This window comes from Mya arenaria, chromosome 2 (genome assembly GCF_026914265.1).
Source record: "Mya arenaria isolate MELC-2E11 chromosome 2, ASM2691426v1".
In the NCBI taxonomy this organism is placed as follows: Eukaryota; Metazoa; Mollusca; class Bivalvia; order Myida; family Myidae; genus Mya; species Mya arenaria.
Window position 1 is genome coordinate 10,828,432 of NC_069123.1, and position 60,948 is coordinate 10,889,379.

At 33.9% G+C, this 60,948-nt stretch overlaps 3 protein-coding genes and 1 pseudogene across 4 annotated transcripts in view; 1 reads left to right on the forward strand and 3 right to left on the reverse strand.

Moving 5' to 3' along the window:
- The window catches only part of LOC128206757 (caspase-3-like), a 2,921-nt gene extending 2,609 nt beyond the window's left edge, over positions 1–312 (reverse strand). The window contains exon 1 of the mRNA XM_052909440.1: positions 1–312. This exon is cut by the window's left edge and continues 432 nt beyond it. Within this exon, the coding sequence (XP_052765400.1) occupies positions 1–193 (193 nt within the window). The 5' untranslated portion in view covers positions 194–312.
- Positions 313–13,893: 13,581 nt separating this feature from the next.
- LOC128206764 (caspase-3-like) lies at positions 13,894–19,227 on the reverse strand. Its single transcript, XM_052909454.1, has 3 exons — positions 18,252–19,227; positions 17,793–17,861; positions 13,894–17,445 (listed from the first exon to the last, which is right to left on the reverse strand). Exons 1-3 carry the CDS (start codon positions 18,985–18,987, stop codon positions 16,934–16,936), a joined length of 1,317 nt encoding a protein of 438 aa, XP_052765414.1. The 5' UTR covers positions 18,988–19,227; the 3' UTR covers positions 13,894–16,933.
- Positions 19,228–24,339: 5,112 nt separating this feature from the next.
- On the reverse strand, positions 24,340–60,740 carry LOC128206771 (caspase-12-like). Of its 2 annotated transcripts, XM_052909474.1 has the most exons (4): positions 59,824–60,740; positions 32,471–32,508; positions 24,764–24,832; positions 24,340–24,476 (listed from the first exon to the last, which is right to left on the reverse strand). In XM_052909474.1, the coding sequence occupies exons 1-3, from the start codon at positions 60,578–60,580 to the stop codon at positions 24,821–24,823; spliced, it is 807 nt and encodes a 268-aa protein (XP_052765434.1). In that variant the 5' UTR covers positions 60,581–60,740; the 3' UTR covers positions 24,340–24,476; positions 24,764–24,820. The 2 variants fall into 2 exon arrangements, with proteins under 2 accessions (XP_052765434.1, XP_052765427.1); XM_052909467.1 differs by lacking the exons at positions 24,340–24,476; positions 24,764–24,832; positions 32,471–32,508 and adding an exon at positions 54,379–54,523.
- Positions 34,484–43,277, forward strand: LOC128206785 (uncharacterized; annotated as a pseudogene).
- Positions 60,741–60,948: the final 208 nt, after the last annotated feature.

The window sequence follows — 60,948 nt, forward strand, 5'->3', positions numbered from 1 at the left end:
CAGCTGCCTCGTCATTTGGTTCACCTGCTGTAAATATTTCACCTGTATCGTCAAGATTACAAGGAACCGTTTTAGAAGCGTGCATTCCTCCAGGAGTAGATTCTTCATGATTATTTTCACGCACATCTCCTGTTGAAGCCTTATGATCGCCCAACGATCCATGTTGTTCTGAATCAAAAGGCGAAAAGGACATGTTTCTCTGTTCATCTGCTAAACTCCAGATGTTTTCATCTCTTGTTGGTTTAGAATCATCATGTGTTTGAAAAAAAAAACAGATTTAAACTTTCGTTTTCCCCACTAGCCATGTTTGGTCTAAGGTTACACTCAACGTAACAACAAATCCGCTGTTCTTCACTCCAATTTAATATCCGCCTCTATCTTTTTTCATATCTGAATACAAACAAAAGCTGATGATAATTTTTAAAGTCACTGTTTACTTGTTTCTTTTTATATCTGATGACGTTAACAGTGTTTGTGAACTCATATTTCCCGCAACACCCGCACAATATCGTGTCAATGTTTGTTACGTATCATGATTGTATATAATTTTCTATACAACGAATATTTAAAAATAAAGCTGATGAATATCTTCAATATCTTGAACTCTTTTTTAGTTTTTAAGGCTAACGACGAATATGTTAACTCCTTAATATAAGATGCCTACGTGCTTTTGCCATTTTAGGTAGACTACGTACGTTCGCCTCATGAAAATGCTAACGTGCGTTTGCCAAATTTAAAATACTTCAGAAAATGCATTTCGATCGCACAAAATATTCATAAAACAAATAAAAAAAAACATTATTGACCAATTTACTTGCATAACCATTCAATGACATGTATGATTCTAACAACAGGAACATTAGAAGCACTCAATTTTAAAAGCTTGTCTTTCCCGTTGATGCAATTTAAACATTTTAAAGTATTTTCGATTTCTTTTATGGGCGCTAGTTATCTTTATAGGCGCTAGTTATCTTTTATAGGCGCTAGTTATCTTTTATAGGCGCTAGTTCCTGTTTAAACAAAGGCAGCAACTCTATTATGAATAAATGTTTAATGCAAGTCTAATTCCCTTCCCTTAGACCTTATCAACGATTTATTTATCATTATTATTATGATTATTATGATTATTATTATTATTATTATTATTATTATTATTTATTATTATTATTATTATTATTATTATTATTATTATTATTATTATTATTATTATTATTATCAGTAGTAGTAGTAGTAGTAGCAGTAGCAGCAGCAACAACAGCAGCAGCAGAAGCGGTAGCAGCAGCATTTTTTTCTATTAATATTATTATTTCTCTAGATTGAAGATGGGTCCTCTACCGACTGCAAGGTTACCAGGCCGACGATTAACATTTCGCCAACACCCTTATAGACAACAGCTACCTGTCAGACTTTCAGACATATATCATCATCAAGTCTTAGTTGACATGGCAAATTCCAAATGTACCAGGCCGATTTCACCCTCTCAGCTCCAGGCCACTCAAAACAGCATTTCAACTACCTCGAGTCGAACTATGTTCACACTCTGGTAAACAAAGAATGACATAACCCACCAAACATACGTTACATGATAGGGTGTGTAACACGCATCCGCTCCCAGATATACACCTTTCTTTAACAGGTACTGTTGTTTTTTTCCAGGCGTTTCTTCATTAAATACCCAGTCTTGCCACAACAAAACTTCCAAATTGTACGCTACTTATGGTCTGTTGCGCGACAATGAAGGTTTGAAAAGATGTCTTTATTCTCTTGCATAAACATCGCATCAAAATGTGCATTATCACATGTCAACATCCAACATATGGTTAATACAATATGCATGTGTCCATTCAATTTTACCTGCTTATAGATCTATTATCGTTTTTAATGCAGCCAGACTGCTCTTATCATCCTATGTAAGGTCTTTTTGCAAAAATGATGGCATACTTTGTCGTTGTTGGTATCGACTGTATGCTCTTTTGCGCATATCAGCCGTCCTAGCATACATAGTCAACTGTATTTTTTTTCTGCAGTTACAGTGATAAAATACAATAAATTTACAGAAACTGAGCAAGCTAGATACTCAAACTCAAATCAACTTACTTATCAATAATATTTAACTTTCAAAAGAACAAGCCAACCTCAATTATGTGGGTCTTCAAATACCACCTTTTACCTGTCTGTTCGAGTTCAAACAAGTCCACAAACAGTTTCCATTCTTAAGTCGCACACTTGTTCGATTCCCAAACACCTTTCCGACGCAAAAGTGACTATAGTCACACGACAGATTCCCATGGATGAAGATGATTAATGAAAATATACGAAGAAAGGCCGTTCGAACATGTGGATACGAAACTTCCGTGAACGCCACTCCCTCTCGAGACGTATGGCCGAGCCATTCAGCTCGACCACCAGAAAATCATTGTCCGCTTGGTGTCGTGAACAAGTTTTTTTCTTTTACTTTACAAAAATAGTGGAGGAGTAAGAACTGCTGAATGAGCCTTCTCAAGTAATCATAGTTTTATTGTGAAGCTAAATAAAAGCGGTCATTTTAAATGAATGAACATATCATGCCCAGTATTAACACCAATTATTTACTATGTTTATAATAAAACACATCTTTGTTTCTTCTCCTCTGCACCGAATGTTCGATACCAACCAATGGTAATGATGGTCGTTAAAACTTCTGCATATTAAACAAGTTTTTAACAACAACGAGACTAGTTGGACTGACAAGGAAAGGTCCAGCAATCGATTGCAGTATGAAATTTAAATTCTTAACATCTCATGAAGAGGTTTGTTCTTTTAATAATTGACTATTTTGAGCGATGAAAAATAGCTAGTCAAACAATAAGAATTTTATTTTAGCCTTAAGGGTTATTTCCTGTCGAAAGCAGGTAACTAGGTCAAATATTAGAAAATCCATGGTAAACACCTCTAGGCCTATAATTTTTTCAGTACTTTTTTGAAATTTGTTCACACTGTAACTATATCAATTTCGATTATAGGCAATGTGCAGGTCACTAGGAATATTATGGTATTAAAGCATGTTAGCATTCTAAGGTTATTTTCTACCCAATTGTTTGCAAATGTCAGTATTTATGTATATAATCTATGTCGAGTTTTACTTTGGATTGTGTCAAAGTAGGTTAAATTTTCGAAAATCCTTATTAACGCGAAATGAAACATTTTTTACCTTTACATTTTGATCAAAATGAAGGTCAACTGGTGAACTATTAAAAAGGCCATATTACACTTAAGATAAAACACGTTGTACCTTAAATTCATCAAACTTGGTAATAATATGCTAGAATCATGGTCTGTGTACTTCATCGAATTCAACGTTTGCTATCGCTGACCAGAGTTACATGTCGGCTATACCGTTTTTTGACTGACGTGACTTATGCTCTACAAATAAATGGATTTTCCCTTTGAATGAACGTGTTTTATTAGTAACACATTGAATATAATCTTTACAAATAATAGAACACGTTGAAATTAAGTATTTTGAAGACCGTATAAATATAATTAATGAGGATGATCAAACAGAACAAAACAAAACATATTTAATTACACGTAAACTTTACAGATTTTGTTATAATATATACAATTTAAAAAGTGATAAATATAACTATTCAACAATATATTGGGAATTAAGCAACTGTATATATTTAACCATATTAGGTTATAACTTTACGTAATTTAATACTCTGTAATAACCTTGAGAAGGACGTTGTCTTAACTGAAATTATGTGTTCACTTAGACATAAAATTAAATTCATCCTCTCCTCTGATTTGATATATCATATAAACCGTTATGTATTTTTGAATTTTGAGACCATACACGTAATTTTGATATCGCATACTTATATTTACACAGATGATACAGAACATGTTGACAAACACTGATCAATCTGGGATCATTTTTACAAAATCGGCGTAACTAAACGGCTCAAGTAAACTGCATTTGAATTGAAACATTCGAATAAACAGAATCGATTTCATATTTAAAAAAGACCACAATAGGTACTAACGTAAAATCCAGGAATCCCTCTGGCAGAATGTTTCAGAATATGTTCATGTAGTTTAATTCATACAAATGTGATTGTTTTCCTTGCAGTTTTAAGTTGCAGCTTTTATTTTTTCCCGTCAAAATTAATCTCCAATTCCTGCTTGCGTTGCGATTGGTTAAGTGCTTTAGGTTGCCCCATGAATGTCACAGTATAGGCGACCCTTTGTGTTGGGAAAAGGTCAGAAAACCACTCAGGTGCGCTGTTCGATCTTATTCTACCCGATTTCAAATCTTTATCGTTTAAATCCACAGATCTATCGTATCCAGATGCTGTGCTTGCTGTGTCTAAACGTTTTCGCGGAAGAACATGTCCAGTAGGATAGGATGTGTTCACCCATGTCTGTGTGGTTGCGTTGCAGTTCAAAGGATTGAGGACGCTTTCGTCGTTTTTAACAGTTTTATGTAGAGCATATGGGAAACGCGATACAGTGGATCAAAGATCTCTTAAATCTGATTCAAGATGTGTTCGATCTCTAGTGCTAGGCTGGAGACTGCGCTGGTACAACAAAGAGGTCGGATCGTTACATAGATGAAGTGGAACGGAGCTTTGACCTTTCATGTTCTGTCCATATTTCTTCTTAGTTTGCACGCGTTCAATGTTTTGTGTCTTAAATACCGCCGGTCTGCTCTCATCCACCTCCGGTTTTTGTGGCTGTTCTATGTAATCGTACTTCAGAAAGTGTCCCGTGTAGTATTTCGGTCCAGCTACTTCGGACATCATCGTGTATTCGTTGCGGGGGGGGGACTTTAAGCATCTGTTGATAAGGTTTTGATGGCAACCGTTTGCTTACGCTCCAGACGCCATAGACACCAGTGTTGCTGCTTTGCATCCTTGCTGTTTTAAGGTACGAGTCCATTACTGACATAACAGATGTCATATTCGACAATTCCGTTTCAATTCTTCCTTGTGGTTTCTTTGGGTCACGACCGAACGATCCCAAACGGTCACCACTGTTCCTTTTCTGGGCTATGCATTCTTTACATATCTCCTCGGCATGTTTCTGAATAACTTTCGACATGGCAAACTAAGTATATAACCATAAAATACGTATTTACGTCATATTTACATTTTAATGATTTTAGTGTCACATCACATACATATTTGTACATTTCCGGAAGCGATTTTTTTAATAATTAAATGTCTTTTAAGTCTGCACTCGTTAAGAAAAGTATTTACGTCTTCGTTATTTAAAGCAATGGTATTTTCCAATATTTGTTATGAGCTTTTACAAACCTTAATTAAAAGTGGACGTATTCCAATCCAGTTAATTGCAAAGAATTTAAGGATTTATAGATATTGAGTATCAAAATTTAAACATTTTCTTTCTATTTGTTTTGTGCGCAAGTTGCACTTACTGTGTTATATAGGACGGGCCGGTCAAAGCTCTTCTAGTATACCTTATGCAGTATATTTTAAAACAAATATAAAAATGATAACATAATATATAATACAACACTATACAAATAGAAACACTACAAACAAATTTGATAATTCTTTAGATAATGAATGGTTTACGTAAGCAGTAATAGGGAAGACCAAAATGGATAAATTAAGAGCAGTTACAACTTTGCAGTTTGATTTTCAGAGAAGTGCATTTAGAGTTTATTCAAAGTTAGTCTGAAGCGGTAAAGGTAAAATTTCGACATATAAAAATTCATATATAAAACCTGTTTAAGATCTCATTCCATGCACAAAATATACACACATGAAGATAAGATGGACAGAACGAATGGCAATTAAAAATGGACAGTTGGTAGGGATTACCTTGTCTACCATTATGTTTTCATTGCTCATCAAAATCATGAATAAGAATTAAAATTACACAAATAGGATCAAGTCTCACGGATAAAAAGTGAATACATGTATGTGTCGAATCAATATGATAAATGTTTAGTTAATGTGCAATCTGAAGTGTGAAAAAGTTCTTCTCTCTTTATAATTTGTAAATATTTCGAAAAGAACAACAAAGCCTTGTCATAGCCTCTGTGTCGTTTGCGTTGTAGATGTCTGGACATGTCGTTATGGCTATTTACTTTGTATGTTAACTCTAATATTCACGTTGGTCCTATGGATGTATGCCAGAGATGTGCTAATTGAGTATGTTGTATAGGCTATAAGGGCGCCAATGATTGTATATTCGGGTGGGTGATGTGCATTTATTTATTTTCCTTTCTTATTATTTTAAACAGATCCTGGAGGAACTGATGAAGAACCAGCCAGACAGCCCCCCCCCCCTCCCCCGCCAAGCTGCCCACCAGGCCGAGCTGTACTTGGTGTATGCCAACATGCCGACATGCTGTAATTTGTTAGTACTTCAAGATCATATAATGGAAAATTGTATCCAAACTGAAGTATAAAGTAAGTAAGTTTGGTCATATAAGCCAATTGATACTGTTTATTCCATTCCTAAATGGATTTCTTTCATGTTGTTTGTCAATCATTTCTGGTGTGGCTTTAATAACAATACCATTTTCTAATGAAACTGCTGACTTGTATTAGTCGTTGGTCTGTATTGTGCATCTATTCACACATTTTGTTTGCTCTTTTAAGCAAACATTACATTAATTGCAAATTCTATAAGCAATTAAACAAAACTTACTGCACATATGATGCAGAATGATGTTTTATTGAGTGTGCATATGATTTTCAGCTTATGGACAAGAAAACATCTACTACAACAATCACAGCAACACAATGAGATCCCTATTTTAAAGAAATAATTCCACCTTTCGTTAATTCATTAATTCATGCTATCAATAATTCATATATATTCATTAATTCGTTTTTTATTAAGTTTATACATTGAAAAACTTGACATTTCTCAAGGCGAAAGAAATAAAAAGTGTGCCGCTTTCATAAAGATTAGAGCCTTTTCCCTTCATGCATTAAAAAACAACCTTAATACATTATAAATGTCTTAAAAATCCTAATGTATTGTTTATTTCAATAGCCAGCCTGGTTGCTGTAGCCACAGGGGAACTTTCAAGGACAAGAACCAGTGCTGGTCAAAATCTGGTCTCGTGTGGTTTCCCATACCGGCTCTCGGCAAGGATTTCCGAGAAAGGAATACCGTCTCCAATTAAGAAGAAATTCTATGCATGTCTGGTTTTAATGCTTTCAAAATGCATCTGGGTACTCAATAAGATGAGATTAACCTTTGAGTTGTTAAAAACTGATTGCAAAATGTCCAAAAGACTATATATTTCATAAAATTTGTCTTGAAAATCTTTGAATTCATGAGCTTTTCTGCATATTTATCACATTTATGACTACATAAAAGGTTGTGTATGCCTCAAATGAGTGTTTATAGGCCTTTTTCAAACTTAAACAGTAGTGGCAGATAAGTTTTATAAGTGTAAAACATTGCTTTTATGTCTTGCAGATCATGATGTGCCAATAAGCTCCAGTTAGCTGCGGCTTTTCCCCCGGCGGTAGTCCTGCAATCTGATTCCAGGAGATGTAGCTCTGAATCCAATATTTTAGAAGAATGAAGATGTTAGTGAACTCTGTAGTACTTGTTTGTGTGTAAATGATTCAAAAGAGTGAGATTTAGAGCAAATCAGGTGTAAATAAGCAACTTATAGACAATGGTGAAATGCTGTTCTCTGAATTTAATGCCAAATCTGGCCTTCAAAACAGATACTTAAAGTATTTATTTTTTTAAATGGGCATATTAATACTTTCTCTGCATTTTCTACATCATGTAGCCACCTCATACATGAAAACAATAGCAGTTGTCATGAATCTTTCAGTTTTGGTGTGTTTTTTACATTTCCTTTGTTGCGCCATTTGTTCCGGAAGCCAACATTTTGGCGTAAAGTGTTGTTTAGACTGTTTAGACACATGATCACTACATTTCTTTTGTAAAACTGAACAGTTCTGTTACCTTTGTATATATGTGGACCAGATAAGCAGAATTTTGACAAGTTGAAGCATTTCAGTGTGGCTCTATGTCATTTTTTTATATAAAACGCTAAGCCGATAAGGTGGAAAAACCTTAGAAAAAATTCTTGAAAGAGTAGGCAGGCCATTTTTGTGGTGCTGTTCTATAGACACCATTGGAAGCTACAAGGAAAACTTTACTTTGTCACATTATTCCAATGCATAAGGAAATAATGACTATTCACAGGTTTGCGGCTTACCATTTGAGGGAAATGGCTGTTTATGCTTTTTATGAAAATACCACTGGTGCTAATACTTGTCTCATTCATTTAGTGTTAAATATATCATTGCCAAACTTTCAGTAAGTGTTGCATATAGCCTGAAGCTGAAGTATAGGAGTTTTGAAGTCTATTTCTGCAGAATTGTTGCTGAAATAGGCTCAAGACCACAGTTATCTGCCCCCTGTTGACCAAGATCCGGATGTGAAAACAGAAAAAAGTGCTTGTGTTAAAGTATCAATATTTTATTAAAGTTGAATGAAAGAGAAGAAACAGGTGGCCATTTTGCATGGAGCTTAACATTATTGGACACTGTATTGCATAAACTGATGGTTTTCAGTGAAAAAAATGGAAAAATCATTGCCTGTGGAACCCAACAAGTAAATTGGTTGTTTGTAGCCTTATTCCGTCTTGACCTCGGGAACATGTATTACTACTCAATTTTGTGAGAAAACGCAATGGTCAACCCTATGTTTTCTTGTGATTAAATTTTGTGTCTTGGATTGTTCTACAGCAGCCAGTTACTTGTTTTTCAATTGGGGCTGTTTTAAAGTGAAAAGCCAGGTTAGTGTCTATATGAAACATATAGTAAAAATATCTGTGGTCTCACGCCAGTACGTTTTTGTAGTTTTTTTTCTATTCATCTTCATACAGGTAATACGATCATTGATTTACCGTTTAAACAAACACAGAGAAAATTAGCTTGAAAAGATACCTTTTCTGTCGAAACCCCGTCTCTTTGGATTATAAATAGTTTTATCCATTTATAAAAAAGATCAAAAGCAGTAAAGCTTATATTTGTTAAACAGATTACATTGTGTTTGCCGTCTGCTAGTGTCAGTATGGATATAACGGTTAAATAACAAAGTCGAAAGAGATAGACTCTGTCTTTAAAAAGACAAAACTGGTAATATTTGTAAATAAATAGTGAGATATCAGTTTGATTTCATTGGATGAACGCAAAAAGTAATATAAATGTGAACGTTTGATGTTCACGAAGTGAAACAAATGATATTTTTGATATTGATATTTTGTCCAAGCTTTGTGAACGATGACACTGTGCACAGACAGCAGAGCGGGACACAATTTCAAACCAGTGCATGATAAAAAAGAGTAATTGTTTTTTTTTCAAAGCAGTGCGTGATATCATAATTTTCACTTGTTGCGTTGACATGACTACGTGGCAAATTTACACCTGTGGTATTTTTTCATTTTGTAATTGAGATCATTTAATGTTTTAATTAAATGCAAATAGTTTGCGTTATAATTGAAATAAGACACAATGATGATGCTGATATTTCTACCGTATAATATCAATATCTGTATGTAATACCAATCCTATTCACCTTACTATAGGATGTTGCATTAATTAGGACAAACAGATTATGTCTTGCAAAAATAAATGGAAAAATGTCATACTGTCAGAAAACATTTAAGCTGCAAATCATCATTTTTCGTTTGTTCAAAAACGGAACAAGGAATATGCCTGCAAAATACAACCTGCATTAGAAATGCGATAGCGTTTGATTAAATGTATTCGAAAGTTAAGCATGCCATTTTAGTTAAGCTTTAAAACATCATAGTTATATCAGACGAACATGGTTTTTCAAACATCTAATCCTGGTGAGTCTGCCGAGAAATTTCAAAAAACGTTTTACACAATAAATTAAGTCGTATTTGTAATATTTTCCTTTCACTGATTTGTTGTATTATTAATTGTTTCATTCAAACTCTGCCAAATTTAAATTACCCCCGTGAGAAATCAATTCTTGCTTTTATATGACATAAACACCAACGGGGGTAAATCACCTCAAGATTGCGGGCAAATTTGTCCCTGAGAGTAAATTCAACCCCGTTGTTATCAGATCATTTAAATGATGGTAAATTATGGCTTATTAATTTCTAAAACACATCAGTGCATAACTAACTGTAAGTAATTTCGTATTTGATGGATAAATAATTTATTCATATGATATGATATCACGGAGTATAAGTTTACAAAGACATATTATATTCGGAGGTATAGACTGAGAGTCTAGCCCATTAATATGCTCATAAACAGCGTTTTTGCAGTCAACGTAGAGTACACTATTAAAATTAGTATCACTAAATGAATAAAGACCTACTTAAATGCAAAAACAAGTTTAGAATTAGTTTGTTCGAAAGTGGGCTAATGTGCAACCAGATTTAAGTATCTGCTTATGTTACAAGTCAGTGAGATTATTACGAACATGTTTGCAATGTAACTAAAAGCATATTTCGTTTATTGGGATGGGCTATATTTCAACACAAAAGACGTAGAATTAGAATACTTGCAGTCATTTGAAAAGTTAAATCCATGGATTTTTTTCTTTGCGCAATAACAGAAAATGTCATCACCAGTCACTTGCGATTACCACACTGTATATGTTGATTTTTTATTATAGTTTTTTTTATAAGATTCTGAATGACCTATCTGTGATATAAAAGAATGACATAACCCACTATAAATGCATAACATTACAGGAAGTGTAACACCCCTCCGTCTTAGACCTACAGCTTTCTTTAAAAATACTGCTGAGGTGTTTCCTTATAAAAAATCTGTCTTTCCACAACGAAACGTCCAAATTTCATAATAAAACACTTCAAATCAATTATGATTATTGTGCATGTACTTACTTCAAGAAATTATACATGGAGATTTTAAGTAAAAAAATCGTTTTTACCTTGCCTTGAGATGCCTTGAAATGCCTTGAGATGTATTAAGATGCCTTGAGTTGCCTTGTCTTTAGATGCTTTGAGTTGCCTTGCCTTGAGTTGAATTGAGTTGCATTGAGATTACTTTAAATGTTGGTTTAAATCTATATGTTTATTGTGCATGCTTCAAAGGAAAATTGCCTTTAGAAAAAATAAAAAGAGATTTTAAGAAGGTTAATCGTTCTTGCCTTTGCCTTGAACGACACGAGTTACCTTGACTTCAGTTGCCTTGAGATGCATAGTCTTGAGTTGCATTGAGATGCCTTGAGATACATTGAGTTGCCTTGCCTTGAGTTGCCTTGCATTGCGTTGTCTTGCCTTGAGTTGCCTTACATTGATTTGCCTTCAGATGCCTTACATTGAGATGCATTGAGTTGCCTTGCCTTAAGTTGCCTTACATTGAGTTGCCTTCAGATGCCTTACATTGAGATGAATTGAGATGAATTGAATTGACTTGTCTTGAGTTGCCTTACATTGAGTTGCCTTGCCTTGAGTTGCCTTACATTGAGTTGCCTTGAGTTGCCTTACATTGCGTTGCGTTGAGATGCATTTAGGTGCATTGAGTTGCCTTGCCTTAAGTTGCCTTACATTGAGTTGCCTTGCCTTGAGTTGCCTTGCATTGCGTTGTCTTGCCTTGAGTTGCCTTGCATAGAGTTGCCTTTAGAAGCCTTACATTGAGATGCATTGAGATGCATTGAGTTGCCTTGCCTTAAGTTACCTTAAATTGAGTTGCATTGAGGTGCATTAAGTTGCCTTGCCTTAAGTTGCCTTACATTGAGGTGCCTTGAGATGCCTTACATTGAGATTTATAGAGATGCATTGAGTTGCCTCTAAATACGCATTGAGATGCATTGAGTTGCCTTTCCTTAAGTTGCCTTATATTGAGTTGCCTTGCCTTGAGTTGCCTTACATTAAGTTGCATTGATTTGCCTTTCATTGCGTTGCCTTGAGATGCATTGAGTTGCCTTGCCTTAAGTTGCCTTACATTGAGTTGCCTTGAGATGCCTTACATTGAGATGCTTAAGATGCATTGAGTTACCTTGCCTTTAGTTGCCTTACATTGAGTTACCTTGCCTTGAGTTTCCTTACATTAAGTTGCACTGAATTGTCTTACATTGCGTTGCCTTGAGATGCATTGTGATGCACTGAGTTGCCTTGCCTTGAGTTGCCTTACATTGATTATCCTTAAGATGCCTTTAGTTGCCTTGACTTGCCTTTCATTAGTTGCCTTGAGTTGCCATGAGTTGCCTTGAGTTGCCATGAGTTTCTTTGACTTGCCTTCCATCAGTTGCATTCAGTTGCCATGAGTTGCCATGAGTTTCCTTACTTTGAGTTGTCTCGGGATGCCTTTAGTTGACTTGACTTGCCTTCCATCAGTTGCCCTTCAGTTGCCACGAGTTGCCTTGTGGCATGATGAACAATCTTAGAGAATTTATTATGAATAATGATCATGAAGTTGTTGTAGTTTTATTTATAATGTATTTTACCAAACACAATAAGTATAATGAAAAACAACACAAAGTATGTTGAATGTTCATGTGGATTAACAAGTTCCTTGTGGTAAGCGTTTTAGCGATTGGTGGTTCACCGTTTATGTTTGCGGCCGAGTGGACGAGCTTGCAGTTTCACAGCAACATTGTTTATCAACACGGCCTTATTAAATCAACACACCTATAGTGGCGATAAGGCCTACACCCTATAAATGAAAAGAGGCCGATCGAACATGTGGATACGGAACTTCCGTGAACGCAATTCCTTTTCGAGTCGTGTGGGTCAGGCAATCAGCTCGACCAAGGCATCAATGTCCGCTTGGTGTCGTGAACAAGTGTTGTCTTACTTTACTTTAATTGCAGAAGAAGCCTTCTCAAGTAATCATAGCTTTATTGTAAAGCTAAATAAAAGCGGTCAATTAAAATGATTGAACATCAACTGTTAAGCACTAACACCAAATATTTTTATAACGTAAATAATAAACAAACGTTGTGTTCTTCTCTTCTGCAACGAATATTCGATACCAAGCAATGGTGAGGATAGTGGTTAAAACTTCTGCATATTAAACAGATTTTTAAGAACGACCAGACTGGTTGGACTGGCAAGGAAAGGTCCAGCAAATCGATTGCAGTATGACATTTAAATTCTTAAAATCTCATGAACATGTTCGTTCGTTTAATAATTGACTATTTTGGGCGAAAACAAATACTGAGTCGAACAATAAAAATGTTATTTAAGCCTTAAGGGTTTAAGGATTATATCATTTCGAAAGCAGGTAACTAGAATATATAAGAAAATTCAGTGCTAACACCTTAGTGGCTACAATTCCTTCCGTACCTTCTTGGAATTTGTTCACACTGTAACTAGTACAACTTCGAGCTTAGGCTTTATGCAGGTCATAAGATATGGTATTGAATAAACATTTTAGAGTTAATTCCTACCCAATAGTTTTATAACGTCTGTATTTATCAATGTAAAGAATCTATGCTCGACTTTGGATTATGTCAACTCAGACAGTAGATCGCTGGGTCATAAATTCGAATATCTTTATCAACGCTATATGACATATATTTACATTTTTATTATCTTCAAAATGTAGGTCACCCGGTGAATTAGATTTCTTTAGATAAGACCATGTTTCACTTCAGATATTAAAAGTTCTCCTTATATTCATCAAACTTGAAATATATTAATGATATATTAGAAACTGTGTACTTCATCGAGTTTATCACTTGCTAACCAGACATTCGCTGACTAGAGTTACATGTCGGCTATTTCTTTTTTAGACTGTCTAGACTGATGCTTTACAAATAATGGACGTTCCCTTGCAATAAATTTGTTTAATAAATTACACATGGAATATAATCTTTACAAAAAGCGCAGCGATTTTGCAGAGCGTGATGATTTAAATGACAAGTAAAAGGACACGTTAAAATTCTGTATTTTTAAGTAGATATAAATATTATTTGTGATGATGATAGAACAGAATTAGACGTAACGTTACAATTACTGTAATAAATCAACACAAAATATAAAGGTGTTAATATCACAATTATAGAATGTGTGAGCGACATTTATCAAAATATTAGGAAATACCATCACAAACATATAAAGGATGACATGAATTGTACCATTGCAAGAACAATATTATACATTGACAAACACTTGATAAGTACAAACCTGATGGAGCTCCTTCAATTTACATAACAAACATAAACAAATATAAAATATAATACATGAGAGTAATGCAACACTTAAATAGTTTTAAATGTTAACATAACAAACTTCTGAATACAACAGATAATTATATTACACGGCTAATATATTCATCAATGACATACAGCGAACTTTGAAAGCATCTGATATATATTTACTGAACATATATAAATCATACATGTGCTGGAAATTTAGCAAAAATATACATTTAACCATATAAGGTATAACTTCCGAAAGAGCAATCGTCCTCGCTTTCATTTGAGTTTTGTTTCAATCTATCATATCTACCGTTAGGTAATCTTAAATTTTAAGGTCATTAACGTAATTTTGATATATCAATACAAAGATATACACAGAAGATACAGAATATGTTGACAAACATTGACCAGTCTAGAATCATGATGTTAAATCCGGGAATCCCTATGACAGAATGTTACAGAATATGTACATGTAGTTTAATATATTCTAATTTGAGTGTTTTTCCTGTTTTTCGCAGCTTTCATTTCTTTCCGTCAAAATTAATTAATTCTTGCTTGCTTGGTGATTGGTTAAGTGCCTTAGGTTGTCCCATAAATTTCATAGTATCGGCGACCCTTGGTCTTGGGAAAAGGTCAGAAAACCACTCAGGTGTGCTGTTAGATCTTATTCTACCAGATTTCAAATCTTTATCGTTTATATCCACAGATCTATCGTATCCAAATGTTGTAGGATAGGATGTGTTCACCCATGCTTGTGTGGATGCTTTGAAGATCAAAGGATTTGGGACGCTTTCGTCGTTTTTAACAGTGTTATGTAGAGCGTATGGGTAACGCGATACTGTAGATCGGAGATCTCTTAAATCTGCTTCAAGATAGGTTCGATCTCTAGTGCTAAGATGGGGACTGCGTTGGTACAACAAAGAGGTCGGATCGTTACATAGATGCAGTGGAACGGAGCTTTGACCTTTCATGTTCTGTCCATACTTCATCTTAGTTTGGATGCGTTCAATGTTTTGTGTCTTTAAAACGACCTGTCTGCTCTCATCCACTTCCGATTTCTGTGTCTGTTTTTTGTTATCGTGCTTTTAAAAAGTGACCCATGTAGTATTTCGGTCCAGCTACTTCAGACAACATCGGGTATTCGTTGTGGGGGTAGGTATCTTTAAGTATCAGTTGATATGGTTTTGATGACATCTGTTTGCTTAGGCTCTAGCCGCCATAGGCATCCGTGTTGCTGCTTTGCATCCTTGTTGTTTAAAGGTACGAATCCATTTCTGACATAACAGATGTCATATTCGACAATTCCTTACCAATTCTTCCTTGTGATTTCATTGGGTCACGACCGAACGATCCGAAACGTTCACCATTTTCCTTTTCTGGGCTAAGCGTTCTTTTCGTATCGCTTCGGTATGTTTCTGAATAACGACATGTCAAACTAAATATATGACCATAAAATACGTATTCTCAGATGAACAAACTCAATTTCACTGATTTTAGTGTTGCATTTTTCGGAATTGATATTTCATTTATTAAAAGTATTTTAAGACTGCAGCTGTTCACTACCGAGTTTACGACTTTGTTATTTAAAACAATGTTTTGTTTCCAATATGTAATACGGGAAAGCTTGTACAAAAAACCTTGATTAAAATTGAAATAAAAAATTACTAGATATTGGGTATCAAAGTTGAACCACTTTCTTTATATTTTATTGTACTCAAAGTGCAGTTACTGTGTTAAATAGGATGTGGTGATCAAAGCTCTTCTAAAGGTTCTAGTATATTTGTGTCCAGTACATTTAAAAACAAATATAAATATAATAATATAATACAACACTAGACAAATGGTTAAAAGATATAATACAAAGTACAATAAGAGCCCATCTAATGGCATGAATTAGAAACAATATTTATGCAAAAGGCTACAAAACAAGCTCAGTAGCAAAAGGTTTAAACATAAACCCGTTTTAGTGGCACCGGATTTTCGCCAAAGACATATAACATAAAATCACAAACAAGAAACATAGAAGAACAGCACAAAACTCCACAAACAGCACAGTGCATACATACTATATATAAAAATAGGTATGCTTAACAAGAATTGAAACAATTCAAACAAGTTTTATTATTCTTTAGATGATAAATGATTAACGTGAGCAGTAAAAGAAATGCCAAAAATGGATACATAAAACGAAGTCACAACTTTGCAGTTGGATTATCAAAAAAGTTCCGAAATCATCCCTTATATACAACGAATCACAATTACAAAATGGACAGTAGGTAGGGTTAACTTGGCTACATGTTTGTTTTCATTGTTAGTTAAAATTATCCATATAGGATAAAGTCTCACAGAATACATTTATTTGTCGAATCAATATGATGAATGTTTAATTAATGTTCCATCTGAAGTGAGAAAAAGTTCTTCTCTTTCTTTAATCCGAACGTATTTCGAAGAAAAAAACACTTTGACATAGCCTCTGTGTAGTCTGCGTCGTAGATGTGTGGACATGTCTTCTTGGCTGTTAACGTAGTATGTTAATTCTAACATCGACTTTCGTCCTTCGGTTGTTCTGGAAGTTTTCGTAGTTCTACCATTTGTTAGTAAATATAAATTGCAATGCAATTTACAAAAAAATGGACGCACATGAACATCCACTTTCGATTTTATTGTACATTTACTAGTAAAGATTTTCGTATTGTAAAATTTGAAACGCAGATGTGTATTTCTGCCTTACATAAATAAAATAACTGGTACTGGGACATATGAAATACATGTGACACACATTGGATTATGACTTCTTCAAATACGGACTGAACACAACATCTTTGATCAGTTTGTGCTCGATTACCGGTACAGCCTTTTTCTTCTCCATTTTAGATTCGCCGGGAATATATGTTGATCTGACTGACATTCTGGCCGAAACCCTGGTAAGGAGGCTTAGGAGATTAAGGTGGCGTGTGTCAGAGTGAGCCATCACGAGGGCGTGAAGATAGTAAATCATCCAGGAACCTTCTCTTTCGTTCCTCCAAGCAAAATATCCAGGTGGAATTGCATAAAATACGAGTTGGTCTTTCTCACACTCCAAGTATGGTGTTTCAATGATTGGATATGGTAGTAGCTTGGGGGACCTTTCAGACAGTTTATTTTCTTCCACTGTCTCTTTAATTGGTGTTGGTGTTTCATTTGTTTCTTTTAGGTCTTTACCTGTAGTGGCAGATTGTGCTTGTGGAACTTTCGATGAATTAGGTAAACCTTTTGCATCTGTTTGGTCAATCGAGTGTTTTCGCGTTGTAGCTGATGCTGTAAAATGCGGCATTTAAACAATTGAATGATGTTTTATTCAAAATGTTTACTTTTATTCATTTCAAAACCCATACTTTTTTGAATAATAATCATGCTGTTCATAAGAACAAAACAGCAATTGTTCGATAAGTTAAAAATCAAAATAAAACAGTTAGTATATCAGTTGTTTCGCTATTTTAGATGTCTTACGTATCCCTTTTATCTTCCATTGTTGAAAATGAACCATTTGTTTACAAATAATAGTATTTATTCGTCATTTCGAAAGATATTACTAAAATTAGATCATGCTACTACATTTATATATTGAGTATGGAAACCTTCATAGAATTAGAAAAAGAAGTTACCGTCGTGAGGTGGATCTTGAAATTTCTGAACCAATATTGAAATGTTGACCCCGTGGTCTACTTCTGTGCCTTAAACATAGACACGGAAGTATAATATATCGTTCTCCACATAAGCTTTGAGGATATTCAGATCAAAGACATTTAAAAACAAAATGTTACCGTTGGTCGTTACAGATCATGACATTTACTTTACATCTCCTTTGTGTTGTATCTTTGTACAGTCTAAACTAGTATTTAATTAATTTAAATAAAATGGAAACATTCATCTGCATTACATACTGGAATATGGTAATTTTATAACCGTATCATAATCTTACCTGAAATGCTTATATTCTCTTTTCTCCAATGTTGAAACTGTATATCCTATCTGACATTTTCACAAAACAGGATATTCATTTTTTTGTTTTATAAAAACAACATTATTTTTAATATAAATTGTACTAGCTCAGTTGAACTTACCTCTGCAAGCCTGTATGAAGAATAATTTCGGTTTTCCTTTCAGGGAAGGACATTTTGTATCATTAAACATTTTTGTAATTTCACTTGTGTAAATAAATCTGTCATCTGAGCAAATAAGTGCATGGTCCTTCTTTCCTTTTGCTTTTGGATTTTCTTTTTCTTCGCCATGTGTACTTATCATGAATAAAAGACCTTCGCAGTTTGTATGATCTGCTTCAGTTGCATCTTTTAGAACCATATTCATCTGTTTGTGTGTAACATTTTCGTAAAAAAGCCGATTTTGCCATTTGAATCCCAATTTTTTAGCTATTTCCTTCATATTTTTCAGGTCATACTTTGCTCCTTCCCTGAAGTCATAATTCTGAAACGTGTCATTTACGACTATGATGGCATGGCCTCGCATATAATGGTTGAATTTGTACGCATTTGCATCAGCTGCCTCGTTATTTGGTTCACCTGCTGTAAATGTTTTATCTGTATCGTCAAGGTTACAAGGAACCGTTTTAGAAGCGTGCATTCCTCCAGTAGTAGATTCTTCATGATTATTTCCACGCACATCTCCTGTCGAAGAAGCCCTATGATCGCCCAACGATCCATGATGGTCTGAATCAATAGGAGAAAAGGACATATTGCTCTGTTTATCTGCTAAACTCCGGATGTTTTCATCGCCTGTTGGTTTAAAACCATCATGTGTTTGAAAGAACTGATTTAAACTTTCTTTTTCCCCACTAGTCATGTTTGGGCTAAGGTTACACTCGACTTAACAACAAATCCGCTGTTCTTCACTCCAATTTAACATCCACTTCTATCTTTTTTCATATCTGAATGCTAACAATAGCTTATGATAATTTTAAAGATAATTATTTGATAAAGTCACTGTTAACTTGTTTCTTTTTATATCTGATGACGTTAACAGTTTCAGCAATTATTTCTAATGATATGTTCGACAAAATGAAACACATGTATTGTACCTCTAAATGACAAATAATATTCTTATATACACCCAGAAGTAATTTAAAACCAAATATGTTTTGCAAATGAATTGAAGAACCGAGACGGTAACTTTATACTCAGTTTAGTCACTCTATATGGAAAGAACGTGAATTGATAAATAAATTTGAATTTTTAAATTAACATAATTTCAAGCAGTACGTGAAGGTTTGTCTGTTAAGTTGTGTTGGGTTGTGTTGGCATTTTTACCGGTCTATAAATCTTATAAGGTTACTTTGGTTGTCTCATTAGTTTTAAACGTTAAAACATGTAATATGGATCGCTTACGTCCTAAACCTGTTGAGTGTCGCTGTAATGTAAAATGATAAAATGATTAAATAATTTACGATGCACACAATATTTATAAAGACACATATATTTGTTTTAATCAGTCTCACACAAGATTATTTTTAAAATTAGTTTTAGATTATCATATTATAATCCTGTGGTACACAAGAGAAATGTGTGCAAAACGTTTTAAACTTCAAAAAAGACATTGAATTGGCATTTAGGTTTTACTTGCATAACCATTCAATGTAATGTATGATTTTAACAAAAGGAACCTTTGAAGCACTCAATTTTAAAAGCCTGCTTTACTGTTGACTGCGTTGACGCAATTTGAACAATGTAAAGTCGTTTCATTTCTTTTAAAGGCGAAAACTATCTTTTTAAAGACAGTTCCTGTTTACACAAAGGAAGCAAATTTATCATGAATAAACAATTACTTTTCTTCGCTTAGACCTTATCAATGATTAATGTATCATGATTATTATCATTATTTGGAGAAGTAGTAGTAGTAGTAGTAGTAGTAGTAGTAGTAGTAGTAGTAGTAGTAGTAGTAGTAGTAGTAGTAGTAGTAGTAGTAGTAGTAGTAGTAGTAGAAGTAGTAGTAGTAGTAGTAGATTATATTTTTGGTAACCCTTTGTACTTGTAGGGACAGGACATTTTACATTGTGATATATATGTAAGGCTATAAACACATAATTTCTCAAGGTCTTAAGCTTTCAACTGTCAACTAAATTGGAATTGATTACAATCAAAATTCATGGTCAATTATGTAAGAAGAACGCAATATTTTAGTGGCATTTGAAGTTATAAAACACTTCAAATCAATTATGTTGATTTTGCATGGATCAAAGGTAAATTACTTCAAGAAAATATCGATGGATATTTTACGTAGGATAATCATTTCTACCTTTATATTGATTTGCCTTGCCTTGAGATGCATCGAGATGCCTTGAGCTGCACTGAGTTACATTGGCTGAAGTTGCCCTAAGTTGCCGTTAGTTGCTTTGAGGTGCCTTGAGTTACCTTGCCGTATGTTGCCTTGAGATGCATTGAGTTGCCTTGAGTTGCTTTGATACATGATGTACTTTCCAGGAGAATTAATTATGAATATTGAACATGAATCTATTGTATATATATTTATAATGTATTTTGCCCAAACTATATGAATAATTAAAAACAACATGTTGTATGTACATGTGGATTAACAAGTTCCTTGTGGTAAGTGTTGTCGCGATTGGTAGTTCACCGTTTATTTTCGCGGCCGTGGGGACGACCAGATCAACGGGTTTTGTTCATTCTTTGCAGTCTTACAGCAACACTGTTTTTCAACACGGCCTTATTAAATCGACAAACCTACAGTGGCGACAAGGCCTACACCCTATAAATGAAAAGACGCCGTTCGAGCATGTGGGTACGGAAATTCCGCAAACGCCACTCCCACTCGAGATTTATGGAAGAGACAATCAGCTCGACCAGGAAATCGATGTCCGTTTGGTGTCGAGAACTAGTTTTACAAAACTAGTAGAGGAGTACGAATTCCGGAAGAAGCCTTCTCAGGTAATCATTGTTGCATGTGAATCCAAATAAAAGCGATCATTTCAAATGAATGAACATTGAAAAGTAAGTATAATGTTTTATAATGTTGATAATGAAACACATCTTTTTTCTTCTCTTGTGCACTGAATGTTTGATACCAAAGGTCGATAGGAAATGTCCAGCAAATCGATTGCAGTATGAGATTTAAAGTATTAACATATCATGATTATGTTTGTTCTTTTAATTATTGACTATTTTTAGAGAATAGAAATACTGAGTCAAACAATAAGAACTTTATCATAGCTTTAACGGTCATATGCTGATGGAAAGCAGGTAACTAGGTCAAATATTTAAAAAAATCGTTGTTAACAACTAAGAGGCTACAATTTCTTCCGTAACTTTTTGGAATTTGTTCACACTGTTACTAAATCAATTTCGATTATAGCCAATGTGCAGGTCACTATGAATTGTATTATATTAAAGCATGTTAACATTCTAAAGCTTTTTTTTCTACCCAATTCTTTGCAAATGTCAGTATGTATGTATAAAATCTATGTTAAGTTCTACTTTAAATTATGTCAACCCAGAAAGTAGATCGCTAGGTCAAAAATTTGAAAATCTCTATTTACGCTTGATGGCGCATTTTAATAACTTTCCCGATCGTGCGGCAAGGTAGTTCACCTGGTGAATTATATTTGATTAGAAATAACAGGTCAATAACATGGTAATAATATGCTAAAAACATGTACTATGTACTTCAACGAGTTCATCACATGCTATCCAGACTATCGCTGACCAGAGTTACATGTAAGTTATTTTGTTTATTGACTGACGTTACTTATGTGTTACAGAATGTGTTCATCTAGTAATATATCTGCAAATTCAATCGTTTTACTTGCAGTTTTAAGTTTCAACTTTTATTTCTTTCCGTCAAAATTAATCTCGAAACTTGCGTGGTGATTGGTTCATTGCCTTACGTTGTCCCATTAATTTCATAGTATCGGTATGCGTTGGTACAACAAAAGGTCGGATCGTTACTTAGATGCAGTGAAATGGAGCTTTGACCTTTCATATTCTGTCTATACTTCTTCTTAGTTTGCACGCGTTCAATGTTTTGTGTCTTAAATACCACACGTCTGCTCTCATCCACCTCCGTTTTTGAGCCTGTTTTTTGTAATCGAACTTTAGAAAGTGTCAAGTAAAAAAATATGATCAAGCTACTTCGGATATCATTCTGTGCTCGTTGCTTGGGTATGTATTTTCAGCATCGGTTGATAAGGTTTTGATGGCAACCGTTCGCTTACGCTCAAGCCGCCATAGCAACCATTGATACTGCTTTGCATCCTTGCTGTTTAAGGTAAAAATCTGTTTCTGTCGTAAAAGATTTAATATTCGACAATTTCTTATCGATTCTACCTTTTGATTTATTGGATCACGACCGCGCGAATCGAACCGTTCCCCATTGTTCTTTTTCTGAGCTAAGCGTTATTCTCGTATCATTTCGGTTTGTTTCTAAATAATTTTCGACGTATCAAAAGACGTTTAAAAGAAATACGTGTTCTAAGATGAACATATTCAATTTTAACTTGTTTTAGAATGTAGCTGTTTACAAGAAAACATATGGTACGTCTCTGTTATCTAAAAAAATAATGATAATTTTTTTTCTCATATCTTTTAAGAAAAAGCTTGGATTAAATTGAATTATTCCAATCAAATTGATTGGGGGAAAATGTAGAACACCTTGATATTGAGAGTTAAAGTTGGATCAATTTCTTTATGTTTTGATTGTACGCAACTTGCAGCTACTGTGCGCGATTCATTATTTCAAGGTGGGGGCGCAAAGCTATTCTAAGGTTTCCAGTTTATTTCATTCAACGTATGAAGACCTATACAATTACACTTTCCAAAACAAGACACATATTTTAAATTCATAAGACAAACATAATACAAAAAAAACTCCAATATAATGACAATAAATAGAAATAATAAAAACAGAGTTAATATGTATTATGATAAATATAAAATGTAAGCAATAATGGTAAGAAATAAATCAGCATAATGTGATACAGTTTAGCATTTAAACATGTATAGTGTTAAAGTATAAGTATATGATGGATAAATATAATGCAGTCATAATTTTGCAGTTTATTAAAATCGTTGATAAGAATTAAAATGACACATGATGGAATACGTCTCATCGAAAAAAGTATGAATACAATTATAAGTAGAGAAAATGTGATAAATGAAAAATTAATTTGCGTATGAAATGTCAATTATTCCGTCTTCGAAAAGTATTAAAACAAAATGTTGACATAAACCTGGTGTCGTCCGCATCGATCGTAGATGTCTGGACATGTTTTCTTGGCTGTTTACGTCGTAGATATCTAGACATTTCTTTTTGGCAGTTGACGTTGAATGTTAACTTTAACATCAACTTTGGTCCGACTATTGTTCCAGAAGTAAGTGTAGTTATACATAGAGAAATATATATTAGCTTCAATACAATATAAATTGATGTATATTGGCGTATTTTATCAAACACTTTTTCTAGAATTCATGCATAAGTTAAAACATCACTATATGTTCGCACCGAAATCCACACATTCTTTTAAAGGCAATGTGCAATCTTGAATGTATGCTCTAAACTATTCTTTTAGAGTTATGCTTTCTTGATCAACAGACAAGATCGGACATCCGATTGCGATGTTTTTGTTCATAAACGACTATTGATTTCATTATTGTAAAAGTTCAAACGTGTGTTTACGTAAGATAAATAAAATAAATGGTATTTGCACATACATTAATGCATTGTGTTTCAAAACACTTTGTGAGATGAACCAGCAGTCATATGTGCCATGAATATAATTTAAATCAAAGGTCGGAATTCATGTATCAAATGTTAGATTATCATCTTTTTAATATGGATTAAACACAACAGCTTTGGTCAATTTGTGCTCGATAACGGTCACAGTTTTTTTCTTGTTCGATTTCGGATCTCCGGGAATGTTTGTTTCTCTAAGCGACATTTTGGCCGATACCCTGGTGAGGAGGCTTAATAAGTTAAATTGACGCTTTTCTTCAAAGTGAGCAATCACGAGTGTGTGAAGATATTTAATCATCCAGGAGCCGTCTCCTTTGCTTCTCCAAGCAGACTTTCCAGGTGGAATTGCATAAAAAACGAGTTGGTCGTTATCACACTTCACGAATGGTGTTTTATCGACCGGATCTTCTTGTAACTTCTTTCAGACGGTTTAATTCCTTCTGTTTTATCTTCAACTAGCTTTAAGGATTCATTTGTTTCTTTTAGGTCTTTACCGGTGGTGACAGCTGTGGTTGCTCGAACGCTCGATGAAATTATTGCACCCGCTGCATCTGATAGGTCATCAACGTTTTGTCGCGAAGTTGTTGATGCTATAAAATGCCGCATTCAAGCCATTGAAAGATGTTTCAATGTTTACATTAACTTTTGTTTAAAAAAACAATATTCTTTGGTAAAATGTTCATGCTCGTTTTCAGTACAAACAATCGCAATTAGTATACCAGTTTAAGTCGCTATTTAAAATATCTTACATAAATTATTTTCTGCTGGCAATGTTGAAAATAAACCATTGTATTATTTCATGTATTTGTCATGTCCAAGGGTATTACAGAAAATAGACCATGCTGGACACCCTCATATAATAAGAAAACCCAGTTACCGTCTAAAGGTTGCTCTATGGATTTCTGATCCGACATTGAAAGTTTGACCCCTTTGTCTACTTCTTTGCCTGTAAAACAAAAATACTGCAGTTCAATATATCGTTCCCAAATAGCTTAAAGATAATAAAAAATGAAAAACATTGAAAAACAAAATTGAAACGTTGATCAGTACAGAACATGTCATTTACTTTTCACCTGATGGGAGTTTCATATTTGTTTAGTCCAAAGTAATCTTCTATTGTTTCATTAGAGCTAAGTAATGCAAATAATAATATAATAATATTAGCAAAACAGAACAGAACAGAACAGAATTTTATTACACGTAAACTATACAGTTTTTTGTGTTTCATATACATATTTTATAAATTACAATTACAATTATACAATGTAGTGTGAAATATTAAATAAATATTATAATTAATCTATTTTTAAGGATGAACTGGAATAGAAAACACGAATCAATCAAACTATAATAGTATACAATACAATAACCAATAGTTTGCTTTTTATATACTAATATATGTTGGAACAAATGATACAATTGATCAATTTCTAACAATAAAACAGACTCACATAGTATATATCAACATAAATAGTAACCAATGGTTACAAATGTTAACAAAGCATACCACTGCTTGAGATAAAAATGTGTATCAAGGCTTATAATTATTGATTCATTAATAAAGTAGAACGCACCTTAAATGCTTCCGATATATATTTGCTTAACCTAAATGTTTCAGATGTATTTTGTGTATTAAGTAGTTGCACAAGTTTAAACATACTAGGTCTTATTATATAATAACCTTTAATATAAGTTTGTCTTAATTGGACATAAGGTGTACACTTGAATATAAAGTGAAATTCGTCTTCTACTTCGTTCGAGTCACATACTTGACAAAGACGTAAGTGGCGTTCTAATCTATCATATCTGCCAGTATGAACTCTTAAATTATGCGAACATATACGTATTTTTGTGAAAGCAATTCTACGATTTCTTGACACAATATTGTCTAAATAGGATTTAAACTCGAATGCAGTTTTAAGTACTCTATAAACTATTAAGACACCATTTTCATTAACACTTCCATGCCATTGTTGTAAATATTCGTCTATCAGACGCTGTTTAAAAATACAAATGAAATGGTTTTCGTTTAGCTGCGTATCATTACACCATACATCATAAAAGCCATATCTGGTGAGAAGGTTCTTAACCTTATTGAACAAATTATCCTGATTGTTATTAATATTCAACATTGCGTCTTCTATGACAGATTGAGTAATTATATTGTCACTTTTCTTAAGTTTGAACCAGTATTTCACAATACGTACATATCTATTTATATACAATGGGTATCTACCCAATTCACCGTAAACAGCAACATTTGTAGACGATTGTCTGACGCCTAGTACGGCTTTGCAAAATTTTAAATGTATCTTTTCTAGCTGTGTAGACTTCGCAAATCCCCAAATTTCACAACCGTATGTAATTATAGATGAAACAAAGGCATCAAATAATTGCAAAGCTACCCTAGGTTTACATTCATACTTTTTAAGATTTGACAGCAATGTGTTTACTGCTTTTAAACCTTTACCATATAATGTTTGGGTATTAAGGCTAAAATTGCCAGTATAATTTAAAGTTACTCCTAGATAGTTAAAATCATTTACAACGTCAACATCTTCGTTTGCATACAACCATTTTTCATAACGTTTTGTGCCACCTCTTTTGCGAAAAATTACAATTTTAGTTTTAGCAATATTGACCTCTAAGCCCCAGGTATTACAATAACTATATAAACGGTTTAACGACAATTGTAAGTCTTCCGGGGTTTCACCAAGAACAACCATATCATCAGCAAATAACAATAAAATCAAAGAAATATCACGTAAAGCTAAACCACAATCGTTTCTATTTTGTAAATACAATTCTAAGTCTTCCACAAATAATGAAAACATAATCGGGGAAAGTATCTCTCCTTGCCTTAAGCCTACTGCTATATTAAAAAAAGTCTGAATAGCTATTACAGTGTTTTACACAGGACTTTACTGACTGATACATGTTGCGTATAATACGTAATATTTTACCATCTAAATTGGATTTATACAACTTTAACCATAGCGCACTGAGATATATGGAATCAAAACAACGTTTCATATCAATGAAACAGCAATACAACCGTTTATTTAAGTTAACGTATTTTTGCACAATTGACTGAAGAATAAACACTGCATCGACTGTAGACCTGCCTCTTCTAAAACCAAACTGTGCATCAGAAATTACATTATTTTCTTCACACCATTTAGTTATTCGCTGATTAAGTACACATGTAAAAAGTTTTGCAAAATTGCTTAACAATGTTATACCTCTATAATTTTTAACATCCGATTTATCACCTTTCTTATGTAATGGTACGATTATACCCTTAGTCCAGGCGACTGGAAAATTCCCAGAGTTTAAAATAATATTAAAAATTTCTGTAATATATCCTCCCAATATGTCACATGCTTCTATAAAATACTCATTTAGCAATTTATCTACTCCAGGTGATTTATTCTTCTTAAGCAATTTTATAGCTTTACAAACCTCATCGTATGTTATTTGGTGATCTAGGTCACCGAAAACAGTACTAAAATCATTGAAATCATGGTTGTTATTAAAACTTTCAGCCTCCTCATTTATTTCATGGGTAATATCCGCAAACATCTCGAAATGATTTTTAAAATCTTCCAAGGGCACATTTAAATTCGTATAACTTGACTTTTGTGAATGGAAATATCTCCAAAAATCTTTAGGTTTATTACGTTTCAAATTTTCAAACTCTTTACAGCGTTTAAATTTAAAAGCTCTGCGTTTCTTTGACACAGTAGTTTTATACACTCGTTTCAATCTACACAGTTCTAATCTATCTATATCTCGTTGTGAATTATTATAAATATGTAGAGCATTTTTGTACAACTTTTTAGTATTTCTACATTCTTGATCGAACCATTTGGCCGAATCAGTTACAATACATTTTTCGAAACATCGAAAATTTATGATATGCTTAACAAATAAAGGGTCTGCTACCTCACGTACGATGTCAGTGAACTTATTTACAATATGGTCAACATTTTGTGCATCACTATTTTGGACTAAATTGTTAAAATCATTTACTCTAGTAATCAAATTATTTCTAAAGGCATCCTTCTCATCGTCATTCCATTTCAAAAATTCACCCAAATATGGTTCTTCTTTCAATACATGTGTGTTACAAACAATATCAAAAGACAATGGGGCATGGTCACTGAAATCATTAAAATGGCAAACTGTGAAGTTTTGAACAAAATTAAAGTTATTTTCATTGATTATCAAATAATCAATAACACTGGAACCTTTAGTATTAAAACATGTATATTTACCTACGCCACAGTCTAAACCAAGGCGGCCATTTACGATTCTTAATGCAGTGGCTTTACATAAGTCCAATAATTTATTACCGTGAGAGTTACTGCCCTTGTCCATCGAGTATCTCTGTATCGGAATATCGCATACATAATTTTCATCATCAATATCCGGTACATAAGTGTCAAAAATAATACTATCGCTTTTACTTGAAGTTCTGGCATTAAAATCCCCAGCAATCATAACAGTGCCTAATGAATTAAAATAATTTATATCATCGCCGAGGCATTCGAAGAGATCAACGTCAATCAAATTTGCGATAGGCGATGAGTCAGCCCACATATACACTGCTGCAAGATATATGTCGTTATCATTATTAAAAAAAATGTTTATCCATTTTTAGCCATATAATAGTATCATGTGTATTTTTAACTATAGATATGCCTTCCTTAATGTTATTTCGTACATAAATGACAATGCCACCACTATTGCGTTTGGCGTGCCTATGCCTATATTTCCTATAATAGTTAAAACAATAGAATCCTGAAAGATCAATTTTACTGGATTTACATGTCCATGATTCAGTCAAAATAATAACATCATGTTGCACAAGAAAATAAATAAAGTTTTGGTCCTCGCGCTTAGAAACGCTTAAGCCATTGCAGTTCCAAACAACATATTTAAGCCCATCCGGCCCGTCCTACGCATCCTTAACCGGCCTCCCGTCCACATACAAAGTGTCGTATTAGCAGTCTCGGTTTGTATGATCAGTCTCAGCTGCTTCTTTAAGAACCATCGTTTAACCCAATTTAATAGCTTTTTCCTGCCTATTGTTCAGATCGCACTTTACAAGTTCTCTGAAGTCATAATTTTGAACTATGTCAATTACAATTATGAAGGCATGGCAAAGTTCACGGGTGGTTGGTGAATTTGTAAGCATTTCCATCATCACCTCGTTTCTTTTTTCATTTGCTGTGCTTGTTTCATTTGGATAGTAGATGTTACAAGTAACCGTTTGACATCCATGTATGCCTCCGGTCGTTTATTAATGGTTATAATTAAGTACGTCACCTGTCGAAGCAGCCATATGATGGCCTAACGATCCATGCTGCTATGAATCCAAAGGTGCTCTGTTTATATACTTAACTTGGCATGGATGTTTTTACAGAAATTAGTTCATGCTTCTTCATTTTAATATTGAATAAAAAAACACTTCTAGAACTAGAAAATGAGTTACCGTCATGAGGTTGCTGTTTATATTCCTAAACTAAAACTCCTTCGTCTTCTTCTTTACCTTAAAAAACACAAACACGAGAGTATTATATATTCCTAAAACTCTTTAAGAATATGAAAATGAAACGCATTTAAAAAGTAAACGCTAGTCATAACATCATTTACATTACACCTCCTGGAGATTTATTGTTTTGTGGTCAAAAACCTTTGCTGTATGTGTTTATTCCAGTTAAGGAATTCAAAACAAATGATCTTTAAACTTTGGAAACATTCATTTGCATCGTATACTGGTAATTAGCATTTTTACCACATTATAATATCTAATACATTTTGTAATAGAGATCTTAGATATTTAATTTCACTATTCTTAAATGATGCAACTGTCTATGTTTATTAGCAGTCGCAATTTGCATGTCCTGTCTCAACTGCTTCCTTTATAACCATCCTAATCTGTTTGTATGCAACATTCTTGAAATTAGATTGATCATTCAATTTTGATATCTCAAAGAAAGACCAAATATCTTAACTTAAAAGCTATGTAGTGAAATCGGAAATAAACACATTTTGTTTTTAGTTTAGCCCTTTGAATGAACATTCTGCTTAGATTGAAAAAAATTATAATAATCCTCATATGGTAGCGGAGATACATACATTAAACGAAAGTAACCCTGAATTAAACTCCTCCTTATTCAAAAGAAATTACAAATACAACTACTTGTACTTGGGTAGTTTCATAGACAAACGCTTACACAATTTAGTATCATTTATTTCATGCCTTTAGACCGATTCAAGACATACCTCTGCAAGCCTGGATGAAGAACAGTTTTGGTTTCCCTTTCAGTGCTGGACAATTTTCATTCTTGAAATTGTGCTTGTAAAATGAGTTGGTCATCTGCACAAACGAGGGCATGATCCATCTTCCCTTTGGCTTTACTGTTCGGCTGCTCAAGTCCATGTGTACTTATCATGAGAGCAAAACTATCGAATTGGCTATGATCTGCTGATCGAGCATTGTTTAGCACACCGATCGTTTCTGATTTCGTATAATTATGACAAACATGCGTATGTTGTATCATGTAACCATGTTTTGCTGCCATTTCTTTCATATTATCAAAATCATGTTTTGCACCTGCTCTAGAAGATTGATGAATAAATGTGTCATTCAAAATAATAACCATATGTCCACGCATAGGATGGTTAAACTTATATTCCGGAGAAACTGCAATTTTCTTTTCGACATGCGGACTATGCGGCGTCTTGTTTTTGTCTTTTGCTTTTGGTTTAAGTCCGCATGCCTCTGCAGTCTTTTTAATAAAACTTTTAAGGCCATCGGGTTGGTCCTCGCCAGTAATTTTGTCTTCTTCTTGTAAGTCACTTTTAAGGCCCATACTTTCTTTCTCAAAAGGTTGATTATATTTAATTGCTTCGTCTCCATCTTCAGCTCTCTGACTGTCTACATTTTCTTCTTCGGTCATTTTTCGTTCTTCCCTTGCTCTGCTCTGTTTATCTCACTAACTGACTTCAAAATTTAAAATCACTCGCTAACGCTTAATGTACTTATTCACGGAATTCCACTGATCGATCGCATATATTCCCATAGAAATACCAGGTTGTCTTTAGCACATCCTTTGAAATAAAAATAATTCTTCCTGACCTAACTCAACAATTCGTTGCCATGTGCATGCTTAGATATTTGATAATGTGCGCAGGCCCGTACAAAGACACACTATAAGAATATTATATCATCAAATAGACGCTTATGGATTTACTTTTATAAAATACAAATTATGCTCGTAACAAAGTCATTTCAGTACTTATGTGAAAAACTACAGAGACAAGCTCAGTATCCAAACGTTTAAACATAGGTTAAACGCCAAAGACATAGAACATAAAAACAAAACAAACAAGAAACATGGAACTAAAGCACAAAACTCCACAAACAACACAGTGCATTTATACTATATAACAAAACAAGGTATGTTTGTCAAGGACTTTTAGGAACCGCTTTGAAACCGTCAGTAAAATGTAAATTTACGGTGGATTTAAACCAGTTTGTGTGCTCAACCTCACTAGTTTCCCTACAATCCAAAATAAAGTAATAACGTAAATGGTTGAACTTAATTTTTCTTGTGTTTCTTAAACATATCCCCTTCTAGTTTTTGCCATAATATTTTTTTCCTTAAAAACAGGTCTGTCAGAAATAAGTAAAATCTCATTTTCACCCAAAACGTCTGTCTGGTCACTTATAAAATATAAAAAAACTAGGGGTGTTTATCAAGGGTTGTTAGTAACCGCCTTGGAACGGTCAGTAAAATGTAAATTTACTGGGGTTTAAACCAGTTTACGTGCGCAAACCTCACTCTTATATATATATATATATCCCAACATTCCTGAAAAAAGAAAACAGTAAAAGGTAAACCTTATCAACGTATGTATTAACTTGAGGAAACTCAAAAATAAAACAAATTATAATAAACTAATAGATAAACCCCAAGTACTTCAATGATTAGAGATCTCAACTCTATCTGCAGACGGAGCAATACAAAATTCAGAGTACCTAATGCAAAACCACTTTTTCTCTTCTTAAAAAAAGTGTATGGTCTATAAACTTTTAACTACTTACTAAATAATGCAACTTAAGATAATATTAAATACTGAATACAAGATTGTAACCGTGTTTTTAACAGCAGAAAGCGCAAAGATAGTACATGAATGGTGAATGCTTAAAAATGTACTGTGATCTTCTTTAGACTTCTAAGGTAGAAATACCGTGTTTTATGCACATTTCTTTCAAATTAAATTCGGTATCCTTCACAAGAACCATTGTTTTCGACATTTATTCATCCTTTAAAGACTAATAAATCAATAATATTAATTGTGGTAAACCTAATTTGGGAATAAGAGTGCAACTTGAAACTCTATAGTTCTCCGCGTTACACCTTAAAGCGGAGCACAAATATTTCAAAACAGCCTGGCCAAACACGCTGGATGTAGATTAGCGGGATTTATATGAAGAAAAAAAATGAAATCACGGGGTATTCATTTCAAGATATATTATATTTGGAGTTATAGACAGGGAATAAAAACTTACCCGCACGTTTATAAAGCCTCGGGATATAACTACAGCCCCTGCGAATATATAAAGGGTATGCATAATATTAAATTTTGAATTCTTAATGTTTAAACATTAAGTTGCATTCTACTCATTTTACAGGAGGAAAAAAACTGGGTAATTAATACTGGCTATAAGTATTTTAATCCTACGTCTATTGTGTTGAAATAAAGACCATGATAAGCGGAAAACTGTTCTCGTTACAAAGGCTATAATGTTTCTATCGTAAGTTAAGCCGCTTGGCACCAAACATGGGCAAATGCGCAAACACGTGATATTTTGGCAGCTGCTGTTACAAGGTATCTTATTATCTGCAAATAATATTCTCATAAACAGCGGGATTTTTACAGTCAGCGAGAGAACACAATTACAATTAGCATCAACAAAATGAATAATGACCAACAAAACAAGTTTAGAATTAGCATTTTCGAAAGTTGGCTGGGATGCAAGTAGATAAAGTATTTGCTCATGTTACAAGTCAGTAAGATTATTATGAACGTTTGCATAGTAACGAAATAAAATCTGATATGCATGGGCTATATTTCGAGATTCAGTTCAATTCAATAATCTTTATCTCCACCAAATGTTGATGATTATGAAACACAGTGAGCGAACAACAATACTTCCAAACAAAACATAATATGGATGGGAACGCGATTTTGATCATTGTGGCGCTAACGTGAATAACGAGAAAAAGCGAGAATCAAATCGCGCACTCTTTTCCCCTTGATTTTTCATGGTATTTTCGAGCTTAAAACTTTGTTATTTGTTGTCAACATAAAAAAACACGTCAGTTTCAGCAATAAACCCTCTGCAACACTATTTATTGATGTTTAGTTGATCATAACCTTTTAACGTGTGTTTAATTTACCGAAAGAGTTGGTCAGCTGTTCGGCTTTTGGACTTTGGTAACTACGTTTGTATTGTTACGTAACCGCATAGTTGCACGATTACCGCCCTTTGTTATAAATTAGCCATTTGCGTTAACAAAGTTAAATGTCTCGCGGTGTTTTAAAGATTAGTTTTATATTTTAGACTTATTTATTCCATACAAATGTTTTATTAGCGACAGTAATAATTAAAGAAATCATGTTAAACATTATTAATTAACTGGGAGTTGTTTTCATAAAGAGTTTTAGTAAAAATAAAGCTGTCTCCCTTCATGTTTTCGCAAAGTGGAATATACCCATTTTACCCATCTTAATAATGAACTCGTCCGCCCGGTGAATATATAAGTGCGTCGCTCAGCTGAAAGATTCATTCTGTGTTTGACCGCCGTCGAGGTAACTTCAAACAGTAAACCGGAAATAGTCTTTTGAAGGCAAATAATTAGAGTCTTGACCTTCTGGTTGTTTATTATTGAACACAGAGCATTGCGATCTGTGGGATAAAAAAGCACCAGGAACTTGACTTCTATAGGGTTATCTAGCGTTCCAGTTCAAGTAGCCAGATACATAAAGCATTGCGATCTAGTCTGGTGAACGGAGCTGGTGGCTACAAACTCTAATAAGCCTCATACCTGACAACTGCGTTGGCCACAGAGCATTGCGATCTGCGCGCTGACAAAGGTTAAGGTATTTTGCATCGCCAATAAATAAGCTCCCGTAAGAGAAAGCCATTCATCATTAAAGTGACTGAACTTTATATAAATCAATGCATAATCTTTGAACCCTGATTATTTGGTTGATTATGTTTTAACTCACCAATCATTTTTCGAATCATTTGTTTTAATCATAAGGCAAAGTAGCCTGAGGAAAATTTATATAAGAGCGATCCATATAGGCTCTACGACACCGATTGAACATACAGCCGGCACGTTACAGTACAGTATGACGGTAAGGTGCAAACATTTCTGGTCGATGATGTGAGGCGTTTTTGAAATAAAAACAGTATTATTTTATTTTTTTGAAACGAAAGAACATTGATCAGAATATGCTTGATCATGAAATGGTTGTTTATAACCGATATTTGATCACATTCTGACAAACAACGCAGTAACCGAGACACCGTTTCCCAGTTTGTCACGAGGAACATCCGGTGTTAAACTTCAACGTTTCTGGGTTCAAATTGTGGAATTACAAGTGGTAAGTGCAAATAAAATGTTATTTAATCATTTATTGATTATGTTTAATCAGTATAACACAATCTGTAAGCTTGATAATGCAATTTGACAGTACTTTCACATGGCAATCAAAGTGATTGACAAAACCCGGAAGTGAATTCTGCGACACCTATTGGAAATCTGTTTTGTTGTTAGCAACCGATAATGACCGCCAAGGTTAAATGTTAAACGTTGTCACAGGCCTCGACGGTACATTATGAAAACGAATATATTCAAAATGATGATCCAGATTTTGCAAATGAAATCCTTTAACTTGATTTATCTTTATTTTAATGAATTTGTGCAGTCTTCTCAAAGTCAAAATATAAAAGATTCAGATGAAAGGTCAATTTTATCATGTTTGATAAATGATGATTTTGATTGTGAAATAAACATTGAACACGAGTCTGATAGTGAACATGATTTTTCTGTAACTAGTTTCAACGATGATTTACTTACTTTGTCAAATGATTATGATGGTATACTACTTTGAGACCTGAAGATGTCGAGGAGATTCAAAATGTAAACAAACTGCAGTGTATACTACTCTCATTTGAATGATACTGAATAACTGTTGGGATCACCTGTTTTCATAAAATACAATACTTTTTTATTTTTTTTATTTGCTATCATTATTGTCTTTGAAGGTGCTGAACCATGTAGACAAGATGTGCACTACTCATGGGATTTTGCCCAGCAAGTCCACTATCCACATCATGCGCAACATGTTAGGCCGATATATTTTGCCACCCCACGGAAGTATCAAGTGTTTGGCATGTGTGCCGAAGGTTCAGGTATATTTTTATGGTTAGATGGCACTCTGAATTAAACAAGGAGTAACAAAATAAGACGGATCTTATACCATATGTATGTGTAAAAATTGTCTTTTCAAGTCAGAATTAATATTTTTTATGTTGTCAGCTTTGTATCTTGTTAAAAAGCTTTTACCTTGGCCATACTTAGAAATCCTTTCAAAAGATTTAATGTAAACAAGTTACAGTAAAACACTCTTGATCTTAGCATTGATTTTAAAAATGAATTTTAATTACAAATCAAGATCTGTAAAAGTTATACAGCTATCTTTTAGTGTCATTTTGGATTGTCTACATTATCTTCTTTCTGACTATTTCAGTAAAATTTTTATTAGTTGTGAAATCATTTAAAGGGGCTATACACCATGAAATGAAATAGCGGGAAAAAAAGAAAAAAATTGTCGAAAACTGACATAAATTTGGTATCGATGAGTACAGTGCATTGAAACTACATGTAACTAACTGAAGTACCACATAGTTTACAATTAATTTATTTTTCGCATTTTTTTCGTATTTTACCATTAAAAAAGATTACTTTGTATGTATACCTATATGTAGAATTCATTTTTATGCGTGATTGGCTTGTCGATGTTATCACCTGATATTACCAAGTTAGGTATATAGCTTAGATATTCCAAAGGTTTAGTGTAAGCCTTCATAGCACAGTAGATACAACACTACACTGCAATTTTGGCGATTCCTAATCGAACATTTACATTTTGGTAATTTTTTACAATTATGATATCAAAGAGTAAAACATTTTATTTAATAATTCTCCTGAGCTTTGTTACAGAATAAAAAAATTGATGCCAATCTGGTGTATAGTCACTTTAACAATAGTTAACATTTTTTTTATACAGGAAAGTAGACATTTTATCTGGTGGACGAGGCCGGAATGCCAGGGAAAGGAAGTGACAGTGTCGTGAGCCTGGCCCACCACTACTTTCAGCACTATGGTGTCAGTGAAAAACATGCTTAGGTATTTAGTGCTTCAAAACGATTACCCATTAAAATTATCTTTAGAATAATTAATGGATTAAAGGTTTTAACAGCATATGCAAACTTCATCCTTATTGCTGAGAAGAGATTATGAGAATCAATAGTGAATATAAAAGATGATAAAACTTAACATATATTACACCATGAAATACATTCTTACTCATTTTTTTTGCCATTTCACATTCGATGATTGATAGCGATTGGATATTTGGATTAAACTATGGCTTATGAAGTGTCACCCTCATTATAACATTGCTTTCTTCATGTACTGCATATAGCTTAAATATGAAAAAAGAATATATTAAATTTTCCAGGTTCTTTTCGATAATGCTGTCGGCCAAAACAAGAACCATACTGTGCTTTGGTATGCCATGTGGCGTGTAATGACAGGTAAGTTTTCTTGTCTGTTAATTATTGTTTGTCTGGTTTGTTAGGACAAATGCATTGAGCTGTCTTTTGAAATCAATTACGTCATTGATACCTGCGATTGGTGCTCTAATTTAAAAGGATGCAGAACTGGATGAAGTTAAAGCGTATTTGGCAGTAATGTGATATAAGGAATATGTTAACTAAATAAACATATATGTAAACACTCTTATTGTAAGATTTATATGTCTTGAAAATTTTATTATGCCCTAGTTAAAATCCTTTGTTTAGTTATATTTTTTTGTGAATATAGATAAGTTTTATTAACACTAAACAGATCTTCCAACAATTTTCAGGACTGCATGAGAGTGTAACGCTAAACACTATGTTGGCTGGGCACACCAAATTTGCTCCTGACTGTCACTTCGGCATCTGGAAGGTCAAGTAGCGATGCTATAATGCCGATAATCTTCAAGAAATTGCCAACACTGTATCTGCCTCCTCAAAGTACGGCCACAACATCCCACAGTTGGCTAATGACCCTCAGCAGCCAGTCACATTTCACTGTTGGAAATCATTCCTAGATACATATTTCAAAACCCTAAAGAATATTACCAAATACCAACATTTCTACGTATCAAAACATAAACCAGGAGTTGTAGTATGCAAAGAGTTTGTAGATTCCTCAGAAATTGAAGTTAATCTTTTGAGGATGAGTCCAGAATGTGGTGTTTAGCCTGAACTAAAGCACGCACCATGCCTAGATGCTGCACGTCAATGGTACCTTCGCGATTATATTGGTCCATTCTTTAGATCTGAGTCACCAAGATCTGCAATATGCCTTAAACCAATTCTGTGTGAAGAAACAAAAATGACGCACCGAAAGGCAGTAAATGCAAACATAGCCTTCTGTGTTAATTTAATGTGGACTGGTTAAATGTAGTGCTGCATAGATCTGTTTGTCAAACCAGTCAGGAAGTATACTCATGTCATAAATGGCATTTTAAGCAAGTGTAATAAATTGTGAAATTACATCATAAAAATGAATGGTGTTGAAAATGTGAACGCTTTGTAGTATCGATTAATGTGTTTAGCACTGTAAATACTCACATTAGTAGGATTGATATGAATATTATATCACAGGAGAGGAAATGCAAAATAACTTATTGGAATTGTTTACTTAGATTGTTATAGGCTTGTCAAATCCCTTTATATTAGTTGGAAAGAAAACCCTTGTTTAATCAACTTTGTATTGAACAACTTGAGTAATATCCTCTACATCTAAAGACTAACACAATTAAGATCTATGTATCTAAAACATGAGAAAGAATATTTGCTTTTTGTGTAATACTATTACTAATATCATTAATTGGTTGCATTGCATTGTGTATTATAAGTGTTTTTTATTACAAAATCATTGGACTTTATCTCTTGCTTTGCCTTTAGCATTACCAAAATGTGACCTGACAAGTTTAGAAGATGCATTTTTTTATAATTATTACTTCAGTTGAAAATGACATCTCGATGAATTTACTATTGTCATTTACTCATTTGTTGCTGAAATGTTGATTGAATATCAAATGTTTGTGACATTTTTGAAAAAAAATGAGTAAAAAATGGCATTATCACATATAACCATAGCAACAGACTATTGTTTCCGTAGTTCTTTTATGTGATGTTGTACATATAATGAGTCATGTGTACTTGTTAATTCTATGAATTAGTTTAAGTGTTAGCTATAACAGACAGTTAAGTTAGTATTTAGGCATGGACCACTGCATTTAAAATAAGAACGTTTTTAGTGGACTTTGTTTTCAAACTGGCTTACCAATGTGTAACAGAATGATCCATATCTTTTGATTTCTTTGTACAAAAATGACTTGAAACTTAAGTGTTTATACTTTAGATACTTGGTATCATTTACATGCCAATAACTTAAAACACATTGTATATGGAGAACACATTATTTGTGGCAGGCTTTGAAAATGATAGGAAATAGCATTTCCATTAGTAACCATAGCAACCGATTTTTGCTTTGACCTTTGTGGCCAATTTCTATGTCATTATGGGCATTAGCAATGTGTACTTGCTATTTTGATTTTGAAGTTTATGTAACACTAGTAAAGATAAGTTAAATATTAAAATATCTTGACATATATATATATATATATTATATTTAAAATTAGAACAGTTTTGTTCACATTGTTTTTTAGCCCTGTGTATCAAAATGTTTCATATGTTTTTTTAACTTGTGAAATTTGACGTGATACTTCAGATTTAATTTCTGTAAATACTTAATATCATAAAGATGTCAATAACTTGTAAATATTTTTACTAAGATAATTCTTTTTTATGCAGACTTTCAAAAATGATTGGTAATAGCATTTTCATAAGTAACCATAGCAACTGAATTTTGCTTTGACCTTTGTTGTAAGTTTCTTTATCATTATGGACATTAGCGATGTATACTTGTAATTTTCCTTTTGTAGTTTATGTGATACTAGTAAAGATAGTTTTATATTTTAATATTTTGACTTGTGTACTTCATTCAAAATAAGAACAGATTTAGCGAACATTTCGTTCAAATTGTGTTAAAGCTCTCTGTTACAAAATGTTCCATATCCATTGTTGTTTTTTAATATTTGACTGACTAGTTCAGATTTTATTTCTGCAATTGCTTGGTATCATAAAAATGTCAATAACTTAAAACACAACTTTATGAAAAACATTATTTTTTGAGAAACATTTAGAAAATGAGTGAAAATAGCATTATCAATAGTTACCATAGCAACCAAATGCACTTATGAACTTTTCGTAAACTTTTGTAATCAAACTATGAGTGCTTATTGTTTCTATGCTAAAACTTACATTCATCGCGCCCCTCCTTAACCCTTTACTTCATGTAAACCTAAGCCATTTCAGGCTGCCAGTTCATGGCTTATCAGTTCATATCAGTACCCCTACTTCATAGGAGATTATTGATATTATTGGAATTTTAACCCTAATGTATTACAAACCTATTTTCTTAGTATTTCTTTTGGTTTAATCAATAAGTCATCAATGTAAAGTTTATAGAGAATTAAATTTCCAATCCAGTCATATAAATTTTATTTTGTTATCTAAATTATTTCCGCATGATATTCATAAACAAACAGAAAAATATGTCAAATTTGATGAAAATTAATTTTTATTACACTTTTATTTATCAAACATAACACGAAATATTATATAAACAACATATTTTTATAATTCATTTAATGCAACCTGAATTGAAACAAAGATGGACAGAATTAAAAAATAGTTCACAACAAAGAAGCACGGTATATTTATATATATGATACAGAAGAAAAAAAAAGTTGATCAACAGTCACAGTACATATAACTTTCGGTTATTTAACACTACAATGAACAAATAAAGTTATTATTCAACTACTAAATGAGGCCTGCATGCTATTGTTTACTAAATTTATATCGTTTATTGCATGTCCATGTATTGTCATTTGGGTTTGATTTTAAAAATCCTCATTGCTCGTATCCTTGTGTGCGTGACGGCGAGGTCTGAATTCTCGACGTCGTACTCAATGTCTCAAACTCATTTTAATTGAAGCCAGAATGTTCCGATTCATCAGACAAACACTGAAATATAAATGACATTATTCAGGAATGTTGTTTTAAACTGAAGTTAACAAGGGCAGAAATTAGCTCTACATTGCATTCTTGTGTATTCGAAAACACGTGTTTCAACAGCTGATCGATGTTAAATTGGGTCATGTCAAAGTTTAACAATAGGGATAGTCATTATTTTATAACACATTTGTACTTACTTTCAATTTGTAGAAGCAGATGCGCATTTTTATGACCGGATTAGCGAAACAGAAGTGACACATATGTCCCATATAATGATTTATGGCCTTTGTTTATACAAGCCAGATGATTTTTTGTTTATCCAACATGGCCGACATTTTGACACGTTTTCGAACCATGACCTGTGACGTCAGGCGCGTGATCAATAAAATATAGTTGTATTATTGGCAGTTAATTATAACTTGCAGTATTGTGTAAATTTCCACGAGGAAAACGAGACAGGAATGCCCACAAACCTGCGCAGTCAACGTTTTACGCATCTTTGATACCAGTGACCTTATTTTGCGATTTTCCGAAATTCTTTAAATAGTAACATGGTGTTTTTTTTAGTGCATTGTATTTATCGATGTTTATACTTCATGAATATGAATTTATAGCGCATAAACAAGCATCAGGTATGAAAATAAATGCCCCTACATTACGAATACGTAGGATTACGTATCTATGAAGCTATGGATAAAACGTTAAGATCCGTATCTATGAAGCTATGGATAGATAAGTAAAATTGCGTATCTATGAAGTAAAGGGTTAAAGCGTCTGTGCCACTCAAAAACAGCTGTGCGACTCAAAGTTTGGTCTCCAAACGATTTCTTTAACTGCATCAATGTTTTCGACGGTGAAACATCTAAACTCTGGAGAAACTGTATCACGACACGCTGTTTTTCAATAATTTCGCGTTGCATGTTTGCTTTGAGCACCTGTTTTGGAGTTTGTTTTGCGAGGCGGTGTCTGCTTAAATGACGTCATGTGTCAAAAGCTTATGCAGTAATAGCAGCTTTCTAATAATGACGTTAGAGAATAAGTTGCATACACCCAGCATTGACTCACACATATCCGATATTGTTCTGAGGTGGAAACCTTGTATCTTTTTAACAATAAAATGTTTCAGTGTGTTGATAGTTATAATGTCTTATTTGTTGATATTGTTTCAAAGTTCATTGCCATATACGACTACTGGCATGACTATTTACTTGTAAAGGTTTATACAAACTAAAGAGTTAAGACCGTAAGGATGTAAACCCAGATGGTTTGTGCTGTTTGCCTGTTCAAGGAACTTATCTACGTAAAGAATGCCAGCGGGCGGTACATTTCGCTTCATGGTAAACATCAACACGAGATATTTCATTTATAGCTTCCATTCAGTGCAGTAGTGATATACTATGTCCAGCAAACGTTGAAGCCTCAAGGGAGATAAAGCCCTTAAGGATATGTTGTTTGCGAATGTGGGATTACTGCTCTTGGTAGAAAGCACTGAGCATCCATTGTTGCTTTATTCAAGTATGTGAAGTAGCTCATCTAGATAAAGCGATGTAAAATACGTCGATAAGACTCCACCATTCCTTACAGATTTCATATGGTTTTTCATTTCAGACATGTCACCGTGAAGTCTTATAACACATTTCAGGTCTTTATACGAAGATAATAGTATTTGCAGTAGTTTGCCTATAATAACGACTCGACCAGTTTCAGGAAGAGTCATTGATGCCATACCGAGTCAAAGGCTGCTTTCTGGCCAGCATGCCGACGTATAAGTTGCTATTTCTTTCAATTTGATGATAAACAGTCTCTTGTATGTTGTGCTTTTCAACTCTGTTGCTATCTACTTTACATTGTTTTGAATGCGAAATGTTGAAGATGAATATTTGGGGAAAAATATGTCTTCATTTTGAGCATACAAATAGCAGTATAACAATGCATTGTTCACATTATTTTGCATTGTTATTTTTTATTGCAACTAAAGCTCGTCATTGTTGTTTGTGACTCGTTTATTAGATACCACTGCAATATAGTGAGTCCAAGGCATATTTCTTTGAAAGATGGCTGCGCGGAATATAATATATTTCAAAGATGAATTTCATCAAATGAGCAGTTAATCACTATGTTCACACTTTGATAACAAACTTGTATGTCTAAGGTAGTCTCATACAATATTGGTTTTAATACAGGACATTGAGTCGGCATTTGCTTTTCATTTGCATGTTAATAGCATGTTTAAAACAAAGGGAATTAAAAGGAACATGAGGCAGTCAATTTTACGTGATTGATGCAATATAAACAGTGTTAAGCCTTTTCGGTTTCTTTTAAAGGCACCAATTATTTTTTTAATTTGTGTTCTTGTGTAAATAAAGGAAGCAAATCTATCATGAATAAAGGTTACTGCAACTCCTTTTGACTTCCCTTAGACCTTATTATGATGATGATGATGATGATTATTATTATTATTATTATTATTATTATTATTATTATTATTATTATTATAAATTTTTGCCTAAATTTAAATTGATTTCACTGTACAAAGACAATTATGTAACATTAATGCACTATTTAGTGGCATTTGAAGAAATAAAACAATTCAAATCAATATGATGATTGTGCATGTACTTACTTCAAGAAAGTATAGATGGGGATAAGTAAAGTAAATCGTTATTCCCTTGCCTTGAGATGTCTTGACTTGCCTTGAGATGCAATGAGTTGCCTTGCCTTCAGATGTCTTGAGTTGCCTGAAGTTGCCTTGAGATGCCTTATATTGGTTTAAATCTATGTGTTGATTGTGCATGCTTCAAATGTAAATAACTTCAAGAAAATATAGATGGAGATTTGAAGTAGGTTAATCGTTTTTACCTTGCCTTGAATTGCCTTGTGTTACCTTGCCTTGAGTTGCCTTGCCTTGAGTTGCCTTGCCTTGAATTGCCTTGTGTTACCTTGCCTGAAGTTGGCTTGCCTTGAGTTGCCATGAAATACCTTGCCTTGAATTGCCTTGTGTTACCTTGCCTGAAGTTGGCTTGCCTTGAGTTGCCATGAAATACCTTGCCTTGAATTGTATTGTGTTACCTTGCCTGAAGTTGGCTTGCCTTGAGTTGCCATGAAATACCTTGCCTTGAATTGCCTTGTGTTACCTTGCCTTGAGTTGCCTTGCCTTGAGTTGCCATGAAATACATTGCCTTGAATTACCTTGTGTTACCTTGTCATGGGTTACCTTGCCTTGAGTTGCCTTGCCTTGAGTTGCCATGAAATACATTGCCTTGAATTACCTTGTGTTACCTTGCCATGGGTTACCTGCCATGAGTTGATATGAGATACCTTGCCTTGAATTGCATTGTGTTACCTTGCCTTGAGATTCCTTGCCTTGAATTACCTTGCCTTGAGTTGCCATGAAATACATTGCCTTGAATTGCCTTGTGTTACCTTGCCATGGGTTACCTGCCATGAGTTGATATGAGATACCTTGCCTTGAATTGCATTGTGTTACCTTGCCTTTAGTTTCCTTGCCTTGAGTTAATATGAGTAACCTTGCCTTGAATTGCCTTGCCTTCAGTTGCCATGAAATACATTGCCTTGAATTGCCTTGTGTTACCTTGCCATGGGTTACCTGCCATGAGTTGATATGAGATACCTTGCCTTGAATTGCATTGTGTTACCTTGCCTTTAGTTTCCTTGCCTTGAGTTAATATGAGTAACCTTGCCTTGAATTACCTTGCCTTCAGTTGCCATTAAATACATTGCCTTGAATTGCCTTGTGTTACCTTGCCATGGGTTACCTGCCATGAGTTGATATGAGATACCTTGCCTTGAATTGCATTGTGTTACTTTGCCTTTAGTTTCCTTGCCTTGAGTTAATATGAGTAACCTTGCCTTGAATTGCCTTGTTGTTACCTTGCCTTGAGTTGCCTTGCCTTGAGTTGCCTTGCCTTGAATTGCCTTGTGTTACCTTGCCTTGAGATGCCTTGCCTTGAGTTGCCATGAAATACATTGCCTTGAATTGCCTTGTGTTACCTTGTCATGGGTTACCTTGCCATGAGTTGATATGAGATACCTTGCCTTGAATTGTATTGTGTTACCTTGCCTTGAGTTACCTTGCCTTCAGTTGCCATGAGATTCCTTGCCTTGAATTGCCTTGTGTAACCTTGCCTTGAGTTGCCTTGCCTTGAGTTGCCATGAGATACCTTGCCTTGAATTGCCTTGTGTAACCTTGCCTTGAGTTGCCTTGCCTTGAGTTGCCATGAGATACCTTGCCTTGAATTGCCTTGTGTTACCTTGCCTTGAGTTGCCTTGCCTTGAGTTGCCATGAGATACCTTGCCTTGAATTGCCTTGTGTTACCTTGCCTTGAGTTGCCTTGCCTTGAGTTGCCATGAGATACCTTGCCTTGAATTGCCTTGTGTTACTTTGCCTTTAGTTTCCTTGCCTTGAGTTGATATGAGTAACCTTGCCTTGAGTTGCCTTTAGTTGCCTTGTCTTGAGTTTCCATGAGAGTCCTTGCCTTGAATGTTCTTGAGTAACCTTGCCTTGAGTTCCCTTGCCTTGAATTGTCATGCGTTACCTTGCCTTGAGTTGCCTTGCCTTGAGTGCCTTCAGATGCACTGAGTTACCTTGCCTTGAGATGTCTGTAGTTGCCTTGACTTGCATTCCATGAGTTGCTTTGGGTTGCCATAAGTTGCCTTGAGTTGCCATGAGTGGGCTTGTGGCATGATGAACAATTGCGGAAAATTTATTATGAATAATACATACATTTGTTGTAGTTTTATTTATAATGTATTTTACCAAAAACTGTTAAATTAATAAAACACAACACAAACTATGTTGAATGAACATGTGGATTAACAAGTTCCTTGTGGAAAGTGTTGTAGCGATTAGTGGTTCACCGTTTATGTTCGCGGCCGAGTGGACGACCAGATCAACGGGTCTTGTTTCTATTTTGCCATCTTACAGCAACATTGTTTATCAATTCTGCCTATCAAATCACCACACCTATGGCGGCGATAAGGCCTATACCCTATAAATGAAAAGAGGCCGTTTAAGCATGTGGAAACAGAACTTCCGTGAACGCCATTCCTTTTCGTGTCGTGTGAATGAGGCAATCAGCTCGACAAGGGCATCGATGTCCACATGTGTCGTAAACCAGGTTTTTTTTTTACTTTACTTCAATAGTGGAGGAGTACGAATTGCAGATGAAGCCTTCTCAGATAATCATAGTTTTATTGTGAAGCTGAATAAAAGCGGTCAATCAAAATGATTGAACATAAAGTGTTAAGCATTCACACCAAATATTTTTTATAATGCTAATAATAAACACACGTTGTGTTGATCTGCTCCGGACGTTAGATACAAACCAATGGTAACGAAGAAGGTTAAAACTTCTGCATATTTTAACACATATTTAAGAACGAAGATACTTGATGAGCTGGCAAGGAAAGGTCCAGCAAGTCGATTGCAGTATGGCTTATAAATTCTTAAAATCTCATGAACATGTTGATTCTTTTAATAATGGACTATTTTAGGCTAAAACAAATACTGAGTCGAACAATAAAAATGTTATTTGAGCCTTAATGGTTTAAGGGTTATATCCCGCCGAAAGCAGCTAACTAGATCAAATATAAGAACATTCAGTGCTTGGTTGTTCACCGTTTATGTTCGCGGCCGATGGGACGACCAGTTCAACTGGTCTTAAACTTTTTGCTACTGAGCTTGTTTCTGTAGCTTTTTGTATAAATATTGTTCACAGTTAGCAGTTTTACAGCAACATTGATATTCAACAAGGCCTTATTAAATCACCACACCTATAGTGGCGAAAAGGCTTACACCCTATATATGAAAAGAGGCCGTTCGAACATGTGGATACGGAACTTCCGTGAACTCATTTTCTTTTCGAATCGTTTGGTTGAGGCAATCGGCTCGATCAGAGCATCGATGTTCCCGCTTGGTGGCCCAAGCAAGTTTGTTTTGTTTAACAAAAATATTCGAGGAGTACGAATTGCAGAAGAAGCCTTCTTAAGTAATCATAGTTTTATTGTGAAGCTAAATGAAAGCGGTCAATTAAATTATTAGACATAAACTGTTAAGCATTCACACCAAACAGTTTTATAATGTTAACAATAAACACATGCTGTGTTTTTCTCTTCTGCACCAAATTTTCGAAACAACCAATGGTAACGAGGAAGGTTAAAACTTCTGCATATTAAACAGATTTCTAACAACGACCAGACTGGATGAACTGACAAGGAAAGGTCCAGCAAGTTGATTGCAGTATGACAATAAAAATTCTTAAAATCTCATGAACATGTTGGTTATTTTAATAATCTACTATTTTGAGCAAAAACAAATACTGCGTCGAACATAAAGAATGTTACTCAACCTTAAGGGTTTAAGAGTTATATCATTAGAAAATTCATTGTTTACACCTTAGTGTCTACAATTTTTTCCCTACATTCTTGGTATTTGTTCACACTGTAACTAGTTCAATTTCGAGCTTAGGCCATATGCAGGTTATAAGGTATAGTATTATATAAACATTCTACAGTTAATTCCTACCCATTAGTTTTATAGGCTCTGTATTTATCAATGTAAAGAATTTATGTTCGACTTTGGATCATGTCAACTCAAACAGTCAAAATTTCGAAAATCTTTATTAACGCTTATTGGCATATTTTTACATTTTTATTTTCATCAAAAGGTAGGTCAACCGGTGAATTAGATTTCTTTTAGAAAAGACCATGTTTCACTTCAGATATTAAAAGTTCTACCTTATATTCATCAAACTTGGTAATGATATATTAGAAACTATGTACTTCATCGAGTTTATCACTTGCTTACCAAACACTCGCTAATCAGAGTTACATGTCGGCTTTTTCGATTATATTATACCTTACATAAATGTGTCCCATCTTTGTGTATATAAAGTTGATCGGTCCGTTTATCAATGTATTTGAATATAAATCTAGTTTTTATGACGTCAGCGTATCATGTTTTTGGCCGGTCCGGACCTCGCCAATATTAATAATATGGACCGCTGACGTCATACAATATGGACCACTGACGTCATAAAACTGATGAGTGCTGCTTGTAATTTTCACAACGACATTTTTTTCGCAAGTAAACATTATTAGATTTGTTCATTAAAAAACATCAAAGGCACTTAAAAATTATTAAGTGGTAAAAAAGTGTTCGGCATAATATAAGAAATATAACACACCACTTCGGGCTATATGACATGATAAGAACCGGCCAGTCCTTATAATGTCATATGACCCTTTGTGGCGTGTACTATTTCTTAATTAGACTGACGTGAGTGTTCGGTATAACATAAGAAATATAACACACCACTTCGGGCCATATGGCATTATATAACGCCTCGGTCCATAAACACCTTCTGGCCGGTCCTTATAATGTCATATGACCCTTAGTGGCGTGTTATATTTCTTTATTAGACTGACGTGACTTGTGCTTTACAATTAATGGACTTTCCCTTGCAATTAATTTGTTTAATAAGTTACAAATGGAATACAGTCTTTACAAAAATCGCAGCGATTTCGCAGAGCGTGATGATAGTTTAATAATAGTTTATTGCATGTATGTTGACAATAAATCAATACAAATAGATCATATATATATATACCTTATTTAAAGCAAATGAGTGATTATCTGACATGCAAAAGGATCGGGCCACGAGTTATACCAACATCAGTTACGGCCCTCTTCCAAAACGTCAAATTAAATACCAAGCAAAGGTGTTGTAATATCAAATTTAGTCTTTATATCAATATAAATTTGTATTGTTATAAAAGGACATGAAGAAAAAGAAATATTGAGAACAATATGAGATAAGATATATAGAAAAAAGACGAAACAGAGAGAAATTGGAAGAAATAGGCTCCTGCTACTGATCTTGTAACTTAAAAACGGTTGGTGTTTTTAATAAAACAGTGAACTTCTCTGAATATTTGAACATTTTGATCGGCAGAAACCATGTCATGTCCAAAAAGTAGTTTAGCTGTACTCAATGGATGAAATTGTCTTGTGTTTCTGAACAATGTTAATCACTGCTCTGTAAATAATGTACAATGAAAGAAAAAAATGTTCAGCATCTTCGACTTCTTTGCAATGTGTACATAGCGGCGAGTCTCTAACGTGGTTGTAAAACAAATCTGGATTTACATCACTACAGTTATTTCTTAATCGCGCATGATAAACGGATAGACGAAGTTCGCCATATAGATAAAAAGACGGTACAGCGCGTTGTTTGAATTTCTCTTTCAATTTGTCCTTGAATCACGAACGAGTCGGTGATTGCCTTATATCTATATTGAGCGTGTTCCAAAGTGACACGGACGATGGTTTAGTTGAGCAGTTATTTATTTCTAAACGTCTATTCATTGTTACAAAATTTTCATTGTTCCGCAAAGTATAAGGAGTAGAATCGTTAACGATGGTTGGAAAATGTTCAGATAAGTACGTAGGCAATTCACCACGGGAATATTTGTAAACTAAAATTAACTTTTGCATTTCTCTTCTGTCTGACAAAGAAGCCCATCCTATTTCCTTAATAAGTCTATCAATTGATACTGATCGTGGAAGTCCAGTAACAATTCTTGCAGTTTCGTATTGAAGTTTTTCTATTGTTTCCTGAATTTAACACATTAATGTGGTGAGAAACTGCAATTGGATCTAATAAAGTCTGCGTAGAGGTCGTTATTCTAATTGAAGTATCTATGACATTACGTAAATTGTTTAACGCCATAATATCTCGAAACTTTCGGTTTAGAGGATTGAGTTGGTCTTCGTTGATATCTCCAACAACAATGATATTGCTACAGAAATCATGTGCCTTGTCTAGGCAAATGTTGACTCTATCCCAAAAATCAACTGTTAAATGAGGATAGCGATAAATAGTCCCTAATAAATAACATCGATTTTTATATTTTAATTCGACCCATATTGATTCAGGTAGATAACTTCTAACTCGTTTCTACATATCGGTCGGAAGTATGCTGATGTATACATTAAAAATCCTCCAGAATGGGGCTAGTTATCTTTTCTGAACATGAATTCGTGATTATCGATAAAAAGAAAATCGTCGCTAACTTCACCAGAAAGATGTGTCTCAGTAAAACACAAAATGTCAATGTCAATGAAACTGTCCTTTACGAAGTCCATTTTAGATCGGATACTTCGAATGTTTTGGTGTTATATTGAAAAGCATGATTTGGAGTCAGGTCCAGGATTACATTCAACGTCACCGGAAAATATTAGTAGTATTGGCATAAACTTATAAAAATAAAAAAGATCATTGTTACTCTTGAAGAACCAAACATCACAGCAAAAATACATTCAATGCATAATTTGTAAACTGCCAAAGCTGCGTAAGATGGCTTCATAATAGATACCATTATGTCATTAACTGTCAATAGGCCCCGTAGTGATATTGAATAGAGTCGTAATTTAAAGTATATTCCCGCGATTAAGACTGTTAATGGATATATGCTCAGCGAACATATTTTGGAAGTTCTACAAAAACGTGCATTCAACAACCCTATGGCAATCCTATAAGAACATAAGTCAGATCCCATAATTAACTATTTAATAACGTCAACAATCAAACGCGGTTGCCATAGGGATAAACACAAACATGATACAGTACACAGGAGCATAAAACAGAAAAGAAATGACAGTAGAACAAGAGCATAAATGATACATAATAATGAAAACATGAGTTTCCAATTACAAGAAAAAGAGAACTAAGAACCATTATCATTGACTTCATAAAACAAAAGGAATGATAATTTCATTAAATTTAAGAAATACTGATATATTGCTAATATATGGAACATTTACAAATGCCTTTTTTTCAAAACCCCGACAAAAAAAATTGTTATGACTCCTTTTAAGTGATAACAATATCGTTATAAGGGTATTAAAAATACTGAAGGGATTTACGTCAAGTGCGGACAGAGAAACGCTCATGCGGTCCTAGGGAAAAACAAATACAGCGGGCTATAAATAGCACTATACATCTAATTAAGGTGTTGAATTATCAATAATATTGATCAAATATAGTAAGCGTACTGTACAGTGATGTTATATAGTATTAAACTAGGTTAACCACAAATCAAAGTGGGTCAATAAATATTATTGACTGTGAAAAGTAAATAAAGCACGGCAATGACAGTAATTAGAGTTCACGCACTCATCTCCCGCAGCTCTAGCTCGCGGTGGCGTCATGACGTTGGCTGGCCGGTGGTGCGACAGACTGCGGACGTCCATCACGGATAGACTCGATCTGTTCTATGGAGCTGATCACACGTCCACGGGTCTCATTTTTCAACAGAATAAGCATTCGATGATATAAATTAGCGTGATGGTATAAATTACAAGTAAAAGGACACGTTGAAATTCTGTATTTTTTAGTAGATATAAATATTATTTGTACTTATTAAGTACAAACTTGATGGAGCTCTCTCAATTTCATAAAAAAAAAACATAAACACATATAACATTGATATATTAAATACATGAAAGTAAAACAACACTTATGTTAACATAACAAACTTCTGAATACAACAGATAAATGTATAACACGACTTATATATTCATCAATGACATACAGCGAGCTTTGAAAGCATCTGATATAGATTTACTGGACATATATATAGCATACATGTGCTGGAAATTAAGCAAAATATACATTTAACAATATAAGGTAGAACTTCCGAAAGAGCAATCGTCCTCGCTTTCATTTGAGTTTTGTTTTAATCTATCATATCTACCGTTAGGTAATCTTAAATTTTAAGGTCATTAACGTAATTTTTATATATAAATACAAAGATATACACAGAAGATACAGAATATGTTGACAAATATTGACCAGTCTGGAATCATGATGTAAAATCCGGGAATCCCAGAATGACAGAATGTTACAGAATATGTACATGTAGTTTAATATATTCTAATTTGAGTGTTTTTTCCTGTTTTTCGCAGCTTTCATTTCTTCCCGTCAAAATTAATTAATTCTTGCTTGCTTGGTGATTGGTTAAGTGCCTTAGGTTGTCCCATACATTTCATAGTATCGGCGACCCTTGGTCTTGGGAAAAGGTCAGAAAACCACTCAGGTGTGCTGTTAGATCTTATTCTACCAGATTTCAAATCTTTATCGTTTATATCCACAGATCTATCGTATCCAAATGTTGTAGGATAGGATGTGTTCACCCATGCTTGTGTGGATGCGTTGAAGATCAAAGGATTTGGGACGCTTTTGTCGTTTTTAACAGTGTTATGTAGAGCGTATGGGTAACGCGATACTGTGGATCGGAGATCTCTTAAATCTGCTTCAAGATGGGTTAGATCTCTAATACCAAGTTGGAGACTGTGTTGGTACAACAAAGAGGTCGGATCGTTACAGTGGAACGGAGCTTTGACCTTTTATATTATGTCCGTACTTCTTTTTAGTTTGCACGCGTTCAATATTTTGTGTCTTAAATACCACCCGTCTGCTCTCATCCACGTCCGGTTTTTGTGGCTGTTCTTTGTAATCTTACATCAGAAAGTGTCTCGTGTAGTATTTCGGTCAAGCTACTTCAGATATCATCGTGTATTCATTGCGGGGATAGGTTGATAAGGTTTTGATAGCAACCGTTTGCTTACGCTCCAGTCACCATAGGCACCAATGTTGCTTTGCATCCTTGCAGTTTTAAGGTACGAATCCATTTCTGACATAACATATGTCATATTCGACAATTCCGTTCCAATTCTTCCTTGTGGTTTCATTTCGTCTTAGCCAAAGGAACCGAAACGTTCACCACTATTCCTTTTCTAAGCTAAGCGTTCTTTGCGTATCTCCTCGGTATGTTTCTGAATAACTTTCGACATGGCAAACTAAGTATATAACCATAAAATGCGTATTCACGTCAAATTTACATTTTACTGATTTTAGTGTCACATCACATACATATTTGTACATTTTCCGGAAGCGATTGTTTTCAATAATTAAATGTCTTTTAAGTTTGCACTCGTTAGCAAAAGAGTTTAAGTCTTCGTTATTTAAAACAATGGTATTTTTCAATATTTGTTATGAGAAAGCTTTTACAAACCTTAATTAAAAATGGACGTATTCCAATCCACGTAATTGCAAAGAAATAAAGAATTGATAGATACTGAGTATCAAAATTTGACCATTTTTTTTCTATTTGTAATGTGCTCAAGTTGCAGCTATTGTGTTCCAATTATTATATACGACTGGCCGGTCAAAGCTAAAGGTTATAGTATATTTTGTCCAGTATATTATAAAACAAATATAAAAATGATAATATAATATATAATACAACACTATATAAATAGAAACAATACTTTGATTTTCAGAGAAATGAATTTAGAGTATATGGAAAGTTAGTATGAAACGGTGAATGTAAAATTTCGTCATATAAAAATTAAAGTTAAATTCATATATAAAACCTGTTAAAGAAATCTTTTCTTGCATAAAACATACACACATGAAGATAATATGGACAGAACGAATGACAATTAAAATTGATAGAAAAACAGGTAGGGATTACCTTGCCTACCATTATGTTTTCATTGCTTATCAAAATCATGAATAAGAATTAAAATTACACAAATAGGATCACGTCTCACAGAATAAAACGTGAATACATGTATGTGTCGAATCAATATGATAAATGTTTAGTTAATGTGCAATCTGAAGTGTGAAAAAGTCCTCTCTTTTTAATTTGTAAATATTTCGAAAAGAACAACAAAGCCTTGTCATAGCCTCTGTGTCGTTTGCGTTGTAGATGTCTGGACATGTCGTCATGGATTATTACTTTATATGTTAACTCTAACATCCACGTTGGTCCAATGGATGTTCTGTAAATTTGCGTCGTTCTACCATATATCAGTACAATTGAGGTACAATGCAACATACATTGATGAAATAAAATTGGTGTATTTTCAAACACTAATAAAAAACACATTTATAACCCAGACACCAACTTGCGATGTTAGTGTTGAAATACCAACACAGATTTTCTTATTGTAAAAGATTAAACACAATCGTGTATTTCTACGTTACATGAAAAAAATGCCTTGTACTCGTAAATATATCACATAGCTGTGTTTCAAAACTCTATGATTTACAAAAATGAACCAGCAGTCAAATTAGTCAAGAAATATCATTTAAATTAAGTGTTGAAACGCATGTCGCAAATGTTGGATTATCGTTTCTTCTACTACGGATTGAAAACAACAGGTTTGGTCAATTTGTGCTCGATAACGCACACAGCCTTCTTCTTATCAAATTTTGAGTCGCCGGGAATATTGCTTTCTCTCAGCGACATGCATGCGGATACCTTGGTGAGGAGGCTTAAGAGGTTTAGCTGACGTTTTTCATAGGTAACATTCACGATTGTGTAAAGATAGTAAATCATCCAAGAACCTTCTCGTTCGTTCCTCCAAGCATACCGTCCAGTTGTAGTTGCATAAAATACGAGTTGATCGTTCTCACATTTCAGAGATGTTGTTTCAACAATCGGATCTGGTGAGCGTTTAGACAGTGTAATAACATCTTTTTTTTCTTCAACTGAAGTTTTATTTGTTTCTTTTGCACCCTTTCCATCTCTTTTGTCAACCGAGTGTTGTCGCGTAAAAGTTGATGCTGTAAAATGCGGCATTAGGGCTAATAAATGAGTTTTCTTTATGTATACTTAAACGTTTATTTCAGAACAATAATCGTCATGCTTTTCTCATGTACAAAAAACATTTGTTTGCTAATTACGGTTTTACTTATCGATCTATTTGTAACCATATTGACAAATCATGATGATAAAGTTTGAGCAATAAATATAATAATTGTAACTCGAATATCAAAGTACTCATTTGCATATTAAAATAAATATATTAGTTTTAGCCGCTCCTCTAATTAACTAAGGTAAGTTCATTTGTCTGCCAATATGATAGTAATAGTATTTATTTGTAATTTCCAAAACCATTCTACTAAAATAAGATATACTTCTACATTTAAATAGTGAGTATGGAAACCCTCACATAATAAGAAAAACAGTTATCGTGGTGAGGTGGCATTTGGGATTCCTGGCACAAAAGGTTAACTCCTTCGTCTAGGTTTTCGCCTGTAAAACACAGACATTCGAGTATTTGATATCGTTCTAAAAGGCTTTGACGATATTAATATGAATACACTAAAATCCTGAAATTTACTTTACACCTCATGAGTGTGTTATCTTCGTGTAGACCAAACTATTTTTTAAGTTTAATAATCCAAAAAAAAGAAAACTAAACACTTTGGAAACATTCATTTGCATCATAAGCGTACATAGCTCTTCTATTCCGACAACGATATTCTATTCGTAATTGATTTGAGATGTAGCTGGCGTTGAGCAAACTGTACCTTCTGTTTTATGGTGGACAACACAGGTGTTTTTAATTTCATGAATATATTAAACTAAAATACGTCTTTTCAAACGATATTTCCGATGTGATCATCGAATTTTTATATATATATTTTTCTGGCATAGTATGTGACAATTTCAATCGAGCAAACATTTAGACTTTTTCTGACGTGCTTTCGTTTCTTTAAATAAATTATTAAGAGAACGAACAGAGTAAACCAAATAATAAACAGAAAATGATGATGTTGAATGGTCGTTCAAACGGGCTGCATCTAAATACAAGGCACACGCTCCAACAAGTTAATCCACGGAGCAAGGCACGAGTATTTTACAGTGTATTCTTCATATACAAAACAGTCGAAAAGTGTACGACTAGAATTGACTAATGGAAATATTGCGTAAAATGGAGGAGAGTTACGAGGATCCTGAATACTATCATTATTCGGAGTACTAAAACTGTGATGGTGGTGAAGAAATCGAGCAGTTTGCTGGGACTCGTACTCCAATAGAGTCTGAAAAATCAAGAACTCCTCTCCTAAGAAGATTTCATTTGCCAAAACAGTTCAAAACTTGCGAATATGGAAACTGATGCTAAACAAAAAGGAATGGATTTGTTTCATCTGGTAGACCAATGTAATGATTGTATGCCTTGTTTGGGCATGCAAATCGGCAATTAAACTTGAGCCGTAGAGAAATACTAAAACCAGACTTGAAAGCAGAGTTGAGACATAGGCAATCGAACCGAGACGGCAATTTAATATTCGTTACCGCGCCCGTTTTTCCATCAAGTATTATCGATAGAAAGTGAGCGAATTTAATTTTAAAATTGAAATTTTAATCTTTCAAGAAGACATAACGGTGTTAACTCCAAAGCGGCATTCTTTGAATTGTCGTTTTCTTGGTTCTGGTTTTGATGTATGCTATGAAAAAATATTGTTCGTACCAAACTTATTATTGTTTATGTTGCTTTGACTGTACGTTGGTACATTTTTAACTTAAATCAATTTTGACACTGTCATTTTTATCGGTTTGGAGGTCATATATTTCTTTTTGAAAATAACTTGCCATGAATAAACCAATTGACACTGGTTCCGTTTAACTTCCTCCCTATTTTTCTTTATCCTTTAAGTTCGTTTTTGTAGGCGTTTTTCTATCAATATTCCTACAGGTAATACGATCATTGTTTATCATTTAATCAAACACAGAGAAAATTAGCTTGAAAAGATACCTTTTCTGTCGAAACCCCGTCTCTTTGGCTTATAAATAGTTTTATCCATTTATAAAAAGAATCAAAAGTAGTAAAGCTTATATTGTTAAACAGATCACATTGTTTTTGCCGTCTGCTAGTGTCAGTATGGATATAACGGTTAAATAACAAAGTCGAAAGAGATAGACTCTGTCTTTAAAAAGTCAAATCTGGTAATATGCATTTGTAAATAAATAGAGGATGGTTTTTTTGTTTCAGTGAGGTATCAGTTTGATTTCATTGGATGAGCGCAAAAAGTAATATAAATGTGAACTTTTGATGTTCACGAAATGAAACAAATTGTGATCTCGCTGATATCTTACTTTGTCTTGCTTGTCTAAAAATATTCAACGTGATATTAATTAGTATCTGACAGATTACAGAAGTGCGCTTAATTGTTGATACAAAATTACACAAATTACGTCATTGATATTTTGTCCAAGCTTTGTGAACGATAACGCTGTGTACAGACAGCAAAACGGGACACAATTTCAAATCAGTGCATGATAAAAAAGAGTAATTGTGTTTTCAAAACAGTGCGTGAAATCATGTTTTTCACTTGTTGCGTTGACATGCCTACGTGGTAAATTTGCACCTGTGGTATTTTTTGGACGCGTTCATATTGTAATTGAGAACATTGGATGTTTTATTAAATGCAAATAGTTTGCATTGCAATTGAAATAAGACACAATTATGATGCTAATATTTCTACCTTATAATATCAATATCTGTATGTAATACCAATCCTATTCACCTTACTGTAGGATGTTGCATTATTTTTAGGACAAACAGATTAAGTCTTGCAAAAATGTCATACTGTCAGAAAACATTTAGACTGCAAATATTTTTTTTCTTTTGTTCAAAAACGGAACGAGGAAAATGCGTGCAAAATACTACCTGCATTAGAAATGCGATAGCGTTTGATTAAATGTACTCGAAAGTTAAGCATGCCATTTTAGTTAAGCTTTAAAACACCATACAGTAGTTATATCAGACGAGCATGGTATTTCAAACATCTCAGCCCGGTGAGGAAACAGTCTGCCGAGAAATTTCAAAAAACGTTTTCCCTTTTAATGATTTGTTCTATTAGTAATTGTTTCATTCAAACTCTGCCAAATTCAAATTAATCCCGTGAGAAATCAATTCTTGTTTTTATTTGACATAAACACCAACGGGGGTAAATAAACATCAGCTTAAGAATGCGGGCAAAATTGTCCCTGGGGGTAAATTCAACCCGTTGTTATTAGCGATTATATGATGGTAAATTATGGCTAAATAATTTCTGAAACACATCAGAGCATAACACAAATAGAGGATATTCGCCTTTTAGACGTATTTTTAATAAAACTCGTGAAATATACAACAATATTATGCTATAATATTTTTCCTAAGAACTGTCATTCCTAAGCCGGTTTGTGTATAACATCTCTAAGATATTTTTATAGTTTATAAACTACTCGTGTAACAACATTTTAAAACATTTATCAATAAACTTTTAGTATTGCGATTATGTTTCAAATAATAACAGTACCACGAATCAATTTAATTGAACAGAGCATAAATATATCGAACAACTAGCACTTGTTGACTTGAACGGTCAAAGGTGTGAATAAAACAAGCGTGGATCATTTAATTTAAATAAGTGCAAAACTGTGAAAACTACAGAAACAAGCTCAGTAGCCAAAGGTTTAAACATAAACCTCGTTTAATGGCACAGGGTCAAACTGGAAATTATGAAAACATTACATGTAAGTGCGGTGCGACTTTTTACAGCTTCCACACGGCACTCACAAAACTGCTGTACATATCAATACTTATAGACCTGTAACACTAGACAACTGTTCGTCGTGTATTTCATTGTTTTGGTAGTCTGTAATAAAACTTGCTTTGCTAAAAAACATGCTTTCACAACCATGGAAAAGCTTGATTCAAACATCTAGAGCACCAACAAGATCAATAGAGCAATAGAACTCACAGGGAAAATTAAGCAGCCAAAGTTCCTGTTCTGATCATGGTTAATGACTAAATGACCAGACGTTAAACCCCAAACGTAAAGCCAAAACAGACGAAAAGATCATGAACATATTTGCATTAAATCAAGTTGGTTAAAGATGCCCGTATAAGGTGGGTATTTCTTGCCCCAATTGGTGTGGCATTGGTACAACATTTTATAGATGAAAAGACGTTATATTTACATTTTGAAAGTGATCACCCACCCCTAATTTGCATTATCCCTAAGAAAATGTTTTCACGAGGCATAGCAATCATCCTTTTCTTTATGACATGACACTTGTACATAATAATAAAAGAACTGCTGATGTCTTTCATCGTGTTAGCATGTTGCCATCTGCGCTTCTTATGTTAAAACTTTCTTTGCGTGTTTGACCTCACTCACAGAGATCGCAATCGTTTCATAAAGTTTACAGTTATAAAGCACATAAGTTGTTCGTAATGCATTCTGGGTAGATACATTTGTAATGAAGACAGAAGATTGATTGATCGATGAACGTGTATATACATTAGAAGTGTGTGCATATATTAGATCATCTAGGATCATTTCTCCAGGCGAACATACCTGGTGGAAAAACAAAAGCTTATCGCTTATTATTAATCAAGTATTACGTATTTGACGAGATACAGAGACAATTGCGGTACCAATACCAGACAATTAAAGACAATATATGCCAGAGCTCGCTCAATATCGACCAAACTCGGCCAATATCAACAAAACTCAACTCATATGAGATTCCTCGGTTTTGATTGGCTACAAAACTCGCCTTATATAGGATTTGGGAAATGGACCATTTTCATTGGCTGTCGAAACTCGCCTAATATGAGAAATATGCTGGAAATAATTTTAGCCATTTTGTTTTTTGTTTTCTAACTGTTTTGAAAATTTTCTGCTTGCTTTAATCGTATAAACCTAATAGGAATACTTGAACCTATTCAATACTTGAACAACTTTGTACGAAATGAAATTACAGTTGCATTTAACCCATTGGTGGATTTTACGACTATTATGATTTTGTACACCGACAAAATGGAGGACGAAGGTGAAACATTTGGCGTTTTACGCAATTAAGACGAAAAGACATGCTTCCTTACACTGTACAGTGCTTTATTCATAAATATGCAAAATGTCACTTTAAGGATGCATGTCAAAATCGGCAAAGTCAAGTTAAGAAAAGCAGACACCATTATTGAATATGGGATATATACGGCTTCAATGTGAACTTAAGGTAAGTTATTGGAATGTTTTAATCAAAATGGTAATAGTTGATTAATAAAATACTTTCGGGCTCAGGCAAATACAGCTAACCTCGGACAAATAACTGGGCCAATATGAGATCACCTAATTAATATCATAACATAACAAATCATTATCATGCTCAGGGTAAAATATTGAAGTATAAATAATTTATTCATATGATATGATATTGTGAGGGGAATCAGAAAATAAAAACGGTTTGATTTTAGGAATTCTTCAAATCTGGCGAGATGTGGGGTTTGCTAATTTATCATGGTATCATGGTATTTAAGGATGTTAATGGTCTGGGGATGAGCATAACTGGATGCCTCCTTATATTTTAACTATGATAAAAAGCATTACTCGTTAACAGAGACTTACGAAGTAAACGAAAATTTTCTAATTTAAAAAAAAATCATTCAAATAAATTTACAAAAACAATCATGTGCACGTGCATTATTTCAAAGACGAAAGCGTACAAAATTTAGTATTACTAAAATAATTCATTAATAATGACACAATACATACCTCTGCAAGCCTGGATGAAAAACAGTTTTGTTTTTCCCTTCAGTGTTGGACAATTTTCATCATTGAACATCTCTGTAATGGTGCTTGTGAAAATCATCTTGTCGTCTGCACAAATGAGGACATGATCCATCTTCCCTTTGGCTTTACTGTTGGGCTCTTCACATCCGTGTGTACTTATCATGACAGCAAAACTATCGCAATGGCTATGGTCTGCTTTTCGTGCCTTTTGTAAAACATCCATTGTTTCCGATTGATTAAGATTTTCACAATACTCGGTATTATGTATCTTGTAACCGAGTTTTTCTGCTATGTTTTGCATATTTTCTAAGTCATTCTCAGCACCATATCTTAAAGATTTTTTATCAAAAGTTCTATTCACAATAAGAACCATATATCCACGCATATGAAGGTTTAAATCATGTACATTTTCGGTATCAACTTCTTCAACCATTGTAGGAGTCCCAATTGGTTGAGAAATATGTTTGTTGCTAGCGGCTGGCTCATACATGTCGACATGTTGAATATACGAAGTCTTGTCTTCTTCTTTTGTTTTTTGTGAAAGTCCGCATGCTACTGCCTTTACAGTTGTTTTGATTAACTTTTTAAAGCCATCGGGCAGGTCCTCTCCAACAGCCTGGTCGTCTTCTGGCAGGTCACTTTCAAGACCCATGCTTTCTGTTTCGATAGGTTGAATATATATTGTTCCTTCGTCTCCCTCTTCAGATCTCCGGTTGTCTACCTTTTCATCTTCGGTCATTTTACGCTCTTGATCGTGCTCTCTTCTATTTATCTCACTAACTGCTTAAAATCTTTCGCTGTCACTTTAAGTTATTTTCTCGGATTTCTACAGATCGATTTCCAAATTAAGACTCAAAAGATAGTCTTTATCAAATTAGCATCCCTTGTAATAAATCATGTTTTCCTGACTTAACTTATCAAATCATAATCATGCTCAGTCATGGTAAAATATTGAAAATGTAAGTAATTTTGTATTTGATGGATAAATAATTTATTCATATGATATGATATCACGGAGTATAAGTTTACAAAGACATATTATATTTGGGGTATAGACTGAGAGTCTAGCCCATTAATATGCTCATAAACAGCGTTTTTTGCAGTCAA

Excerpts from the sequence above, each read along its gene's own strand:
- LOC128206764 (XM_052909454.1), bottom strand. The coding sequence starts at position 18,987 with ATGACTAGTGGGGAAAAAGAAAGTTTAAATCAGTTCTTTCAAACACAT. Across the intron at positions 17,862-18,251 it reads CTTCATACAGGCTTGCAGAG|GCACAGAAGTAGACCACGGG; the intron begins GTAAGTTCAACT and ends TCTATGTTTAAG. Across the intron at positions 17,446-17,792 it reads TCAAGATCCACCTCACGACG|CATCAGCTACAACGCGAAAA; the intron begins GTAACTTCTTTT and ends CGCATTTTACAG.
- LOC128206771 (XM_052909467.1), bottom strand. The coding sequence starts at position 60,580 with ATGACCGAAGATGAAAAGGTAGACAACCGGAGATCTGAAGAGGGAGAC. Across the intron at positions 54,524-59,823 it reads TTTCATCCAGGCTTGCAGAG|GCGAAAACCTAGACGAAGGA; the intron begins GTATGTATTGTG and ends TGTGTTTTACAG.